This window comes from Callithrix jacchus, chromosome 10, assembly GCF_049354715.1.
Source record: "Callithrix jacchus isolate 240 chromosome 10, calJac240_pri, whole genome shotgun sequence".
NCBI lineage: Eukaryota > Metazoa > Chordata > Mammalia > Primates > Cebidae > Callithrix > Callithrix jacchus.
Window position 1 is genome coordinate 33,575,162 of NC_133511.1, and position 72,089 is coordinate 33,647,250.

Here is a 72,089-nt window from a genome sequence, read left to right on the forward strand (position 1 = left end):
GTCATTTCCACAGTGCATTCAGCACTTCTTTCTGGTCAATGCCAGACTCTTTACCATGGCAACTAACCTTAAATGACAGCATTCTCAATAGTGCAATGAAGTAGCAGCAATATCCTCACATTGCAAAGGAGGAAACATGCTCAGAGCGACTGATGTCTTGCCCAGGTGCAAAGTTGAGACTCCCATCTGGGAAAGAGAGAAAGGCCTGAGAGAAACTATAAGAGCTAGAGAAAAACCTTGCTCCCAGAAGCGTAGGTAACACACAAAGTCCAGACAAACACCCAGATGGCTCCATGTCAAACCACAAGCATCTCATCAGCAGCCCTGAGCGTCTCTCCAGCCTAGATCAGGATTGGATTTGGCTCCTGGAGTCAGCTGGACCTGCACATGGGGACCAAACTGACCTCACTGGGAATGAAGGGAAGAACCTGGTAGCTGGGAGCCCAGCTAGGCTTGACTTCACTTGCCTTTGGAGCTGATTCAAAGCCACTGGGCTCCCAGTGAAACACAAAAAAGTAAAACAGCTTTTGAAAGTCCCTTCCAGCAATATGGTCTTAGACACAAAGGGTCCATAGCTTGACCTAGAATACAAGATAAGATCTCTCTGAACCTAGGGGTGGCTCTAGCTAGCTCTAGAAGAGTGAAGAGAGGGGGAATTTCTTTATTCAGAGTCACTTCTGGAGAAAAACTCACAGGTCAGCCACAGCTGAAGGATCCTGGAGGTGACTGTACATCTATGGCAGCTCTAGGCCAGTGTGTAGTACAAGGGATGAGGCAGGATCACCCAGGGAAAATATAGATAATTTATAGCCTTATTACTTTCAGTCTGTAAGTGTCACCAAATTCTCTGGGTATTTTTTGAGCCATGAAATGTGTAAGATTATTCTGCGAATATATTAGCAAAAGATTCCCATTAATAAGTATTTATTAAACTCCCTACTAAGTGGCCAGCACTATGCTAGCGAGTGAGCAACTAGGCAAGTGAGTGAGTGACAAAATGCTCCAGAACCAGAGAAGCTGTGACTTTCTCTGTACACAGACTCTGACACCAGACCTGCGTCCTTAGCATTTCTGCAATTGAGAGGTAAGTAAACCCACCTGTACCTTCTTTTCTCATGTAGTTCAAGCAAACCAATCGGTTCTTGCAGAATATTTGCCCCTTAGTAACACTGACTTTGTCTTATATATGTTTATTTTTTTAATTGTTAAAACCATGAAGAAATACAATTAAAATATTATAATTATTTGTGCTGGCTTATTTGCTTCCATCAGCCTCTATTAAAAATATATATATATGCAAATCTGAAGAAGTTTCAGCGTTTTAGTGAGCCTGCTGCCTCCAACTAGGTCCAACATATTTGCTTTATGGAAATGTGTCAGTTGGCTTCCTTTAAAAATTATTGTTATTTGATTTTGAAGGTTTTTTTCCCACTTCTCTCTCAAATTGGCGAAATAATTAATTAGTTACAGAGCGTTTTTGTCTTTGTGTGTTTTCCTTTCCTTCCTTTCTAGATCAGATTGAGAAATCAATCGGGAAGAGTGTGACAGAATCCAAAATGCAAAGAAGCGCCATTCTCCTATGAATCACTATTGGATATTTTGAGATTCCTAAGGCTGGTAAAGGGGCTAGGCCCAGATTTTCATACTGTCTTGAGTGAATATTTAGTAATTTTTCCAAAATCATCAAAGCACTTGTTTGCTCTAGAAATACCCCCGGAAAAGAGACAGAGAGTCTGTGCTGCAAACAGGAAACAAGGTGTCAGAGGGCACAGCCTGCCCTCCGGGTCTTGCCGGGGGCCGCATCCTTATACAGGGGCTTGGAGAACTGGTGTGCATGCCGCCCAGTGGCAGCAAGTGCTGCCCTGGCTCAGCAATAAACAATAAAGTGGTTCTACGTTTCCGCCTGAAGCTTTCTCTCTGCATCACAGGAGGGTCCTCTTCCCTGATATTGGATAGCCTTCTTAAGTTAGAAACAACCAACCAGACAATGAAACAAGCTTAAGAGGAAGACATGTATTTATAGGACAAACACTGGCAAGCATCACTGAACAACTAAAGCCATCAAAATCTAAGCCTCAGGAAGACCAGGATGAATCATGATGTTTCTTGGATGTGGCCCCAGGCAGCTTAACTCTGACCTTCTTTGTTGCCTCATTGTCCCTTCAGTCTAAGACAGATTCTCTGTCTTAGGCTGGCCTGGCTTGGGTTACATTTGGGTTTATCCCTATACTCAGCAAGACAGGGTTCTCCGATGGCAGCCCCAGCAAAATGGAATGGGGAAGGGTCAGCTCTCAAAGGAAGCATTGGTGCGTGCTGTTACCACAAGGAAGGGGAATGGGAAACAGGCCAGTCATCAACTGTGCCTATGTTCCAGTAGATGTTGATGCCCAGGCATCTTGCCTTAAGATCACAGCACGAGGAAGAAGCCTGGGTTCCTGCCTGTCCCCTGAGACATTCCTCATCAGGTGCCTTCCTCCACACCTGCTAGTGCAGCCTATGCATTCGACAAGCCTCATTCCCAAGGAGACAGTAATCTCAGGGAATTCCCTCATCACTGAATGGCCTATCGGACAGAGAGGAAAATGAGGCAGAGAGAAAGGAAAACAAGCCAGCTCCCCATCCATTCAGATTCTCCATGTCTCACGTTCCCAAACGCCTCCTCATTTCTGTCAGCTGCTGGCCCCACCTGGTCTTCATGATTTCCTAATTGTCCACATCACTTTGCTTTCTTGCTGGGAACCGATTTGCCAAGTGTGCTGGGAGTCCCAGGCAGTGGAGAGTCAGCATCAATTCATCCTCTCATTTATTACTAGGTCAGTTTTTCTCCCTTGAATCTCCTTTTTCCTTAATATAATTTCAACTGCAAAAAGACTGCCTGAGACTCCACAGGCAGCTTTTCTAGCACTGTGGGGTAAAGTCTTTCTTCTATTGTGATCTTGATCTTTTCCTCCTGGCTTTCACTGAGGAAGTACATTCTGTGACTCGGCTGTCCTGCATGCTTCCAAAAAGACGTGTTCTTTTGCCTGAAGATCTTGCCGTAAGTCATCTTTTATGAGGCAAAGCTGAAGGGATCTTCTCCCTGAATTCTTTCTTCTTCAAAAGGAATAGTAATCTTATGCACTTGCAAAGACAAAAAAGTCCCATGGAAGACCTCAGCTTTGCCCCCACATAAACCTTCACTCTTCCCGAAGTTTCTTGGTAGTTTTCCACAATTTCCAATTCTTGTTTTAGAGAGTCGAGCTACAGAGTATCACCTGGAGACAACAGCATTCTATGGTTCCCACCAGGGTACAGGTCTCTCTCCTGATCTGCCCAACAATTTTTATTCAGTTCTCACATAAAGGTATACAACATGTGGTTATTAAAATTGTGAATGACCTACAGGTGAGAGACACGGGAGAAACACCAGATGTTAGAACTTGTTAACTGACTGGCTCAAATTTCCAACAAAACCTAATCATATAAAATGTCATAGATCAAAAGGTGAAGTACTTCACATGAGTCCAAAAAAAAAATAGAAAAGAAAAAAAGAAGCCCACTGTATGAGCTAAGAGACAGGTGTCTTTGAAGCAGCTCATGGGAAGAAGACTGAGACATTGGTATATGATAAGTAAAAACGGGCTTGCTCAGGTATCCATTTCTGTGTAACAAGCCACCCCCAATTCCAGCAGCGGTTTTTTCAGAAATTAACAGATTGTAATGTTTGCTTGTTTGCTTGTTTGTTTTTGAGATGGAGTCTCACTCTGTCACCCAGGCTAGAGTGTAGTGGTGCAATCTCGATCTTGGCTCACTGCAACCTCCACCTCCTGGGTTCAAGTGATTCTCCTGCCTCAGCCTCCCTAGTAACTGGGACTACAGGCATGTATCACCACTCCCAGCTAATTTTTTTGTGTTTTTAGCAGAGATGGGGTTTCACCATTTTTGGCCAGGCTGGTCTTGAATGCCTGACCTCAAGTGATCCTCCCGCCTTGACCTCCCAAATGCTGGGATTACAGGCATGAGCCACCGTTCCTGGCCCAGATTGTAAAATTTATATTTATATGGAAATACAAAATCCAAAACAAGATGCCCCTTTAAATGACAATTTTGGAGTACTCATGCTTCTGGGTTTCAAAACTTGTGATAAAGCCATGGTTATGAATGCAGCATGGTGCTGTCATGGAGAAATTAACATAGATCAGTGGGACCAAATTGAGAGTCCGGAAATAACTCCTTGTGTTTGTGGTCAACTGATTTTGACAAAGGTGCCAAGGCAATTCACTGGGGAAAGAACAGTCTGTTTAATAAATGGGGCTGGGACAACTGGATATGCACAAAAATGAACTTACACCCTTGCTTCATACCATATACAAAGCATAACTCTATAGATTACTCCACATCACATGCATGGGAATGTCCTTTTAATTCTACCCCAGTGGGGTAGAATTCAAACCAACAAATGAAAACCATGGGAAAAAAGACTGAGACACAAGGCAAGGAGGAACTTTCTAATCAAATAAGGAGTTGTTGATATCTTCATATATCAGAAAATTTGAGGATGCCCTCTGGCAGTGATGTAACCAAAAGTAATAAAGCATCCGATTCAGAATTCACTAAGTGAGTTGCTGAGATCTCTTATATACTTGCTTTTGGCCCATTTGGCCTGTCAATTGTGAACAACGGTATGTAGACATCTCCCACTGTGAAAGTGGATTTATCAATTTCTTGCTGTAGCTCTATCAATTTTTACATCATTGATTTTGAAGAATTTGTACTAAGTGGATACATATTCTTTTAATAAAGTGAACACTTTTTTACTAAGTAATTATCCTCTTCGTCCTTAGAAATGCCTTAACATCTTAAATCCTCTCATTTTCAACCTTTGTGTACTACCTAATATATAGGCAACTTCCGTTTAGTTTCAATAATTTGTTCCTGACAATCAGGCATCCTACATTAAAACAAAAACCGGAAGCCCAATTTGCGTTATTTTATCTTCTCGATAATCTACTACACATAAACCAGAAATAACTAATCTATTTCCTAAAATATAAATATACACAGTAAAACGCCTGTGTGCCAGTAACAAACTTGTTAGGTTATAAAAAATTTAAAATGTCCCTTCTCAATCATCAAAACTCAGCACGGTTATTAACAAAACGTTTCCTCATTCGCAGTAATAGTCCCCCTCCATTTGATCATTTTTCTTATTCATTTTGCTTCCTTCTCCACAATTTTCTTCAGCATTTTCTCAGCATTCCTGGGGACTTGTCTTGCAGTATCCTGGGGACTAAGCTGAATATGAAAGACACTGGAGAAACACATTCCATTTAAGTGTACCGCGGCAGAGAATTGCTCAGCTAAGTCTAACTCTGAGATGCCTTTCAGCAACAACCAAAATGCATGTTCTTGCTACCACGTGTCAAGATTTTCAAAACCTCTACACATGATTCCATCAATTGTATTGAGAAAAGAACTTGTTATTTTTATTGAAATTATTTTACCAAGAGTTGAGTTGAATTTGGTAAGTATAAATATAAAATTTCCCCATAAAGCATTAAATGAAAAATGTTATACTAGGAGATATATATGTTCTGTAAAGTTTGGCTAATAAGAGAACTTTCCACTGAAAATATTCAAACTGGTGAAAAAAAGTCTGCGACTATACCTGTATGTGGATGTTTCCTATCAATATTTGTTTTATAAATGAGGAGTTTAGTCTATTCACATTTATTGTTATATTTATATATTTGAACCTATTTCCACCATATAATTTACTTTTTTGGTTTATTCCACATTTTTCTTAATTTATTCATCTCTTCTTACTTTTCTAAAAATATTATTTTCCTCTAGCAAAATAGAATTTACCTTCTTTGATACCCTCTCAACACCCATCATATTTCTGTTACTCTACATACTTAATTTTGCATCACCATGAATAAATTTCTCCTTTAAAGACAACACACTTAGGTATTTTACTACCTTTGCTTCTTTTACAATGATACAATATTCTGGATTATTCTCATTAGTATTTAAATATTTTATCCAAAACTATTTTCAATAAGTGTCTCTCTGTGACAAACATCTGAGAATATTTTTACTATGTCCTCATATCTTAGTAGCAATTTGGCTAAATATAAATAGAATAAAAACTCAAACACTTTTTTAAAAAATACTATTTCACACTTCAATTTTCCTCTCAAAGAGGTAGTGATCAGGAAAGGATGACTGCCCACCCCACAAAAACAAATAAAGAGAAGCAATCAGTTTCGTGATTTGAACCAACTGGAGTGCTGAGCTCACAGAGAAACCAACAGGTCCAGAATCTAAGGACAGACATGCCTACAAGAGAGATGTGAGGCATAAACTAGTTTACCTTAACAAGAGGCATTTGGATGGTAGTAAGGAGATTCAGCTAGAGAAACTGGCAAGTAGGTGGAGGATAAGAGGGCACTGGTGATAGATGAGTAAGCCTGTAGGTGGCGCAAGAACTGGGGAATCTACACTCAAGTCTCTTAACAAACACTACTGGGCACACATAGAAAAGACTAAGAGACTCCTGAGAGTCTCCCTTATTCTCTCCCCACTTTCTGGAACAAAAACCTTAACTCGTGGGGCAACAAATGTTGTCACCGTCAGAGCACTGGTGAAGACCCATTGTAACTGGAGAAAGGTAACAGGAAAAAAAAACATTCCTCCACCCCTAGGTAACTACATTGGGGAAGAGAGCCAGCATGAAAAGGGCCAGTCCCTGAGACCCAGGGACACAGTGCCTGCCAAAGATGGAAGCTCAGTCAGAACAAACAAGTGTCTCCCTCATTACCATGGCTAGGCTAAGAAGCATGGATTAAAACTTGCAGGATACACACCTTCTCTTTAGTGCAAGACACAGTGAAGACCTTAGGCTGGAGGGTGAAGCATGCATCAAAAATACTCCCGTGGAAAACCAGCCTCTAAACACAAGACATTGCTAGGGAAATTTGAAGTCTGTAATTCACTAAGCATAGCTCTAACAAAAATCTCAAATCCAGTCCAACTCCTAGTTACATTAACTCAAACAACCATTCTGAAGTCTTAGCAGAAAGAAAAATATATCTTTTTCAGTCATGAAAAAATATTTACCTCAGTGTCTAATGTTTTTCACAAGATGTCTGTCAACAAAACTTACAATACATGCAAAGAGGCAAGAAAAAACAACACACTGCTCTCTCCTGAAGGAAAAGTAACTATCAGAACCAGACTCTGACACATATGTAGGGACTATGCAACAGTGACTTTTAAATAAGTATAGGGACTTTAAAGAAAAAGCCAACCCAGATGCAAACTTGGTGGGTAATATCAGCAGAGAAATAAAGCTATTAAAAAAATGAAAATTTTGGAAGTAAAAAATGTAGTAATGGATGTGAAAAATGCATTTAGCTGGCTTACCAATAATGTCAACAAGCTAAAGAAGCAAGGAAGCTGAGGATCTCAAAAAATTCCTCAAACTGAAGCACACAGACAAAACACAAAGAGAAAAACAGAATAGAAAGTCCAAGAGTTTTGAAACAAATCAAATGGCCTAATACACAGGCAACTGGGATGCCAGAATGAAAAGAAAGCAATAGTGGGGCAATTGAGATATTTGAAGAAATAATCATCAAGATTAATGACAAATGCCAAACGACTGCTCTAACTAACTCAGAGAATACCAAACAGAATAAATACCAAGACAAACGAGAAAACAAATGAAAAGCACACCTGTTCATAGAGTAGTCAAATGCTGAAAGCAAAAGACAACGAAAAAATATTAAAGGCAGCCAGAGGAAAAAACACTTGTTATATAGAAGAAAAAAGATAAAAATTATATCACATTTTCCTTAAGATATCTTGAAAGCTAGAAAACAATGGAGTAACATTTTCAAAGTGCTAAAGAAATAAAAATTGTCAGCCAAATGAAAATGTCTTTCAGAAATATTTTGCCTGACAAAGAAAAACAGGAAATTCACTATCAGCAGATCTACATTGCAGCAGATATTAAAGAAAGTTTTTCAATCAAAAAGAATACAGCACAGGACAGAAACTTTGATCTACACAAAGAAATAAAAGGTCAAGAAATTGAATATATAAAAGTAAAATACTATTAAGAGAACTGAAATTTTTCTTATTTTTATTTACTCTAAAAGATAACCAATGGTCTAAAGCAAAAATAGTGGCAATGTCTTGAGTGTTTATACCATGTGCTATATAGCTTAAAAAAATGGGAAAGAGAAATTGGGAATACATGGTTGTAAGATTCTTACTCTACACATGAAGTAGTATAATTTTATTTAAGGGTATACTCTAGTTATACCCCATGAGTATGCAGAAAAAATGGGAAAAAATGAAGAAAAGATGGAACAAATAGAAAAATACTACAAGGTAGTAAAATGAAATCCAAATATATTAATAATCATGTTGTATGAGAATAGCACAATGATACAACATATCAGTTAAAAGACAGACATCACCAGCTTGGATTAAAGAAAAGGGTGAGGGTGGGGTAGGAGTCAACAATATGCTACCTGCAAGAACCCACAGCAAATATAAAGACAAAGATAGGTTAAAAAAGGAAAGTATGAGATTTCTTTTTCAGGGAAGATGAAGTAAATGTACTTTCCCCATCCCTCCAACTAAGTACAGTCATCCTTGACTCCATGATCGCCAGAGATCTCAAACTTCTTGTACACTCAAATCTCTTATACAAAATGGTGTAATTTTACATATAATATACTTACATACTTTAAGTCATCTCTAGATTACTTATAATACCTAGCAAAATGTAAATGCTGTGTAAGTAGTTGTTATACTCTATTTTTATTTTTATTAATTTATATTGTATTGTAAACTTTTTCCAATTATTTTTTACCTGTTATTGGACCTATGGATGTGGAAACTGTGGATACAGGGAGCTGACCATATAATTAAAAATCCTGGAATTATATACAAAGCAAACAGAAGAAAACTGAAAGGTAAAGAGAAGAAGGAAGACCTGTAGGTACCTTAAGACCTAAAGAATAACACAATGGTGATTTTCCAGTGTGTTCCTTTTGTCTCACATAGGCATACTTCATTTTATTGTGTACACATTCTGAAACTTTGCAGATTTTTTTTAAACTGAAGGTTTGTGGCAGCCATTCATTAGGCAAGTCTATCAGCATCATTTTTCCAATAGCATGTGCTCATTTCATGTTTTTGTATCACATTTTGGTAATTCTCACAATAAATCAAACTTTTGCATTATTATGATTTATTTATTATTATTATTTTAATAATAATTCAAAGCAAGGCTCTAACTCTTCATTTTTTTGTAGGCCAAGAGAGGTGAGGAAGCTGCAGAAGGAAAGTCAGAAGGTATCATAGGTTGGCACATGAAGTTTAAGGAAAGGTGCTGTCTCTGTCTCCATAGCATAAAAGTGCAAGGTGAAGCAACAAGTGCTGATGTAGAAACTACAGCAACTACCCAGAAGACCTAGCTAAGATAAGTTATGAAGGTGGCTACACTAAACAACAGATTTTCAGTGGAGGCAAAACAACTTTATATTAGAAAAAGATGCCAACTAGGACTTTTATAGCTAGAGAGGAAAAGTCCATCTCTGGCTTCAAAGCTTCAAAGGACAGGCTGACTTTCTTGTTAGGGGCTAATGTAGCTGATGACGTCAAGCTGAAGCCAATGCTCATTGACCATTCTGAAAATCCTAAATCTAATCTGCCTGTGCTCTACAAATGGAACAACAAAGTGTGGATGATAACATTTTCATTTAAAGCATGGTTTATTGAATAATTTAAGCCCACTGTTGAGACCTACTGCTTGGGAAGAAAAAAAAAATTCTTTTGAGATATTTCTGCTCACTCACAATGCACCTAGTCACCCAAGAGCTCTGATGGAGATGTAGAAGGAGATTAATACTGCTTTCATGTCTGCTAACACAACATCCACTTGACGGTCCATGGATCAAAGAGTAATTTTGACTTACAAGTCTTATTAAGAAATATATTTTGTTGGGCATGGTGGCACATGCCTGTAATCCCAGCTGCTAGGGAGGCTGAGGCAGGAGAATCACTTGAACCCAGGAGGTGGAGGTTGCAGGGAACCAAGATTGTGCCACTGCACTCCAGCCTGGTGACAAAGCAAGACTCTGTCTCAAAAAATATGTGTGTGTGTGTGTGTGTGTGTGTGTGTGTGTGTGTGTGTATTTTGTAAGGCTATAGTTGCCAGAGATAGTGATTCCTCCAATGCTTCTGGAGAAAATAAATTAAAACCTGAAAAAAATTTACCATTTTAGATGTCATTAAGAACATTTGTGATTCATGGAAATAGGTCAAAATATCAACATTAACAGGAGTTTGGAAGAAGTTGATTCCAACCCTCATGGATGACTTTTTCTAAGGCTTCAGGAAGTCACTGAAGATATGGTAGAATGGCAGGAGAATTAGAAGTATAGGTAAAGATGTGACTGAACTGCTACAATCTCATGATAAAACTTGAACAGATGAGGAGTTGCTTTCTATGAATGAGCAAGGAAAGTGGTTTCTTGAGATGGAATCTGCTCCTGGTGAAAATACTGTGAGCATTGTTGAAATGACAACAAAAGATTTAGAATATTGCATACATTAAGTTGATACAGTGGCAGGGTTTGAGAGGATTGACTTTGATTTTGAAAGAAGTTCTAAATCAAGCAGCATTGTATACTACAGAAAAATCTTTCACAAAAAGAATAATCAATTGATGAGGCAAACTTCATTGTTGTCTTATTTTTTCAAATTGCCATGGCCACCCCAACCTTCAGCAACCACCACCTGGATCAGTCAGCAGCCACCAAGAACAAGGCAAGTTTCTCCTCCAGCAGAAACATTATGACTTGCAGAAGGCTCAGATGATTGGTTGCATTTTCTAGAAACAGCATGTTTTTTAGTTAAGGTTTCTACTTTGGTTTTTTTTTTTTAGACACAATGCTATTGCACACTCAGTAGACTATAATATAGCATAAACATGATTTTTATATGTCCTGGGAAGCCAAAAAGTTGTATAACTTGCTTTATTGAAATATTTGCTTTGCCCAATAGTGTAGAAATGAACCCTCAGTATCTTACAGGAATGCCTGTATAGTTCAGACTTAAGGTTAAAGAAGCTGGCAACCCAGAGACACCCAAGATAGAATAAGCCCCAACAAAATCCCAATCTCTATAAACAGAGGACAAGGAAAGAGGCAGCAAGACAGAAAATGCTGAACAATGACCACTCTATCACAAACAACACTCTGAAGGCTACAGCTGCATTCACACACATGCTAACAAAAGTCAACTGAAGAGCCTAGAATTCCACCCTCACCAGTCTGTACAAGGGACTTCAACTTCCCTACTGAGGTGGTATCAGGAAAGGCCAAGTCGGGAGTCAGAACTTCATCGCCATCAGCCAGTAAGAAAACCTCCCTCACTAACACACCTCCAGTGGAGACCATAGAAAGAGTCTGGACTTCCACTCTAACCCATCAGTAACAAGGCATTCCTCCACCTTCCTGCTGGGGTGGTTTCTGAGGAAGCCTAGGGGAACATCAAGACCTTCACTATCACTTAGCATTAACAAGACCATCTCCACTGCCCTATCAGTGGAGACCACACTGGGGTCCAAAACTCCCAGCCTCACCCAACAGTAATGAATAGCTCCTGCCCTGGGTGCCAATAGAGGCTGAGTGGAGAACCTGGATTTCTGCTTTCCCCTGTCAGTAATAAGGTAGAAACGCTCCCTTTCCCTTTTGAAGCAGTGTCAGGAAAAGCCAGCTAAAAGAGATTTAAATATGATCCAGAGTTTCATAATACCATAAAAATAACTAGTTGTACCATGAACTAGGGAAATCTTAACTGAGTTTTGGGGAAAAAAAAAAGATAATCAATAGATGCCAGCTTTGAGATGACAGAGATGTTATAATTATCAGACATAAATTTTAGAGCAGAAATAGAAAATGTTTTGACATGCAATTAAAAACACACTTAAAATGAATTGGTCTTATAGAGATGATGAATAATAGAATGGTGGTTACCAAAGTCTAGGAAAGGCAGTAAAGAGACGGAGATAAAGAGGGGTTGATTAGTGAATACAAAAATATAGTTAGAAGTAATAAGATCTAGTGTTCAGTATCACAATAGGGTAACTATAGTTAACAATAGCTTACTGTATATTTCAAAATAGCTAGAAGGGTAGATTTGGAGTGTTCTCAACACAAAGAAAAAATAAATGTTTGAGGTAGTGAAAATCCCAATTATCTAGATTACATCATTACACATTGTGTGCTTGTATCAAAATATCACATGTAGTCCATAAACTTTTCTATAGCCATAGAAATTAAAAATAAACAATTAAAATTAACAAATACATAAATAATGAATTTAAAGTTTGTAAAAAAAGAAATTAGAGCTAAAAGTACTCAAAGAAATAATGGCTGAAAATTTCCCAAACCTGGCAAGAGACATAAAATTACAGATGCAAAAAACTGAGCAAACCAAATCATATAAATACAAAGTATTACAAACTAGAATACATCATAATTAAAATTTTTTTAAAAAAAGACAAAGAAAATTTTTGAAAAAATGGCACCATAACTATGTGAATGACCACAACTTAAATGATAGTGGACTTATTGTCAGAAGCCATGAAAGACAAAAGGAAATGACACGGTATTCTAAGTGTTAAATGAAAAGAACTGTGACCCCAGAGTTCTATACCCAGTAAAAACATTTTTCAGAATGAAGATATCAAGACATCCTCAGATGTAGAAAACCTAAGAGAAACTTGTCAAAAAAATCTACCCTAAAAGAACAGCTAACAAAAGCTTTCTAAACCACACAGTAATGACAAAAGAAAGAAACTTGGAACACCAGAAAGGAAGAAAGAATATGATAAGCAAATATATAGTTAAATAAAATAGGTTTTCCTTTTCTTGAGTTTTCTTAATTATGTTTGATAGTTGAAGGAAACTATCACACAACTGATGTCATCCTAAATGCACATAAAAGAAATATTAAGACAATTATACTATAAATGGGGGGCAAAGGGACATAAAAGGAGGTAAAGTTTCTATACTTCGTTTGAATGATGAAATGGCAACACTAGTAGATTGTGATAAATTACGTGTATGTAAAATGGGAATCTTTACTCTGAATTGATCCTTCCACATTGTATACATGATCAAAATATTGCGTGTACCCTGAAAAAGATGGACATTAATAATATGCCCACAAAAATACAAATAAACAATTTTTAAAAAATAAATGTAAATCATAGGAAAAACACTAAAAAGGATATACATTGATACACACTCAAAAACAATACAGATTAAAAAAACAAAAAATACAGTACAAATGAAATCAAAACAAAATTCCAAAAATGTTTAAGTATCACAAAAAAAGCTGAAAAAATAAATCAAAAGAAAAATGAGAAAACAGGAAATAAAATATTCTTAAGTCCTAACATGTCAATAATTGCATTAAATTTAAATGGTCTAAATACATCAATTAAAAAGAAATTGGCAGAGTGAATTTTTTTAATGATCCAACCACTTGCAGTTCAAAGGAAACTCACTTAAATAGAGCAACGTAGGCAAGTTGAGAAAAAGGATGGAAAAAGTGATGTAATAAAAATGTTGATCAAGAGATATCAGGAGAGCTGTATTAATATTCATTAAAGTAGGCTTAGTAAAGAAAATTATGAGGGTCAAAAAGAGACATTATATACTAATATAGGAATGGATTTACTAAAAAATAGCAATCTTAAATCTGTATGTACCAAATGACAGAGCTGAAAAATATCTAAAGCAAAACTGGTAGAAGTAAAAAGATAAATAGACAAATTCACAATTATGGTTGGCGACTTCAACACTCCTTTCTCAGCAAAGGATAGAACGACAAGAGAGAAGATAAGTAACAATACAGAACTCAACACCACCATCAACCATCAGGACCTAATAGAACACTCCACACAACAACAGTAGAATATGTATTCTCTTTAGGTGCCCACAGAACATATACAAAGGTAGACCATATTCTTGACCATAAAACAAACCTCAACAAATCTAAAGAAATTGATATTATACAGATTGTGTTCTCCAGTTACAGTGAAATAAAACTAAAAATCAATAAGAGAAAGACAGCAAGAATAACTTCAGACATTTGGAAACTAAGAACACATTTATAAACAATTCCATAGGCCAAAGAGGATATCTCAAGGGAAATTTTGAAAACACATTTAACTAAATGAAAATGAAAATACAACATATCAAAAATGTAGGGCATAGTTAAAGCAGAGTGGAGAGTGAAATTTAAAGCACTAAATGCATTTGTTAGAGAAGAGGAAAAATCTCAAATCAATAACCTAAATTACCAATTCAAGCATGAAAAGAGCAAAAATACCCAAAGCAAGTGGAAGAAAGAAAATAATAAAAGTAAAAGCAGGAACCAATGAAAATGAAAACAGAAAAACAATGAAGAAAATCAATGAAACTAAGAGCTGGTTCTTTTAAAATCAATAAAATTGACAGAAAAGACACAAGTTACCATATCAAGAATGAAATAGGTTACATCAACACAGACCCTGCAGACATCAAAAAGAATAATAAGAGAATATTATCAATAACTCTAAATATATATAAATATAACAACTTAGATAAAATAGACCAGTTCCTCCAAAAACACAAACTACCCCAATTCACCTAATATGACACAGATAATTTGAATATCCCTATAACTATTAATGAAATTGAATTCATAATTTATAGGCTCCCGAAAAAGAAATCTCTAGGACCAGATGGTTTGGACGTTCTACCAAATGTTTAAACAAGAATTAACACCAATTCTACACTATCTCTTCCAGAAAATAGAAGATGAGAGAACACATCCCAATTCATTTTATGAAGCTAGTATTACTCTGATACCAAAATCTGGCAAAGATGGTACAAAAAATAAAACTACAGACTGATATTCCTTATGAATATGGATGCAAAAAAATTCTTAACAAAATATTAGCAAATAGGATTTAGCACTATATAAAAAGATCTATATACCATATCCAAGTGGGGTTTATTCCAGGGATTCAATATTCAAAATTTCAAAATCCGTGTTTTGTTCAATATCCCAAAATCAATAAATGCAATCCACCATATCAACATGCTAAACAGGGAAAGTTATATGATCATAGCAATCAATGCAGAAAAAGTGTTTGTCAAAATTCAACCCTCTGAAGCAAACAAAATGCAAATAAATGTGAATCAGTAAGTAAATGAATGAATAAACTGTTACACCCAGACAATAGAATATTATTCAGCACTAAAAAGAAATGAACTATCAAACCTGAATGCATATTACACACCAATAGGCTACATATTGTATGATTCTGACTATCTGACATTCTAGAAAAGGCAAAACTATGGAGACAGTAAAAAGATCAGTTCCAGGGTTTGATGGGCAAAAGAGAGTGAATGAGTGAAATCCAAATGATTTTTAGGACAATAAAAACACTATATGATTCTATAATGATGAATACATATCATCATGCATTTGTCTAAACTCATAGAATTTACAACAACAAGAGCCAACCCTAATGTAAATTATGGGCTTTGGGTGATAGTGATATGTCAATGTAGGTGCAACAATTGTAACAATGTATTATCCTGATGGGGAATGTTGATAGTGGGGGACCTGTGTATATATGAGGGTAGAGGATATATGGGAAATATCTGGACTTTCCTTTCAATTTTGCCATAAAACTAAAACTGCTCAAAAAGAAAGTGTTCCAAAAAAGATTAATAAAATTTTTAAAATTTAACAGTCATTTATCATTAAAATGCTCAGAAAAAAATAGAAAGGGACACTTTCTCAACTCTTTAAAGAGTATCTGCAAAATAGCTACAGATTGCATTGTATGTAATAATGAAAGACTGAATGTTTTTCCCCTCAGATCAGAAACAAGGCAAGGATGCCTATTTTCCCCCACACTTATTCAAAATTGTGCTAGTTTTAGCTGGTGCAGTAAGTCATGGAAAGGAAATAAAAGGCATAGAGATCATGTGGAAAAAAATACATTTTCCCTACTTGCAGATGATATGACTATGCAAGAAATCACAAAGAATCTAAAAGAAAAAAATCCTGTAACTAACATGAGTTCATCAAGATCTTACTATATAAGATAATATGCAGAAAGCACTGTATTTCTATACATTGACAAAAACAGAGACATCGAAGTTAAAATGCATTATGAGTTTATGTCCTTCATAGGGACATGAATGAATCTGGAAACCATCATTCTCAGCAAACTGACACAAGAACAGAAAACCAAACACTGCATGTTCTCATTTATAGGCAGATGTTGAACAATAAGAACATGTGGACACAGGGAGGGGAGCATCACACACTGTGGTCAGTTGGGTGGGGATAAGGGAAGGACAGCAGGGAGTTGGGGAGATGGGGAGGGATAATGTGGGGAGAAATACCAGATATAGGTGATGGGGAGATGAAGGCAACAAACCACTTTGCTATGTATGTACCTATGCAACAATCCTGCATGATCTGCACATGTACCCCAGAACCTAAAGTACAATTTAAAAAATAAAATAAATATTTAAATATAAATGCAACAAAATATATGCAGACTGGTACCCTGAAAACTATATCATGCCAATGAAACATATCAAAGAAGATTTTTTTTAAATGGAGAGCTATTCCATGTTCATTGATTTTAAGACTCAGCATACTCAATTATGTCAATTCTTCCCAAAATGATATACAGATTTAATGCAATACCTATCAAAATTTTACCAAGATGTTTTGTAATATAAATAAGATTATTCTAAAATTTAAACAGGAAAGCAAAGGAACTAGAATTGCTCAAACAATTTTTAAAGACTAATAAAGTAGTCATTCTACTTTAATTTATGACCTATATAGCTACAGCACTCCACTATGTGGTACTGGTGCTAATCACTATTGACGTGACACATAGACCAATGGAACAGAACAAAGAATCCAGAAGCTGTCCCACACAAATATGTTCAACCACTTTTTGGCAAAAGCACAAAAGCATTTCAATGGAAGAAAGTCTTTTCAACAGCATCCACAGACAAAAGAAGAAGAACCTCAACCAAAGTTTCACACTTTTACAAAAATTAACTGAAATAATCATGGACTTAAATACAAAATGTAAAACTATAAAACCTTAAGAAAGACAGGAGAAAAATTCTGGAATCTAGAACTAAACAAATTGTTCTCAAATTTGACACCAAAACCACTATCTATAAAAGGAAAAAATTTCTAAATTGGAATTAATCGAAATTAAAAATTTGCTTTCTAAAAAATCCTATTAACTGGTCAACAGACAAGCTATAGACTGGGAGAAAATATCTGCAAATCACATAGTTGACAAAACGACCAGTATCTAGAATATATTAAATAAAACTCTTAAAACTCAAGAGTGAAGAAACAATAAAATTAGAACATGGACATAAAAAGATGAAAAAGAGATTTCATTCAGTAGATTTGCTATATTCACTGAAGAGGATATAGCAAATAAGCACCCAAAAAGCTATTCAGCATTGTTAACCATCAAGGAAATCCAAATTAAAACTGTAATGATTTATTACTACACACCAATCAGAATGGCAAAAATAAAAAATTGGGACAACACCAAGTGCTAGTGAGGATTCAGAGAAACTAGAATATTCATATATTCATTGCTAGTGAGAATGTAAAATAGAACAGCCATTCTGGAAAAGTTTGGCAGTTCCTTGCAAAAGTAAGCATGCGACTATCATCTGAAACAGCATTTACTCTCTCAGACATTTATCACAGAGAAAAAAACTATGTTCACAAAAAGACCTGTGCATGAAATTTTTTTGTAGTAGTACTCCAAAGCTGGAAACAACCCAGATGTCCTTCTGGGTGAATGGTTAAACAAACTGTGGTACACCTATATCATGGAATACTACTCAGCAATAAAAAAGAAAACAGTATCAATATACACAAAAACTTGTATGGCTCTAAAGGGCACTATGCAGAGTGAAAACCTGTCAATCTCAAAAGATCAAATGTTGGAATGATTCCATTTATACAACATTTTGAAATGATAAAAATTATAGAAATGGACAACAGGGTGAGCAGGAGGAAAGTGGGCATGGATAAAAAAGAATAACATGTGGGATTATTACGATGATAGAATTGTTCTATGTCTTGGCTCTGTCAACATCAGTATCCTGGATGTGGTATTGTACTGTGGTTTATAAAATGCCTGATAGGGTTTGGCTCTGTATCCCTGCCCAAATCCCGTGTCAAATTGCAATCCCCATTGTTGGAGGAGGAGCACAGTGGGAGATGACTGGATCACAGGGGCAGATTTCCCCCTTGCTGTTCTCATGATAGTAAGTGAGTCCTCACAAGATCTGTTGTTTAAAAGTGTGTAGCACCTCCCCTTTCACTCTCTTGCTCGTACTCTACCCAGGTAGGACATACCTGCTTCCCCTTCACCTTTTGCCATAATTGTAAGTTTCCAGAGGCCCCCTCAGCCATGCTTCCTGTACAGCCTGTAAAGCCATGACTCGATTAAATTTCTTTTCTTTATATGTTAACCAATCTCAGGTGGTTCTTCATAGCAATGTGAGGACAGACTAACACAATGTCACTTTTAGGAGTAATATGAAAGAGACTACATGGGACCGCTCTATATTTTTTCCTACAACTGCATATAAGTTATCTCAAAATAAAAAGTATAATTAAAATGAAACAATGTGCAAGCAACAACAAAAGTAAAGGATGAAAATGATAAATGAAGTATTTGGGGGTCCTCAGATCATCACCCGCGTGGAGATTTGCTAAATGGATTCACAGGACTCACCATATAGTTGTACTCACTGCTAAGGTTTATTATAGTCGGTAGTAAAGACACACAGCCAGATTACAAAGAAAAAGACAGAGGATGGCTGGGTAATCCCAGCACGTTGGGAGGCTGAGGTGAGTGGATCACAAGGTCAGGAGTTCAAGACCAGCATGATTGAAATGGTGAAACCCTGTCTTTACTAAAAAAAATACAAAAATTAGCCAGGTGTGGTGGTAGTGAGCACCTGTAATCCCAGCTACTCAGGAGGCTGAGGGAGAGAATTGCTTGAACGAGGAGGCAGAAATCGCAGTGAGCCGAGATTGCACCATGCACTCCAGCCTGGGCAACAAAGCGAGACTCCATCTCAAAAAAAAAAAGAAGAAGAAGACAGAGAACATGTCTAGAGGAATCTATATGAAGGCTTCCTTATGCTTTATCCTTCCCATAACAAAGAAAATGCAGCAACATGTATGCAGTGCTTCTATTCAGGGAAACTCAAACTTTTTACTGGGGGCTAGTCATGTTGGCACCCTCTGCCTAACACATACCAAAATTCAGACTCTCAGAAGGGAATCAGATGTTCCATAGGCCTTTCTAAGAATGGCAACCTAAGCCTACTATGATAACTTTTCACTGCACACCATGCAGATACTAACCAAAAGAAAGCTAGAGGGCTACTTTAATCAAACAAAATAGATTTACAAATAAGGAATATTGTCAGGGATAAATAGGGCATGACTTAATGATGAAGGGTTTCATTCTCAAAAATAAGAATCTGACTTGTGTATGCAATAAGTAACAAAGCTTCAAAATATATCAATGAAAGCTTATAAAACTGAAATAGAAATAACCAACCTCACGATCATATTTAAACTCAACAGCCTTCTCCAAGTAATTAACAGAACAAGTAGACAGAAAACCACTAAGGATATAAAAGTCCTGAACAACACTCTAGGCCAAATTTGACCTCATTGACACAGAATACGCATTCTTCTTAAATTTACATGGAACATTCACCAAAATGCATTATATTCTTGGACATAAAACAACCTTAACAGAATTAAAAGAATGGAAATTATACTAAGTACAAGCTCAAGCCATAAACGAATGAAAGTAGAAATCAGTAAGATATTTGGAAAATATCTAAATATATGGACATTAAACAATACACTACTAAAAGAGAGAAAGTCTCAGGGAAAAATTTTAGAAATATTTTAGACTGAATAAAAATGAAAGTATAGAATATCGTGGTTTGCAGGATGCAGCTAAAGCAGTGCTTAGATAGAAATGTGTAGCATTAAATGTTTACATTGCAAAAGAATGAAGATCTCACATTAGCAATCTAAGGTATCACCAGAAGAAGAGCAAATTAGACCCAAAGCAAAAAGAAAGAAGGAAATCATACAGTTAATGGCAGATCAATAAAGTTGTAAGTAGAAACAAATAGAGAAAAATCAGTAAAATTCCAACTGGATTTTAGGGGAAAAACCCAGTAAAAGTGATATACTTCTAGTCAGACTGCCCAATTAAGAAAAAGAGAGAAAGATAAAAAAAAAATGAGTGGTTTAGGGAAGTAAAAATGAGACATCACTACTGCTCCTATAGTTATTAAAACGATAATGAAGAAATATTAAGAACAATTTTATGCTAATAAAGTTGGTATCCTAAATGAAATGAATTAATTCTTTGAAAGACACAGGCTATCAAAACTCACTCAAGAAGATATAGCTACCCTGAATAGCCATACATCTATCAAGGAGATTAAAATTGTAATTAAAATCCTCCAAAAAAAGAAAACTCCAGGATGATATGGTTTACTGGCAAATTCTACCAAACATTTAAGGAGAAAATTATACAAATTTCTACCCAACCTTTACTGAAAAACAGAAAAGAAAAGCATTGTCAAACTTATTTGATGAAGCCAGCATTATCCTAATACTAAGGCCAAGCAAAGATATTAGAAAAGTTTAATTTCAATAAAGTCCAACTTACTAATTTTTTATTTCATAGGTTGTGCTTTCAGTGTTGTTTCTGAAAACTTTTTGCCTAATCCAAGTTAACACAGAGCTTATCCTAGATTTCCTTTAGAAGTTTGGATGCTATCACAAAATGTGCAAGAAGATATTTGTAAATCACATATCTGATTTGTTTCCAGAACATATTAAATACTCTCAACACACAAGAAAAACAACTTCAAATTTTAAAGATAGGCAAAATGTCTGAACAGATACTTCATCAAGTCAATGGCAAATAAATATGATAAGATGCCCAAAGTCACCAGTCATTAGGCAAGTGCTAATCAAGACCACAATGAGATGCCACTGCACTGTATTAAAATGTTCAAAACTATAAAGACATCTATATCATATGTTGGCAAGGATGTGGAGCCACTGGAACTCTCATACAATCATTAGTTTGGTACCAAATTTTTCAACACTGGAAATAATTGACATGATGAAAGAAACTCTGCAACAGAAGAGTTGCAAAGATAGTTTCCTGTTTCCTTTCCCCAGTTTTCCCTTGTGTTAGCACCTTAAATAAATATAGCAATTTGGCAAAACTAATAAATTAACAATGGTATGACATTGTCAACTAAACTATAGACATTACTCACATATCACTAATTTTTTTTCTCTCATGTCTATTTTGTGTTTTGGCTCCAACCCTGAGTCCCACATTGTACCTAGATGTCTTGTCTTCATGAGCTCCTTGAGCCTGACGCAATTCTTCAGTCTTCTGTTGTCTTGCATGATCTTGACACTTTTGAAGAACACTGGTCAGGTGTATTGTAGAAAGTCTTCAATGTGGTTTTATCTGATGATGTCTAATGATTAGATTGAGAGGTGTTGTGCCCTACTCAGTGCATCCTATCAGGGATAAACGATCTTGATTATAACACTTGGGTAAGGTGGCATCTTCCAGGTTGCTTCACTGTCAAATTATTATTTCCTCCTTTGCAATTAATAAGGTTTGAGGTTTTCCCTCATCTCTGTACTTTGACACTATATGTTCCCTTTGAATCTGAGTTCTTTCTTTCTTTTTATTCCAGAAAATGTGCATGTATTATTTCTCTCAAGACTTTCTCTTTCCTGCTTTTATTTCACATAACCTTTGATCTCCTCCACATTGCTGGTTTTGTGGACTCGAAGGATTTTCACTCTTCTACTTCTCTTTTCCATCTCTTTAAGCTTTTCATTTGTTTTTCGATCATGTTCCTCAGAAATGTCCAAAAGCTGGTGCTCCAAATCATGAATTCATTCCTCACCTATGTCCATTTTGTTAAATAACCCATCTTTATTCTACTATTACAGATTTCATATATAAATCTTTACATTTTATTTTATGTTTTCTTGTTCTTGTTTTATGGTTTCTTTTTTTCATTTGGTTTGTTTATTGGGCTCGTTTTAAACTCTTGGTCTACACATTCTAATATTTCTGCTTCTGATGGAAGCTGTAACGCACTATTCCACTTTTCTTTTGAAATAGCTGGGCCACTCAAATGTCTCATTACATTTGCTAGTGAGCCCCTTTTCCCTAGCACTAGCAGCTATTCTGTCAAACAATGAAAGCCAGAACCTGAGTCAATATTAACCTAATTTTCTCAGATGAATGAACCCTAGATGGGAGAACTTCAGGTACCAGAAAATGGCAGCCAGTCACCCTCCACTCCACAAAGCAACTACCTAGTTCAAGACTTTACTTCTCATCCACCCAGAAGGAAAAGTAAAACAAAACACTTAGATAATTCAGGTGAGGGTAGAGGAGTGGGGTAGAGAGGGAGTTAGATGAGTAGAGGTAGACAGCAACTCTCCAAAGTATGTGAGTTCCCACTTATTTTTGTCAGTTCCTAACAAGCACAGGGCTTTTGTCCTGCACAAATTTTTCACAAGGAACACCTGGACCAGAGCTTGAGTTGCCATAGGTGTGAGGACAGGCTCTACATTTTCTGAAGTAATAATGGAGGGAAAGCAATACCAACTCCATAGGTTCTCATCTTCCAACACCCTGCCTGACTTGGTCTGCCCCAAGTCTGCTTTCCCCATCCATGACCTCAAAAATCCTCTATAACCCCAATAATTTTCTCACAATTTTCAATTTAAGTTTCTGTTTTTACTCTAGACCAAGTAGCTCAACCTCAGCACCATGGATATTTGGAGCCAGATAATTATTTGTTGTGTAGGGGCTGTGCTGTGCATTGTAGGGTCCCTGCGGCAGCCCTGGCTTCTACCCACTCCATGCAAGTAGCAGCTCCGCCCCAACTGGAACCACCATAATGTCCCTGTATATTGCCAGACATCCCCTGGTGAGGGGTCATTTTTGTATGAGAACCACTGGTCTTCAGTTCCTCTGGGGTTGATGTTGGGGCCATGGGCTTGCATTCAGGGTAGTCACGGTGTTTTAGTAGGAATCATCAAAGAGTGGTCTCTCCTATGTAACTGCACATGATAGGTGCACAATAACTATTGCTTCTCTTCCTTTTCTGCCTCTCCCTGACAAAGGAAAAAGGTAAAAGCAAAACTCGGGCCTTAAACCAGACCCACAATGGTGCTGGAGGCAACTGAAGAGAAACTACAGGGGAGGTTATTGGGCATGCCTTTGAGGACATGCAGCCCTACCTTAAGAGCAGAGGACTTCTCTGCTTGCTGATGGCACAGAGTCCACTAGTCACTGCCAGGCAAACTTCCCTGCCTCCTAAGACCTGTGCAGTCACCAGAGCCAAGAAATCCATGCTGGACAGCTTAAGGCATCGGCTGATGAGCTGTCTCATCTGGGCAATGCACGGGCTTTAGCTCCCCTGCATTTAATTGGTATTAAAGATTAAAAAGCAAATTACCAAAGCAATCACACCGAATCCACTTGTCTATATCTCGCTACGGCTCCCAAGCAGTTTGATATTTACTGTCAGCTGGCATTTAATTACTCAGCCAGATTTGGAGGCCATAATTGACAGAATGCTGAAAACTAATTCTTTAAAAGGACGCTTTCCCCATGCAAGAACACTTGGGCTCAGAGGTGACGCCGTCTCCCTGTTCCAAGGATCAGAGAGACAGACACCAGAACAGATTGGCTTCTTCTCCCTCCACTCCACCCTACCATTGTCTAGTTGATTTAGGTCTGAGTACTTGCTGGAGTCAGTGGGGAAAAGCAAATGAGACATTGAGACATGAAACATTTCCTTTTTCTAACCACAAATCCGCCTAGTCCCAATTCTACAGAAAACTCCCATAGCCTAGAGAGGGACTTGCCCCCAAGGCAGAACAGTGAAGCCGACAGAGCCACCTTTGTACCACGTATGAAGGAAGAAATCCCAGTTAAAAGCACAGTGGGAGGAACACTGGGGTACCGCTGACTATTTAATTACATATTTCTGAAGCATCCCTGCACATTGTAAAAATCTCCACCTCACCCTTGCTGCCCATGTCTCTTGTCACTGAACGTTGTTCTGACTTCCTAATCCTGCATCAATTATATCATGCACTATTGAATAATTTAAACACTAAAACTAGACTGGACTCAGCAGCATACATTACAGAAAAGGAGGCAATGCTGTTCTACAGAAATATGGAAAAGGCAGTAATCGATCAGTCATTTCTCTCTCTAACCTGTCAAGGTTGCCATCCATAACAACTGGGCTCCATGCTAGACTGAAAATACAGAGATCCTAATACAAAGAGAGGAGCTGATAGCACACTTGTCCCCAGTTGCTATATTTGGAGGGTTTTTTAAATAAATAATACCAAAATTCCTAAAACGGGCATGTTTTCAAAAAGGATGAATAAAAGTTTCCCAATATTCCTGCATTTCAACTAGCAAGTTGTCAAGATCGAGTATGGCTAAAAGGAAACACACCTTTTTTTCTGGTTTCTTTTCTCAAACATTTAGGCTCAAGGGGAAATGGGGCATTTTTTAAAGAGGGGTAGAAGGAAACAGGCTGGAGGAAAAGCCTAACTTTGGAGGAATGATTGTTGGAAACCTGTGCTCCCCAGCATGGGTGTGCCCTGGTCTCAGCCTGCTGTCACTGACCCTCTGGAGAAAATGGCAGTTCTATGCGAATCTGTGCAAGACCAAACTCTCCAAGCCTTGACGAAATCACAGTTAGGAATTTTACAAACTAGACCTCCATTCAGATCCACCCGGCTTTCCATGGAGACAGACTGGAACCATTTTGGATGTCCCACTTGAAGATGCGGGGGTGCCCTGAGCAGAGAGCGGGCGCTGCTGGACTCAGAGCTGGGGCACAGTTGCTGGCGCGCCTGGGCAGGACCACGGAGAGCAGATGCTCGCGCTGCTGCGCAAGTTGGGAGGATTAGGTGCCTGGATTTGCTCCAGCAGCCCTGTGACTGCGCAGGGCCAGGGTGTTCCCTGACTCTGGTCTCCCGCACACACCTCTCCCCAAAGTGCTGTCGCCCTATTCCTTCAAAATCTCCTGTCACCACACATCTGCTCCTAGGAGCTGATAGCATGAACCCCACTCGACTCCCAGCAGCCTGTTGTCTTGGCCCTTAGACCTTTTAGCTGGGGGTAGGAAAGTTCTACCCCACCCCCTTACTGTTCACACATCGCTTCCAGGTAATCCTCATTCTCTTTTTGCTGCTACCAGACTGGCAAGCTCAATGCTTGAATTTCAGATCTCAACAGAGAATATCCACTTAAAAAAAATACATCCATCTAAAAATATTGCAGAAACCAGAATTTTTATTTTTCAAAAATTAAGCAAAAATACCCACAATCTCCATCAGTACTTACATTTTGATGCATTTCCTTCCAACATTTTCTAAAATAAAATTTATTTTTCTGCACAACTAGGATTACACAATATATTTATTTTTATACCCTGCACTTTGTAATTTTTTGCAAGCACTTTCCCATTGAAAAGTGTTCAAAAGCTCCATTTAAAATGGAAACATAACACTCCTGTAGCAGGGAGGCAACCTCATTTATGTAATAATTCTTGAATTATTGGGCATTTAGGTGTTTCCATTTATTTCACGATGAATAACTCAGAATGAACATCTTTTGATATACATCTCTGACCCTACCATTGGTTACATTCTCAGGTTTCTAAAACTGGAATTATTGAGTCAAAAAATATGAACACATTAAAGCTCTTAAAATGAATTGCCAAATTTACATCCAGAGAGGTTGCTTCAATTTACACTCCCACCAACTTGTATAAACTTCATTTTTAAAAATCTTTAATAAAATCTTATAGCCCCAAAATTGTATGTAGTCAAAGTTATGGATCCATTCCTCTGTGATTCTTTTTACCATTCCAATACTAAGAATAACTATCCTCTTTTGGAAGGGAGAAAAATAGCCATCTAAATATCTTCTAGTTTTTTACCAGATTTATTATCTTACATTTAACTTAGCAGTCTATGTGAAAATTGTGCATGTGTAAAGATCTCTTTGGGGGCACAAGCCCCCTTCCCTCATTCCTCCAAGCTTCCATGTAGAGGGCTTTCTTCCTTGTTTGTGTGTGTGTGTGTGTGTTTGTTTACACAAGACAAACGACTAACCTGATTGTGCATAAGGGAGAAGGCTAGGTTCTTCCTCTTTCCTCTTTGTTTCTGCACTGCCACCAGGAGTCCCAGCTAATCTGCTCCTCTGCCCTTGGCTTTAAGAGTTAGCCCCATGGGAAGAACTGAACTGTTTAGTGCTGCCAGGGACTGCACCTGGGCAAGTCTTTCTAGCTCAGGTGCAAAGCATTAGCAATCTGGTTTTCTAACACATCTAGACCAACTCTCTCTACAAGTAATCAGTGTAATATATTGACCTCTGTCTTTCTGACTCTATCTCTCAACTCTTTTTAAACATGGGCAGTGTAGAGGAGGTTGTTTCTCAAACCCCCTAAAATCCCGACAATGTACAATGATTATTTTTAAATAACTAGGCAATATTTCTAGCTAAATAATAGATCCCTTCCTCACCACTCCATGAGTCTTCCTTTATTGTATATCATTGAATATTTGTATACTTAAGTCTAGGCTATTTAGTCTTTTCTATATTCTATTTATAACACTGATTTATTCTGTTCTATACAGTACTGTACAGTGTCATACAGTATCTATAGTACTGTATCAAACAGAATCAATCACCATGACACTGATTCATTAACCAGTACCATAGAGATTTATACTTTGTTTTATTGTTTGGGTTTTCACAGATGCAATGATGATGTTATTCACTTGAGTTGTCCAAGAATAGTTCCGATGACAGTGATTTCCACACTTTGGTACACATTAGAATCATCTGGGAAACTTGTAAAAACTAGGGAGCTTAGGCTGCACACTAGACCACCAATGAAATCCAAATGTCTGGTGGCATTTTTTTAATGTGTAGGCGATTCCAATGTGCAGCAAAGTTTAGAAGTGACTGCATGTGTGTGCAGCCAGGATACCAGGCACCAGTGTTTTTCTGCAAACTTCTCAACTGCACTCACTTGCAGAACAAGAACATGTTAGCACCTGGTCACTGCCTCACACACTGGAAAGAGTTTCCATTAGTGAACAAATGTCTTCTCAATGGTTTGCACTACCCAGAAGAAACAAGCAGAATGATCTTTAGTCATGAACTTTACTAGCGATAAAGAGTATACTCACATCGACCCAATCCCCGTTTCCCAGGAGATTATATGGTAGAGCAGACAATGGACGTGTCGACCAACCATAAACACAGACTGCATCACAAAAGCAGGAGGCTTGGACCCACAAATTAAGAATAAACCACTAAATAATTATAGTATGCATTCATCTTATCCACTCAAAGTATTATGACAGAGTTGGAAAAAATTCTTTTTGGTGTATAACATTTGCAGAGCCTTGAACTTGGGCCAGACTACAGAAAAAATGCCTAGAATTTACATAGCATATTTCTCCTAAGAAGTCATCATTTCCACCCCCAGCCCCAAATGTGCATCTACAGTTTTAGCTTTCTGTGCCTATTAGTGCATCCATGTGGGCCGGAACCACCACAGCTTCCTCAGCGCCCAAAGCCTGGGTTACCTTCTAGCTGAATGGCGCCTGCTGGAGCAGATCTTTAACACATCGCCCTAACCCCTGCTGAAAGCTGCAGGAGCTTCCTCCACCCTACAAGGCTTTTTTACCCAAAGAAGGGTTTCTGACCTACCTTTCTTTTCTGAATCCTGCCCTGACTGAGCTCCACACTGGGCTGCAGCTTGCAGTCACCGGCTTGTAGTCGAGAAGACTGACTTCCCACTTCCACCTCTGCCCTTTTCATTTCCTGAAACACCAGGCTCCTACCCAATGCTCAGCTTTCAACTTGAGCCTTGCTTCCCACAACTCTGCCCCCTGGCTCCCTTTCCCCAGGCTCAGTCTTCTTCTCTGCCCCTCAAACGCCATTAAGCAATGGCAGAGGACAGGTAAACTGGGCCCGGGACTTTGCACAGTGACCCCTCCTCCTCTGGAGCTCATGCCTCTCAATTACAGCATTTTCTTTCACATCTTGTACCCTCAAATAAGACATTGCTGTCAGGAGTTCTGGATCCCCATAGAGACTTGCTTTTCAGCCACCTCCTTCCTTAAGTGCAGGTGCACCCCAAAGTGTGGTCCAATCCTTCTCACCTTATTCTCAGTCTGTCCCAAGCCAGTGGGCTTACACGCATAGTTCTGCAATAGCCTTGTGACAAAGCCGTCTGTCCCCTGTGTTCTCCAGACCTTCAGGCCTGTATCTTTGCTGACTACCAGAAATCCTCCCCTGAACATGCTAAAGGCCCCCATTTCAAAGTCTCCAAAGTCAAACACTCTGACTTCTCCAGATCCTCTGGTGACACTCTTGTCTTTTCTAATGACTCTACATAGACAGCTCCTTCGACCATGGCCAGAGCAAGGTATTATATTAGTAATCATGACAACAGCAACCAGTGACAATTACATTTATTGAGCACTTCCTCCAGGACCAGCATCTCACTGGGCTGGTACCGCCACCCTTCCAGGCATGCAGCATCATCTCCATTTCCAGCTGAAGTTAAGGGAGGATAAATACATTCCTTCAAGTTACACAGGTCATATGTGAACTCTAGTGCAGACTCTGAGCGCCTTCTCTCTGCCAGGTGCTGAGCTCCTGTTACTCTCCCAGTACCTGTGAGAAGAGTGTGGGCCCCACGAACCACTCCCCTACATGCGTTCCCCCTCAGATGCCTAAGCCAACCAACCAGGCCCTCCCTCTGCAGCGTTTAGTTCAGGGATGGACTGTTCTATGCCAGAACCCCTGACAGCAGTGTGGTTATGGGTTGGACTGTGTTTTCCTCCGAAAAGATATGTTGAAGCCCTAACACCCAATACTCCAGAATGTGACCTTAATTGGAGATGTGTTCTTTGCAGAGGTTAATCAAGTTAAAATGAGGTAATTAGGGTTTGTGGTAATCCCATATGTCTGATTGCCATATAAAAAGAAGAAATTTGGACACAGAGCTTCACGGGGAAAGGGTCTTGTGAAGACAGGAGTCGCCGTGTGGGAAGAGGGTGGGGGACAGGTGTGCTGCACACCCCAAGGAACCACTGGAAGCCAGTAGAGATCCTTCCCTAGCGCTGCCTGAGGGAACAGGGCCCAGCCAGCACCTTGATCCCAGACTTCCAGTCTCTGGAGCTGTGGGGCAATGGACATCTCTGGTTCTGAGCTGCAGAGTCTGTGTGCTTTGTTAGAGTGGCCGTGGGAAACTGACACAGCCATCTTCTCCAGCCCTGGGGTGACATGCCTGAGGAGCAGCTCAGGGATTCTGAGAACAGAAGCTGCTCCCCTTGTTCTGTTGGTTGTAAAAAACAAAAAGGAGCACATTGCCACCAGTTGATGCTGCAGACCTCCTTGCAAACATGAGGGGAGGCCACAGATGGATGAGGCAGGTTCAAGAGGCGGCGAGGCAGCTGGAAAGGGGCTCCTGACCTCCTGCCACCAAGCCTGCCCTAGCTCAAAGCTTCTGCCTCCTTTGGCTTCAGGGATCCTTGCTGCTCCATTTCCACTGTGCTTGGAGCAAGCATCACACCACACCATTTTTCAGATGCTTAGAGAGACAAAGTGTCCCCCCGCAAGAACCCACAATAGGTGGCAGAAGTGGACTGAAGAAAGTCCACCCAACCCTAAATTCAGTGCTCCTGCCCACTATGGATGTCATGACAGCAGCATCCACCATCCTAGGCTGCTCCTGGCAGTCACAGATCTTCTCTGTTCCTGTCTGCCTCTCTATCCATACCTCTTCCTGTTTTAGTCCACTCCTAGCTCCTTCTGATCACCTTGATTTAATACAAATATGTAGTTCTCCTTTTTAATCCTTGGCACTTTCCTTCAGACATAGATCACTGGCCTTCTGGTCCTCCTCACCTCTGGCTGCTCAGGGTCCCCAGTGCCCCTGGGCAATCCCTGACCTGTTCCCCACCCACAGGGCTTCACAGCGGGCTGTGCCGCTCCATCCACCTCTGTCAGGCTGGCTCCCTACCATGTGTATCCCTGGAAAAAAGGAAAGAGAAACTTCCTCTGCACTTCTGCTGCCCTGGGCTCTATGCATCTCTGTTCTCTTGTTTGCTCCCACAGGAGATTGTCATCATCTGGAGCGCAAGCACTTTGTGGGCTCTGAATCTTCTCATTCTGACTTGGATGGCAGGCCATTAGGAAACCAAGCCAATATCTCATTGCTTTGCCATACCCATAGTATACTTTTCCTACTGATTCAACAAATATTTAAACACCTGCTATTGTGAGTAATGCACTGTATTACTGAGAGTTATGAGATTAATTAATTAATTGAGAGTCCCTATCCACACTGAGCTGAGCTGACTGCATATAGAAGAATAGAGACCAAAAAATAATAATAATGAGAGAAAGAGAGAGAGAGAGGCGGGGAGAGAGAGAGAGAGAGAGGTGAACACAGGGCTTATTTAAGGAAAGAGAAGTGGTTCCATATGTTTGGGGTATGGAGCTGTAAAAGATAATACTGGAGACTTGAGTAAAATCAGGCCCTGGGTGCCTTATACGTATGTTAACTGTTGATGACTGATTACCCAGTACATAGTAAGTATTAAACCTCTTCATGTTTTAAGGGTTACACATTCATTCTAACATACCCATGTATAGAGTTTTGTTTCATCATCAGAAGGGGAATCAGCAGCCCAAAAGACACGGGGCAGTAGTGAAACCAGGTCATGAGCAGGTGCTGGCTGAGAAGTCAGGGTTCTGCCTCCTTCCCCGCCCCAGTCCTTTTTCTGAGAGTCTGCCTGCCCTGCTGTTCCAGGGGAAAGATAAAAATCTTACTCTGCAAAAGCTGTTTCCTATCAGTTTTGCTGGGCTTAGCCCTAGCCCTGCTGAGCTGCAGGGCACTGGTCTATAAGAGCTGTGTTGGAAGTGACTTCTTTGATGTTTTCAAAGGTCGGAGCACATCTCTCCCGTTTTGGAGTGTCACTCAGCTCTAGGCAGACGATGTTTCAGCTGTGGGGAGAGCCAATTAGAGCCAATTATAACCTAACTAACCTCCCATGACACCAAAACTCCTTGTAGAATTTGCCAGCTTCTTGCAAAAATAGTGTGCATCTAGGCCTAACTCCCATGTGGAATGTGCCCAACTCCAGTTATCACTGATGGCTCAGCCATTTTCCACTGTGACTGCATATTACAATCACCTGCGCAGTTTTCATCGCTGACACAGATTCCGTGCCCCATAGTCCAATTTAGTGTCTGAGATGTGGTTCCAACATCAGTATTTTTTTTAAAAAAATCCCCAGGTTTGGAAAAATAGTGATGTATCTGAATTCACCCAAAAACACAGCTGGGCTTCTCTGAAACCCAACTGCTTTCTCTTCTTTCCCATTACGCATACTTTTTTCTGGATTAGTTGGCATCTGCGTTTATTAACACTGGGACCTTATTTCATATTTCATGACTATTCACTCTAATTATATTAACTCTTTCAGAAATGTTCCTAATATATTTGTATTTTCGTCTGGTTTTATTTTTTCCTAACCAAATATGTATATTTCAGGTATCTTGAACTACGGATGGGAATAAAGTAAAATTTGTTGTAAACTTTTTCCAAGATAGTTGTGAAAACTATTTTTATTCAATGAACAGGAAACTGAATCCATAGCATCTAGAAATAAATTTTCATCTTTGACAATTATAGCCACACGCCTGATATGTGTGTATATTTTCCTTTATCTATAAGCATATGTCCATATTTATCACACACACACAGAAACACACACCCTCCCATACCACAAAGTCTTTTAGCCGACCTCCAATAGGGAATAATCCTTGAAGGAAAAAAGTGAATGAATATACACATGGATAGATACAGAGTCTGAAACTGCAAGATAAATAACTTATATTCACATATATATGGATATATAGCTTATATGTAAATACAACCTTATTTCCAGTTGGCATCTGAAAATAACAGGACGTCTGTTATAAATTCCAATTTTTTATTCAATCAGGCTATGTAAATTACTGATATATGCATAGAGCAGGATATGACTTTTTATTTTTAAATGTTAGCATATCATATTGATGTTTGTAATAATGATTAAAACAAAACTTCATTACATTCTTATTATTAAGGGAGTATTTTCAAGATAGCCCTTAAAAATATAAGGGGATTTATTAGGTTACATGATGAGAAATGAAAAGAAATAGTAATTTCCAGAATAAATCAGGTTTCAGATCAGGAGACAAATAGCAGCAGAGGCAACTGAGTCCAATAATTTTCAAAGCTCTGGATTCGGTTTGTAGCAGAACTCTTTCACAAAATCTTGAGCAGAAAACCAGTATCCACTCCGAGAGCAGCAGCTCTGTTTGAAGTGAGGCCTCAGAGCCTTCCGCATCAGCTGCCACCTCTCCGGAAAAGCGCAGCTTGGGACCCATTGAGCTAGTCTGGAGACTCTCGGCTAGCTGCACATTTAAAAAATTACCTGGGGGCCGGGCGCGGTGGCTCAAGCCTATAATCTTAGCATTTTGGGAGGCTGAGGCGGTGGATCACAAGGTCAGGAGATGGAGACCATCCTGGTCAACATGGTGAAACCTCGTCTCTACTAAAACAAAAATTAGCAGGACATGGTGGCGCGCGCCTGTAGTCCCAGCTACTCCAGAGGCTGAGGCAGGAGAATTGCTTGAACCCAGGAGGCAGAGGTTGCGGTGAGCCGAGATCACGCCATTGCACTCCAGCCTGGGTAACAAGACTCCGTCTAAAAAAAAATTACCTGGGAAGCTTTTGAGAAGCCCCAGACCCCACCCTAGAGATTCCGACTTCGTTGGGCTGAGGAGGTAACTGTAACGCGCAGCCAGAGTTGAGAGCCACTGGTCCCGCACAGCTCCTCCACCCAGGAGCAAAGTTGGGCCCAGGCAGGCAGGAAGGCGTGGCAAGGCAACACAGCTGTGGGGCTGGCGTCGTGCCAGGGCAAGAGTTCGTGCTCCTGAATTATTCTAGTCCAGTGATGGCGCTGCGCGTGCATCAGCCCCTGGGAAATGCTGCTCTTTGAGGGGACTGACTGTTGGAGGACCTCCAAAGGAGTCTGTTGTCACCACAGCAGGGGCAGCGGGGAGTTTACCATGATCTCCCTGACTTAGCCGTCCACCTTCTCCCACAAGACACACAGTCATGCATGAGTAGCAGCAAGCTATGCAGCAGGCCTGGCTTCCACTAAGTTTTCTCTCAGAAGAAAATAAACTGGTGATTGGTACAGCCAGTAATTTTTTTTTTAATTGCACTTTAGGTTCTGGGGTACATGTACAGATCATGCAGGATTGTTGCATAGGTACATACATGGCAATGTAGTTTGTTGCCTCCATCCCCCACCTCACCTACATCTGGCATTTCTCCCCATGTTATCCCTCCCCAACCTCCCCACCCCTGGGGTCCCTCTGCTAGTCCCCCCCACAGACCACAGTGTGTGATGCTCCCCTCCCTGTGTCCATGTGTTCTCATTGTTCAACACTTGCCTATGAGTGAGAGCATGTGGTGTTTGATTTTCAGTTCTTGTGTCAGTTTGCTGAGAATGATGATTTCCAGGTTCATCCATGTCCCTACAAGGACATGAACTTAACATTTTTTATGGCTGCATAATATTCCATGGTGTGTATGTGCCACATTTTCCCTTTCCAGTCTATCATCGATGGGCATTTGGGTTGGTTCCAGGTCTTTGCTATTGTAAACAGTGCCACAATGAACATACATGTGCATGTGTCTTTATAATAGAATGATTTATAATCCTTTGGATGTATACCCAGTAATGGGATTGCTGGGGCAAATGGAATTTCTATTTCTAGGTCCTTGAGGAATCGCCACACTGTCTTCCACAATGGTTGAACTAGTTTACACTCCCACCAACAGTGTAAAAGCGTTCCTGTTTCTCCACATCCTCTCCAGCATCTCTTGTCTCCACATTTGTTAATGATTGCCATTCTAACTGGCATCTCAATGTGGTTTTGATTTGCATTTCTCTAATGACCAATGATGATGAGTATTTTTTTCATGTTTGTTGGCCTCATAAATGTCTTCTTTTGAAGTGTCTGTTCATGTCCTTTGCCCACTTTTGAATGAGTTCACAGTAATTTTAATAATAATGACAGCTAAGATTGATCATTTCATTAAGCATTTTATGTATATATCCTCTCATTTAGTCTTTATAACACACCAATGAGAATGATAGCCCTTTGGATGAGGAAACTTAAAGTCTTAGTTCTTAAAGAAGGTTAGTGATTTGCCCAAGGTCATAGAGCTTTAATTGGCTGAGCTGAGAGTTAAACATGGGCCTGTCTGATTTGAGAACCTGTGTTTTTAACCACCAGAGTATAAAATAGAAAATGTAAAACTACTCAATTACCTTGATTTTAGGGGCCCTCAACTTGAACTCGAGGTCCCCGTCTTTCCTTCATAAAACCTGGAGTCTTTTTTACATCCAGGAAGCCCATCCTCCAGCTGGAAATCCCTTCAAGCCTCCTTGAGGAAAGTATTGCTACAAATGAGGCACATTAGCTCTTTTTGTGTTGTGTGTTTATTTCTTTATTATTTGCTCCTGTTATCTAGAAATCTATATTTTAACTTTAATTGTCTCCCTGAGGTAATGATTAAGGCATGACTCTGAGATTTGCATTGCAAACACCATGAGGCCTTCAACAGGAGCAGATGAATTCTGAACTTGGCGTCGAACAGCATTTATTGCTTCATTTTCATGTCTTCTCAGCTTCAGTTTGGGCCAAAGTTGTTAATATTTTTTCAGATTCTGAAAGGATGGGAGGAGGTGGAATCCAGGATCATGGATTTCAGCCCACGTTGATGCTACCCAGTAGATCAAAATTGAACTTTTACCACTGAAACAATATCTCTGAATAAAAAAAAACCTATGGATCAGTGCCCTGTATACATTTTACTAATGAATATTTATAGGACCACCCACAGCATGTACAATCTCATACAAACAACTCTATTTAGTAGACAATGCTTATTTGGGAAAAACAAAAGGGGCTTTAGAAAAAGGCATACTCTAAGTAGGATGCATTTTTATTCCTCCCAAGGGGAGCTGAGAAGCCTGCAATGGATAGCTGTACTTTTTCAGTTCTGTTGTCTTAAAAGTTTCATTTGTTTTAGAAATAGTTACAACCCATCCAGGTAAATATATTGCCATAAATTCCATTTAACTTTTTTCCTCACTGGAACAGCCTCATAAAAGACAACAAAAACCTGCAGAAAATTCGATGAGGGAATAAGATTGTCAATATAGTGTGTATGTATTTGAAAACAAAAGTGGCACAATGAGGTATAAAGAGAGTCTTCATTCAAGTTAATAAAAATCAATCTAGAAGAAAGAAAACTGCGTTTTGGTGCCTCAGTAATCTTATCTTTTAATAACAATAAAACTTTCCACTTTATAGGGCTCTTTCTTTGGAGTCTCTAAGAGTTTGTCAAGCAAGTGCTGAACTGGGGTTGATGGTACACCCGGAAGCTGAGTCTGTCCCTGACCTCCACCAGTAACTGGCAAGACCTTACCCGGAGGCACCTCTGCTACACACACAGTTCCCCACCATCGCATGCCTTAACTCACCAATCAGCAAGTGTCGTTCCAACGACAAGACCAAACAGAATTAAGAGGAAATGGGAAATCTGTAAAAAAGCATGTGCATTAGGTAATATTTTGCTGCAAATAATGAAACGCACTTAATAAATGGTAGCTATGCCACATGAATAGATGATTCTAAACACCCAAATGAAAAATAATAAATCTGACCTCCAGAGCCAGATAAAACTATTTTCTTTTTATTGAACTATCATATTTTTATGTCTCTCAGAAGCCATTGATTGCAAGACATGCCATCAATTTAATAACTTTCCAGGGAGAAAAGAAAGAACAACCACATTGAATATACATATCAATTATAAGAAACTTTATTGATTTTAGAAATGTTTTAACATTTCTAAAAATGTGTCTTACAAGTGAGGAAATACAGTAAATACAAATATATACGAGTTTAAGAATCCTTTTACATTTATTATCTGATGTTTACCACAATTTCATAAGGCTGGTATGATTATTCCATTTTACAGATGAAGAAAAGCCCAGCCACTGAGATGTTGATTAACTTGCTCAGGATCACACAGCTAATAAACCAATATCCTTAACTCTCTGCTTCTAAATTTCATATTCTGCTCACCACTCCACACTACTTTTCTGTCTTAGTAATAGAGCCTTTTTATCTGAAATGTTTTTCTGATCACTAATAAAAGAAAGATACATTTTTTACACGACTCCTTCAACAAATTCTTCACAACTGCTCTTGAAATTCCTTCATGCTTAGCTAAGATTATCTTCACACCGCCTATAAATCAAGTTCTCTACTCATTGTAGGTAGTCAGGTTAATAGAGATGCAGCCGTCCCAAACGATGCACCCTCCAAGAAAAGACACGGAAAGCTCAGGTGGCTCCCGCAGCAGCTAGCTCACTGCTGTTCGCTTCCTCACTTATTCTGGACAGAGCACACCTGCTTTTGCAGCTTAAAATTTTGAACTGGCTACGTTAATTACCCTTGGTGTGTTGTGAATCTTCTTTCTGAATCTTCACTAATGAACGTGCACTGCCCATAAAGCTTTCATTGACTGGTTATGCAATCAGCTGTCCCCACAGCGTCTTAGTGATGAGAGTGGGAACCTGCAAGTGGCTTTCTCCATTACCTAGATTGCTAGAAATCGATTCAGTGGTGGGAGTCTGGCTATGTCTTGTTATGACCTGGAAGCCTCCTGGGAGGTCGGCAGATCTAGAGTCAGAGGAGCATTTGCCTAATACAGGCATGCTTCATGGTGCAGCATCCAGGGCCTGGGTGTGGGGTGGCACTGGGGAACATCTGACATCCCTCAGGGTGCATGTGGCCAGCATGGGGGTAGCAGAATATGTAAACAGAGGAGCCAGGGCACAGCTTCATCCACACAATCGGTGTCACAACAGGACAGAGAACAGACAAGCCTCAAGAGAGCAAAAGAGGCTTGCTCTCCCCTTCCTCTCTGGCCTGCAATAAGAGCCCTCCAGGCGCTTCACCAACCACAAGTCCCACCTTAGACAAAGCCAAGTCTAGCCGCAGGGGCAATGTGCTGGAGGCTATGGGAGTACTGCGGAGTTTCTGTTTTTGTCCTAGTAAGCATCAACAAGTAAGCAGAACTATTTGTTTTGGTTTACTAGTGAAAGATTCCCCTGAATTACAAGTTTAGTGGTAATTAAAGAGTCTGAATTTGCTGTTAGTATTCAAGGGCTGGCTTTGGGCTTCAGGCTAATGCTCTTACTAAGTCACTTCTTACCATTGAAAGAGAAGATAGCTATAACTGAGCCAGTGGTGTCAGAAAGGCAAAGAAAATGAAGACAAAGAGAGGAGCTCATGGTAAATTGGGAACACAGTGGAGGTTCCAACAGCAACACCAAAGTGACTTTCTACGTAATAATCAGATCCCCTGAGACCAGTGGTCCCTTTGCATGGCCCCAAGAGAAAACCATGTAGAAGTTATTTCTTTATATGAGGCCAACAAACATATGAAAAAATGCTCATCATCACTGGTCATTAGAGAAATGCAAATCAAAACTACATTGAGATACCATCTCACGCCAGTTAGAATGGCGATCATTAAAAACTCAGGAGACAACAGATGCTGGAGAGGATGTGGAGAAATAGGAACACTTTTACACTGCTGGTGGGAGTGTAAATTAGTTCAACCGTTGTGCAAGACAGTGTGGTGACTCCTCAAGGACCTAGAAATAGAAATTCCATTTGACCCAGCAATCTCATTACTGGGTATATATCCAAAGGATTATAAATCGTTCTATTATAAGGACACATGCACATGAATGTTCACTGCAACACTGTTTACAATAGCAAAGACCTGGAACCAATCCAAATGCCCATCAATGATAGACTGGAAAGGGAAAATGTGGCATATATACACCATGGAATACTATGCAGCCATAAAAAATGTTGAGTTCATGTCCTTTGTAGGGACATGGCTGAACCTGGAAACCACCATTCTCAGCAAACTGACACAAGAACAGAAAATCAAACACCAGGTGTTCTCACTCATAGGCAGGTGTTGAACAATGAGAACTCATGGAAACAGGGAGGGGAGCATCACATACTGGGGTCTGTCGGGGGAAATAGGGGAGGGACAGCGAGGGGTGGGGATTTGGGGAGGGATAACATGGGGAGAAATGCCAGCTATAGGTGATGGGGAGGAAGGCAGCAAATCACACTGCCATGTGTGTAACTATGCAACAATCTTGCATGTTCTTCACATGTACCCCAAAACCTAAAATGCAATTAAAAAAAGAGAGAGAGTAAAGAAAAAGAAAAAAGAAAAAAAAAAAGAAAGCCACATAAAAAACAGAGACAGCTTTTTCAATTCAAGAGAAAACTTGGTTGACCTCCTCTTTTAACATAAGCTGGGGAAAAATACAAAACAAATAAGAAAATTGCATTTGGTCATTAAGAAAACCACAATGAGGTTGAGTGCTGTGGCTCATACCTGTAATCCCAACACAAGGTGGATCCCTTGAGGTCAGGAGTTCGAGACGAGCCTAGCCAACAGAGTGAAACCCCGTCTCTACTAAAAACATAAAAATTAGCTGGGTGTGGTGGTGTGCACCTGTAATCCCAGCTACTCAGGAGGCTGAGACATGAAAACTGATGAAACTGGGAAGGTGGAGGTTGCAGTGAGCTGAGATCACACCAGTGTACTCCAGCCTGGGTGACAGAGTGACACGCTGTCTAAAAAAATTAAAGCCCGCAATGAAATATCACTTCATACCTGTCAGAATAGCTCCTATTAAAAAGATGAAAGATCAGCGCGTGACAAGTAGGTCAAGAAAAGAAAGCGGTGGCACACTGTGGGTGGGAATGTAAATTGGCACAGCCATTATGGAAAACTGCACGGAAAGTCCTCAAAAAACTAAAAATAGAACTACCATGCGATCCAGCAATCCACCGATAGGTCCGTACCCAGAGGAAATGAGATCAGTGTGTTGAAGGGATGCCTGCCCTCCCACATTCACTGCAGCACTGTTTACAATAGCCAAGATAATACAGGAACAACCGAAGTGTCCATCGATCCCTGTATGAATGGATAAAGAAAATGTGGTATCTATGCACAGTTGAATATCTTTCTGTCATTAAAAAGGAGGAAATCCTGCCATTTGCATAACAGGAGTGAAATCTAGATGACATCATGATAGGTGAAATAAGCCAGAGACAGAAAGACTATATTATCTAAATTACACATAGAATCTAGTTTGGTTTGGTTTGGTTTGGTTTCGGTTTTTTGACACAGAATCTTGCTCTGCCACCTAGGCTGGAGTGCAATGGCACGATCTCCACTCACTACAACCTCTGCCTCCCAGACTTAAGTGATTCTCCTGCCTCAGCCTCCGGAGTAGCTGGGGTTACAGGCACCCACCACCAGGCCCAGCTAATTCTTTTGTATTTTTAGTACAGACAGGGTTTTACCATGTTGGCCAGGCTGGTTTTGAACTCCTGAGCTTAGGCGATCTGCCCGCCTCAGCCTCCCGAAGTGCTAAGACTGTAGGCATGAACCACCATGCCCAGCCACATGTAGAATCTTAAAAAGTCAAAATCGTAGAAGCAGAAAGTAGAACAGTGGCTACCAGTAGCTGGGAGCATAGGGGAAATGGGAAGATTTTGGTCAAGGGGTACAAACCTTCAGTCACAAGATAAACAGATGCTGGAAATCAGCAAGGGTGGTGATAGATATGTTAATTAACTCGGTTGTGGTAACATGACACCATGTATACATATAACAAACCATCATGTTGTACATCTTTGATATATATAATCTTTGTCAGTTAAATATCTTTTAAATAAATCATTTTAAATGCCCTGACTATAAAGAAAATTCAAAGCAGTTACTTTAAAAGAAACCCCCTTTCCCAAAAGCCATGTAGAATGGAGCAGACAGTTCCTCCATGGCATGACCCTCCGCCCCATCCAGAGGCCAAGGACAGCACAGGAGGTTACCTTGGCAGCCCAGCTCCTTAGGAGACTGATTTTACTCTTCTCTGTATTGTAAAAAGGGAACAGATGTCCCCTCGGCAATTTTTCTGCAAAGGACCTCAGCAAGTGGCAGCTGCTTCAGGCTTCAGCCATTCTTTCCAGGCACTTCTGAAACTGAGGGAATTTCCTTCCCTTCTTGGCTGCCCCTCCTGGAGTCTCCACCCACAGAGCTGAGCCTGCCTGGTCCGCTCCACCACAGAGCGTGAGGACAGATCTGATATACATAAATCAACATATTACTCATTTCTAGCACTGCCTTTGACAGCTGTTACATGAGCACATTGTTAGAAACTGTCAAGCAATGATACACAGTGCCTTTTACAACATATGTTGACTTTTATCTAATGTAGCTCCATAATTAGCCCCAGGGAAAGTGAATCCAGGCATCCACCTGGCTGTGTGATCTCAGTTAACCTTTGCTTTCTTCCAAGGGAAGTTAGCAGGGTTGGGGGTGGAGATCCAGGCAACAAGGCCCCCAGGACTCGGAGAAAAGCAGTAAGTGTGCAAACTGTGCAGGATATGAGAGACACACTGCTTATACCTTTCTACCCTCTAGACTATGGTCAGAGATTGGGGGTTCTGGGTTATCTGGCCAGGGTTTTCAAATCCCTCAGGCCTGGATGAGCTTTGGGATCATTATCAGAAAAAATAAAATAAAATCTCCCTAGAACCTGGGCCATTCAACACAAAAGAACCTGAGAGAAAAGGCCGTGTTGCTTCAAACATTTATTGTTGCTCCTCGGTTTCTCTTTCAGGAAATGACAAAACTTGCAAACCACTCATGGCAAGAAAAATGTATTTCCACTGACCTTCAGAGTTGGGCAGGTCTTTTAGCCATGAAAGTTGGCATAACAGATATGGACTTGGGGTAAGAAGGTCTGTATTCAAGTTGAAGATCCTTCACTTACCAATAGAGTAACCACGGGGAACATAATTTGTCAGGGCCTTTCTGTCCTCAGCTTCAAATGAGAATAAGAGCAGCAGGTGCAATGCCAATGTTATCAAACCCGGCGATGGAGTATTGGTTCTCCATGGCTCTTCTAGCACCCTGGACAGTGCCGAGATCAGGAAACCATTTTAATAAATGAACTCATACATTCAGTATTCTAATGGAGACCAAATGAGGAGATGTAAAAACATTTTGAGGGTAGAAACTCAGAGTCCAAATATCAGTTCTTTGATTTAAGCTTCCACGTCTGGTTTTGGGAGCTAAGTGAGGACCACCTGCCACATGCACTGCGGTGTCAGAGCGACTGTGGGAACTCACGCACCACATGAAGCAACAGGGTACCTGCTCTGAAGGTGTCTGGGTTGGGCCCTGGGGATGCAATAAAGACTGGACACTGTGCTTGACGTCAGGGAGTGCAGTGGAAGAGGGAGTCCAATGAGGGGGCAGTGCAGCAGGCCTATAATACCGAGAAGTAGCAGGGGAAAGGGCCAGAGACAGAATCCCAAAGAACAGCCATTTAGGGAATGGGCAAAGAGGACTGTCCAAAGTAGGAAGAAAATGAGGGAAAAAAGATGTTCTAGAAACCAATAGAAAAGCAAATTGCCAGAATGAGTCCTCGTTTCCCAGGATAAGATGCTAGGAAAAGTTCAAGTCAGATAAGGACTGGAAACCATTCAGCAGATAACCAATCAGCAATGAGCAAGTGATTTCATTGAGACATGTAAAAAACTTAGTAGTATTATCAAGACAGATTTGACGAAGTGTCAAAGAGTAAAAATTATAAATGCTATGGGAACTCATAAGATGGAGGGAAAGATCTCTGTAGGATAGGGGGTTAAGGGGTGACTGATTCAGAAGATGAAAATTGAAGTAGGCCTTGAGAGATTAGTATAATGGTGGGGGATGGGGAGGATAGCAGGGGACTAGAGATCCCAAATAGGGGCAAAGGTGGAGTACAGCAGAGGGCTGCGTATACTCTGGTGATTTCCAAGGGCCAGGAAAGAGGGTTTGGGGAAATGCGGCTGGGGATGGAATCTGGGGTCAGACTGAGAAGGGACTTAGAGGCCAGAGTCTCAGTTTGCCCTACAGGATTTGGGCAGGGTCAAACCTGTGCACTTGGAGCCTGCAGAAGATCCATGTGACAGCAGTGTGCTGGCTAGGCTGGAGGGGAGAGAAGCAGCTAGCTCAGAGGCCACAGAATAGGAGGAAGAGGCAGGGCTTAACCTGGACAATATAAAGGGTCAGTCTTTCACTCGTATAAGCAATATTTTTGTTACAAATTTTGTTATAAAAGAAATGAGACCATTTGCCTATCATAGCAGGGAGCAAATCCCCTTATCCCTTGAATCAGTATGCTAGGTTCCCTTAGATAAGTTTAAGGGGATGGGCTCCGAAGCAGACTGAGCTGGTTCAAAGATCAAACCAGTGACATCCCTAATACATGCCCTTGTTAGGTTTCCTAACTCCTTGGAACTTCAGTTTCCTCACCTATTAAATGGAGAAATCAATAGAACCTACTCAGTGTTTTAAGCATATTAAAAGAGGTAATGCATGAAAATGGCTAACAAAGGATAAGCACTCAGTAAGTGTTATCTATGATACTATTTTATTACTAAAGAGTATTGCTCAATCAGGTTAGAGAAATATCTGCAAAGCATATGAAATAAACACCTTGAGAAATGCAAGTCATCAATAAACATAAAAAATTGCTTGCCTTCAGATATTAAAAAATGCACACGATCTAACAGTTGACAGTTAAACAATCTAAGAATACCAAGTGTGGCTGGCAAAATTCTAAGAAGGTCTTCAAGATTCCCACCCTGTGGTATACCAGTCCTGTATAATCCCCTCCCCTTGACTGTGGGCAGAACCTGTGAATAGGATAGCAGTCCTGTGATCAGTTTAACAACCCATCAACTTTTAGTTCATCAAAAAGGAGTCTATGCCGAGTGGGCCTGACCTAGTCAGAGGTGCCTTTAGAAGGTGGCAGAACATCAGAGAGGCGAGCTTCTCCTGGCCTTGCCAATGCTGTCTCCATGCATCTTCCAGCTGCAAGGAATTGAATTCTGCCAACAGTTAGGGGAGCCTGAAAGAGAATCCTGAGACTCAAGTGAGACCCCACCCCAGGCTGATGCCTTGAGTATAGCCTGGGGAGACCCTAAAGAAAGGACCCCATTAAATTGTGCCCACACGTGGCCCAGGCAAACAGCAAGGTGATACATTTAAGTCGTTTAAAGCCATAAAGCTCACGGCAATTTGCTATGCAGCAATAGAAAATGAATACACCTGATGCCGGCAAAAAATGTAGAGAATCAGAAAATCAAATCCGCTGTTTTTGGGGATGTATTTGAATTCAATTTGGAAAGCAGGGTGACATACTCTGTAAGGTTGGAGACACATACACACCATATCCACTCACTGCCATGCTCTCCCACATGTCCTGGCTAAACCCCTGCCTGTGGGAATTGCTGCATGTGTACCAGAATGTGCATGGCAGTGTAGCTTAAATAGTCAAACGCTAAAAACAATCTAAATGAAATGACCATTATGATAAAAATCAGTAAATTGTGGCATATTCCGAAAATGGAATATTTTTTCTTTTTTTTTTTTTTTCGAGACGGAGTTTTGCTCTTGTTACCCAGGCTGGAGTGCAATGGCGCGATCTCGGCTCACCGCAACCTCCACCTCCTGGGTTCAGGCAATTCTCCTGCCTCAACCTCCTGAGTAGCTGGGATTACAGGCACGCGCCACCATGCCCGGCTAATTTTTTGTATTTTTAGTAGAGACGGGGTTTCACCATGTTGACCAGGATGGTCTCAATCTCTTGACCTCGTGATCCACCTGCTTCGGCCTCCCAAAGTGCTGGGATTACAGGCTTGAGCCACTGCCCCCGGCCTCAGAAAATGGAATATTAATTAGCAATGAAAATGAACTATAGTTAAAATATAACATTGAGAATCAAGATGCAAAAAAGGGCACGCCTTCCATTTCCACAAAGTTTGTAAACAGGCAAAGTAAGACTTAGAGATGCACACACAGATGTGAAAACTAGGTATTTTCTTAGAGGCAAGCAAGTAATTTTCATAACTTCAGGATAGTGATTATCTCTCTCTGTGAGAAGGAAGAGATTGTGTTTGGAAAGGGAAAAACGAGAGACCTTCCAAGGGGCTGACAGTGTTTGTTTCATGATTACTTTTTACACATTTGTTCACTTCATAATTTAAAAAATACACATACACTCTATGCATGCCTCTGTGTGGAGGACAGATCTCATGACTAAAAGGTGGGGTACTGAAGACCTCTGAATGACCTGTCTTAAACTCTACCAGAGAAATCTGCCTGAGAAAGTCCAGGGAACACAGATCTGGGGGCTCCTCTGACATGTGGAGGCCTCCAGTGGGAGTCAAGTTCCCCAAGAGCCTGCACTGGGCTTGGAGCTGATGGCTCCATGCACCCTTCCCCCACCCCTCCCACACTGGAGGAGCCATCAGCTTCCTGACACCTGTGCTGGCGCAGCAGCTGTGGGAGGGAGGAGGGAGCTGTCAGGAGCAGTCACTGGCATCAGACTAATAATAAGATTCATTTCTCTGAGACTCCCAGGACACAACCCAGGGAGACTGAAGAATGCTAATGCTGCCTGCAAGGGCTCTGGGGGCTGGTTACTTATTTTTATTTTTTAAGGTCAATTGTCTCAGGTCAGTACGTTTATTAGAGGGTGGATCAGTGGAAAAAGAGCATGTGCCTCTATTCTAAGCCTAAAAGGAAAAAGCAGACAAAAAGAAGACGTTCATTCATTAATCATGTTTCAATCCTCTTTCTTAGAGAGTCCTGAGTGGCCAGGGACAGATCAAGACCTGTAGTTGTTAGTTGTTGTGGAGCTTGGAGCCGAAGACTCAGAGTCATAAGGCAGACCCACAAAACTTAGGGAGTGCTGTTGCTCTTTCCTCCAGTCCTTCTTGAAGGTTGTTTCCCCGTGACTTCATCCTCATCACTGTATCAGTTTCCTATGGCTGTGTCACAAAAACTGCCACACTTAGCAACTTAAAGCAACATAGATTTATTATCACAAAGTTTTTTGTTTTTGTTTTTGATTTTTTGAGACAGAGTCTCGCACTGTCACCTGGGCTGGATTGCAATGGTGCAATCTCAGCTCACTGCAACCTCCGCCTCCTGGGTTCAAGCGATTCTCCTGCCTCAGCCTCCCGAGTAGCTGGGATTACAGGCCGGAAGTCTGGGCAGAGCATGGCTGGGTTCTCCACTCAGGATCCGACCAGACTGAAATTCAGGTGTTGCCTCAGGTATGGTTCTCATCTGCGGCTAAGCAGAATCCGGTTCTCAGCTCCTGTGGGTTGTGGTGGAATTCAGTTTTCTGCGGTTGTATGACTGTTGTCCTCATTTCCTTCCTAGCTGCCATGTGGGGGTCATCCTCAAGGCCTAGAGGCCACCCACGTCCCTTATCACATGGTCCCCTGCATCTTCAGAGTTAACAACAGAGAAATACTTGTGCATCCAATTCCATAATACTTCAAATCTCGACTTATTTTTTTCTGAGCAAAGAACGTTCTCTCCTTTTATAGGGCTCAAGTGGTTAGGTCCAGCCCACATGAATAATCTCCCTATCTTGAAGTCAACTGATTCAGTACCTTAAATATATCTTCAAATTCCTTGCACAGCAGTACCTAGAGATTAATGTTTTAAATAACGGGGAAAACATGGTTATGCCAATAGCTAGGAATCTTGGCAGATGGTCTTAGAATTCCACATACCACAGTGATCAGTTGTTAGTATTGCTATTCTGAACACAGCATTAATTGGGATGTAAAGAAAACAATATGCCCAAAGGGAGGAGGAGTGTCAAAAGATGGCTCAGACAACTGGGAGATTTATTCATTATTTGAGTTGAACTACACCTGGAGTTGGGAATAATAGCTTTCATTCACTCACTCATTCAACAAGCATGCTAGATGCTGTGGGAGGTTACACAGATAAACAAAATAGACCCTTCCATGACATTTACAGTGTAAAAAAAATAACAAAACTTCAAGACCATCCTGGTGATAGGTGAAACATAGGTGAAACCCCGTCTCTACTAAAAATACAAAAAAATTAGCTGGGCATGGTGGCACATGTCTGTAATCCCAGCTACTCAGGAGGTTGAGGAAGGAGAATTGCCTGAACCCAGGAGGCGGAGGTAGCGGTGAGCCAATATCGCACCATTGCACTCCAGCCTGGGTTAACAGCAAAACTCCGTCTTAAAAAAAAAAAAAAAAAAAGGAGGGGGAGGACTCAAGATGGCGCTGTGAGAACAACCCAGGATTGGAGTTCTCGTTGTGTCCGCGGAGAGGTGAGTCTGAGCTGCATTTCCAGACTGATCTTTGTTGCCCACGGAACGGGGAAATTCCCAAGTGAAGAGGAGACGCGGGACGCCAGGCAGATATTCCTCCTGGCGAAGCCGGCAGCCGGGGTGGCAGTGGCCGGCCCTACCCAGCACTCCCCACAGGGCGCACTTGTCCGGGTGCCCCGTTGAACCGGCAACCGGAGACGTGAGAGGGCGGGACTTGAGACTGAGCTAGACTTGGACAGTGGGCCAGCCAGGGGATCGCAGGGACAGAGCGTTAGGGTTGGCCCAGTGGGACGAACAAAACCGCTATTTCAAACAAGCCCCGTGCAGACGGCCCGAGACACTCTGAGGGGGAGGGGCGGCCACCATTACCGAGGCAACCCGCCCCAACTGAGATACACGCCCATTGCTGACGCAGCCAGCCGTTGCCGAGGCAACCCGTCCCTACTGAGATACACGCCCACTGCTGACGCAGCCTGCCGTTGCCGAGGCAACCCGCTACAACAGAGAGACTCCGCCGCAGGGCGTGGCAGAGAACAGCAGAACAGCAGAGCCAGGGCGAGCCTCACAACAGCAGGGCGGAGCCTTGGCAAGCAAACACTGGCTAGTCTGCGTCCTAGCTGGGCAGGACCTCAACGGACATCCAAAAATAAAGCCCAAACCCCTCAACACAGAGCATTTGAGAAAAAAAAGGGTTTTTTTAATGAGCTCTGTTGCAGCAGAATCAAACATAGCAGCCTAACAGCCCTGAATGAACAACAGAGCTCACAGCTCAGCAATTAAGCCCGTATAAAGTACAAACTGTCTCCTCAAGCAGCTCCCTGACCCCTCTATATCCAAAAGACTGACATTAGGCAGGCATCATCCTGGGACAAAGAGAGCAGAAAAAGAAACTGGTAGCATCCCTCGCTGTGCCACAGCTGCTAGAGGTGCACCCCAGACAAGCAGGGTCTGGAGCGGACATCAGCAGTCGTACAGCGAAGGGGCTAGACAGGTAGAAGAAAAACCAAGCAACAGAAATACTTCATTATCAACATTCAGGGAGTCCACTCAGAAACCCAATTAAAAGTCAGCAACTACGCAGACGACCAGCGGACAAATCCACAAAGATGGGAAGAAACCAGCGCAAAAAGGAGGAAAACACCCGAAACCAGAACACCTCGCCCCCTAGAAAGGACCAAAACTCCTCACCAGCAAGGGAACAAAGCTGGACAGAGAATGACTGCGACGAAATGACGGAATTAGACTTCAGAAGATAAATAATGAGAAACTTTTGTGAGCTAAAAGAGCGTGTATAAAATCAATGCAAAGAAACTAAGAACCTTGAAAAAAGATTTGAAAAAAAGATTCGAGGAAATGATAACAAGAATGGATAACTTAGAGAGGAATATGAATGAATTAAAGGAGCTGAAAAACACAATACGAGAACTTCGCGAAGCATGCACATGTTTCAATAGCCGAATTGACCAAGCAGAAGAAAGAATATCTGAAGTCGAAGACCAACTCAATGAAATAAAACGAGAAACCAAGATTAGAGAAAAAAGCGCAAAAAGGAATGAACAAAGTCTCCAAGAAATGTGGGACTATGTGAAAAAACCTAACCTACGTTTGATAGGTGTACCAGAAGGGGACGAAGAGAATGAATCCAAGCTGGAAAATACTCTTCAGGACATCATCCAGGAAAATTTCCCCCACCTAGCAAGACAGGCCAACACTCAATTGCAGGAAATTCAGAGAACACCACAAAGATATTCCGCAAGAAGAGCAACCCCAAGGCACATAATCGTCAGATTCAATAGGGTTGAAATAAAAAAGAGAATACTAAGGGCAGCCAGAGAGAAAGGTCGGGTCACCCACAAAGGGAAGCCCATCAGACTCACAGCAGATCTCTCGGCAGAAACACTACAAGCCAGAAGAGAGTGGGGGCCAATATTCAACATTCTTAAAGAAAAGAACTTTCAACCCAGAATTTCATATCCAGCCAAACTGAGCTTCAGAAGTGAAGGAAAAATAAAATCCTTTGCGAACAAGCAAGTACTCAGAGATTTTGTCACCACCAGGCCTGCTTTACAAGAGCTCCTAAAAGAGGCACTACACATAGAAAGGATCAACCAGTACCAGCCATTCCAAAATCACACTGAATGCTAAAGAGCATCAACATAATGAAGAATCTACAACAACTAACAGGCAAAACAGCCACTTAGCATCAAAATGGCAGTATCAAATTCACACATAACAATATTAACCCTAAATGTAAATGGACTAAATGCACCAATCAAAAGACACAGACTGACAAATTAGATAAAAATCCAAAACCCATCAGTGTGCTGTATCCAGGAAACCCATCTCACATGCAAGGATACACAAAGGCTCAAAATAAAGGGATGGAGGAAGATTTACCAAGCAAATGGAAAGCAAAAAAAAGCAGGAGTTGCAATTCTCATCTCCGATAAAATAGACTTTAAAGCAACAAAGATCAAAAGAGACAAAGAAGGCCATTACATAATGGTAAAAGGATCGATACAACAAGAAGAGCTAACGATCCTAAACATATATGGACCCAATGCAGGAGCACCCAGATACATAAGGCAAGTTTTTAAGGACTTACAAAAGGACTTAGACTCCCACACAATAATAGTGGGAGACTTTAACACTCCACTGTCAATACTAGACAGATCAACCAGACAGAAAATCAACAAGGATACCCAGGGCTTGAACTCAGACCTGGAGCAAGCAAATCTGATAGACATTTACAGAACTCTCCACCCCAAATCCACAGAATACACATTCTTCTCAGCACCACATCACACCTACTCTAAAATTGACCACATAATTGGAAGTAAAGCACTGCTCAACAAATGCAAAACAACTGAAATCATAACAAACAGCCTCTCAGACCATAGTGCAATCAAGTTAGAACTCAGAATTCAGAAACAGACCCAGAACCGCACAGCCTCATGGAAACTGAACAACTGGCTCTTGAATGTTGACTGGGTAAACAATGAAATGAAGGCGGAAATAAAGAAGTTCTTCGAAACCAATGAGAACGAAGACACAACGTGCCAGAATCTCGGGGACACATTTAAAGCAGTCTCTAGAGGAAAGTATATAGCAATAAGTGCCCATATGAGGAGAATGGAGAGATCCAAAATTGACACCCTATCCTCAAAATTGAAAGAGCTAGAGGAGCAAGATCAAAAAAACTCAAAACCCAGCAGAAGACAAGAAATAACTAAGATCAGAGCTGAACTGAAGGAGATTGAGACACGAAAAACCCTCCAAAAAATCAATAAATCCAAGAGCTGGTTTTTTGAAAAGATCAACAAAATAGACAGACCACTAGCCAGACTGATTAAAAAGAAAAGAGAGAACAACCAAATAGATGAAATAAAAAATGATAAAGGGGAAATCACCACAGATTCCACAGAAATTCAAACCATCATCAGAGAATATTACAAACAACTCTATGCACATAAACTAGTAAACCTGGAAGAAATGGATAAATTCCTGGATTCCTGTGTCCTCCCAAGCCTAAACCAGGAGGAAGCTGAAACTATGAATAGACCAATAACAAGGTCTGAAGTTGAGGCAGCAATTAAGAGCCTACCACACAAAAAAAGCCCAGGTCCAGACGGGTTCACAGCCGAATTCTACCAGACACACAAGGAAGAGCTGGTACCATTTCTTCTAAAACTATTTCAAACAATCCAAAAAGAGGGAATCCTTCCCAAATCATTTTATGAGACCAACATCATTCTGATACCAAAACCCGGCAGAGACCCAACAAGAAAAGAAAACTTCAGGCCAATATCCATGATGAACATAGATGCAAAAATCTTCAATAAAATATTGGCAAGCCGATTGCAACAGCAAATCAAAAAACTTATTCATCATGATCAAGTAGGATTCATCCCGGGGATGCAAGGCTGGTTCAACATACGCAAGTCTATCAACGTAATTCACCACATAAACAGAACCAAAAACAAAAACCACATGATTATCTCAATTGACGCAGAGAAGGCATTTGACAAAATTCAACAGCCCTTTATGCTAAAAACCCTCAATAAACTCGGTATCGATGGAACGTATCTCAAAGTAATAAAAGCTATTTACGACAAACCAACAGCCAATATCATACTGAATGGGCAAAAACTGGAAGCATTCCCTTTGAAATCTGGCACTAGACAAGGATGCCCTCTTTCACCACTCCTATTCAATATGGTACTGGAAGTTCTAGCCAGAGCAATCAGGCAAGAAAAAGAAATAAAGGGTATTCAAATAGGAAAGGTGGAAGCCAAATTGTCTCTATTTGCAGACGACATGATAGTATACATAGAAGACCCCATTGCCTCAGCCCAAAAACTCCTGAAACTGATAAGCAACTTCAGCAAAGTCTCAGGATATAAAATCAATGTGCGAAAATCACAAGCATTCATCTACACCAATAACAGACTTAAAGAAAGCCAAATCAAGAGCGAACTGCCATTCACAATTGCTACAAAAAGAATAAAATACCTTGGAATACAACTCACAAGGAACGTAAGAGACCTCTTCAAGGAGAACTACAAACCACTGCTCAACGAAATCAGAGAGGACACAAACAGATGGAGAAACATTCCATGTTCATGGTTAGGAAGAATTAATATCGTGAAAATGGCTATACTGCCCAAAGTAATTTACAGAATCAACGCTATCCCCATCAAGCTACCATTGACTTTCTTCACAGAACTGGAAAAAACCACCATGAACTTCATATGGAACCAAAAGAGAGCCTGCATAGCCAAGTCAATTCTAAGCAAAAAGAACACAGCGGGGGGCATCACACTACCGGATTTCAAACTATACTACAAGGCTACAGTAATCAAAACAGCATGGTACTGGTACCAAAACAGAGATATAGACCAATGGAACAAAACAGAGGCACCGGAGGCAACATAACATACATACAACTATACAATCTTTGATAAACCTGACAAAAACAAGCAATGGGGAAAGGATTCCATGTTTAACAAATGGTGTTGGAAAAACTGGCTAGCCACGTGCAGAAAGCAGAAACTGGACCCCTTCCTGACACCTTACACTAAAATTAACTCCAGATGGATTAAAGACTTAAACATAAGACCTGGCACCATAAAAATCCTAGAAGAAAATCTAGGCAAAACTATCCAGGACATAGGAGTAGGCAAGGACTTCATGAACAAAACACCAAAAGCATTGGCAACAAAAGCCAAAATAGACACATGGGACCTAATGAGACTCCACAGCTTCTGCACGGCAAAAGAAACAGTCACTAGAGTGGATCGGCAACCAACAGAATGGGAAAAAATTTTCGCAGTCTACCCATCTGACAAAGGGCTGATATCCAGAATTTACAAAGAACTCAAACAGATTTACAGGAAAAAAACAAACAAGCCCATTCAAAAGTGGGCAAAGGATATGAACAGACACTTTACAAAAGAAGACATATATGAAGCCAACAATCATATGAAAAAATGCTCATCGTCACTGGTCATCAGAGAGATGCAAATCAAAACCACATTGATATACCATCTCACGCCAGTTAGAATGGCGATCGTTAAAAAATCTGGAGACAGGGCCGGGCGTGGTGGCGCACGCCTGTAATCCCAGCACTTTGGGAGGCCGAGGCGGGTGGATCACGAGGTCAGGAGATCGAGACCATCCTGGTCAACATGGTGAAACCCCGTCTCTACTAAAAATACAAAAAAAAAAAATTAGCTGGGCACAGTGGTGTGTGCCTATAATCCCAGCTACTCAGGAGGCTGAGGCAGGAGAATTGCCTGAACCCAGGCGGTGGAGGTTGCAGTGAGCCGAGATCACGCCATTGCACTCCAGCCTGGGTAACAAGAGCGAAACTCTGTCTCAAAAAAAAAAAAAAAAAAAAAAAATCTGGAGACAACAGATGCTGGAGAGGATGTGGAGAAAAAGGAACACTTTTACACTGTTGGTGGGAGTGTAAATTAGTTCAACCATTGTGGAAGACAGTGTGGCGATTCCTCAAGGCCTTAGAAATAGAAATCCCATTTGACCCAGCAATCCCATTACTGGGTATATATCCAACAGACTATAAATCGTTCTACTATAAGGACACATGTACACGAATGTTCATTGCAGCACTGTTTACAATAGCAAAGACCTGGAATCAACCCAAATGCCCATTGATAATAGACTGGATTGGAAAAATGTGGCACATATACACCATGGAATATTATGCAGCAATCAGAAATGATGAGTTTGTGTCATTTGTAGGGACATGGATGAATCTGGAGAACATCATCCTCAGCAAACTGACACAAGAACAGAAAATGAAACACCGCATATTCTCACTCATAGGCGGGTGATGAAAAATGAGAACACATGGACACAGAAAGGGGAGTACTAAACACTGGGGTCTATTGGGGGGAAAAGGGGAGGGCCAGTGGGAGGGGGAGGTGGGGAGGGATAGCCTGGGGAGAAATGCCAAATGTGGGTGAAGGGGAGAAGAAAAGCAAAGCACACTGCCATGTGTGTACCTACGCAACGGTCTTGCATGCTCTGCTCATGTACCCCAAAACCTAAAATCCAATAAAAAATTAAAAAAAAAAAAGATAACAAAACTATAACATTCATCCATTTAGCAAATATTATTGAGTGCCTACTAGGAGGCAGGTCTAGATACTGAGGATACAGTGAATGGCTCTAACATTACTAGGTACAATCCTGCAAGTTACAGCCTAAAAGAGTGCAAGTCTCGTGCAAATTCAGAGTAAAACAAAGGGTCTTCTCCAGGCAAAGGAATGTGCAAATGCCACCCCCTTACAGAAGAGGAGATGGTGGGCTATGCTTTACTTTAAGAGGAACCATGGATATGAGGGGAATGGCTTGCTGGTTAGAGAAACTGATGTGAACAGAATCCCAAGGTGAGAAGGAGCAGCGAGAAAGTGAAAAACAAAGTAAAGCCCCCTTAAGATAGATTACAAGTTATAGGAAGGAGTGCCAGGCAAGGGAAGAATATAAAGAAAGTCTGGGCCAGATTTTGAAGAATCTTGAAGGACAATGAACCGCCTTTTTTCAGATCAGACACTCTCAAAGCTTCACTCTCAGGAGGCCAATTCACTAACACTATCCATTTATTCTTTCCATAGCTACTAAAAACCCAGTAGTGTAAACCCAGGCACAGTTTAAGCTGCTGGGAACACAAGCTGAAATCTCTGACCTCATGATATTTTTATTATAGGGGAAGAGACGACAATAAACAAGAAAATTAATAAACAAGATTATTTCAGATAGCGAGGTGTCATAAAGGAAAAAACATCAAGCAAGACAGAGTGATAGAAATTAGGGGAGAATGGTTTTAAGTTGAAGGGTCAGAGAAGGCTTCTCTGAGTGAAGACTTGTACTCTAGGAGGAGGCAAGCCATGCAGAGACCTGGGGGAACCTTCCAGGCCAGGGCAAAGGAAGGGATCCCGACGTGGAGGTAAGCAAAGGCAAGGTCTCAGTGCGGTAGAGCAACATGAGTGAGAGGACCGTGGAGGGAGTGATGTCAGAGAAGTTGGCAGGGCTAGATTACTTAGGACTTCGAGGGCCAGGAAGAGTCGTTTGGATTTTATTATAAATGCACTGAGAAGTTCCTAGAGATTTCTAAGTAAGGCACAGTGCTGAAATTACTGATCAGTCAGGCTAAGATGAAGAATTCAAGGGGAGCACAAGCGGGCCCACTGTTGCTATCCACCCTCTGAGAGCCAAAGTCCTCGGAGGCCAGGGGTACTAGTCAGTTTAGGGATATCTTTAACGGGAGCTGAAAGGCCTTGTTGATAGATTGAAAGAGGGGTGAGAGAAGGGGGAAACTGAAAAGAGGAGAAGAGCCTAAGGGGCAGGGGGACCCAGTAGGACATATAGCTAATAGGATGGGAGAGCAGAAATGAGAGGCTGGGCCACGTCTGGCAGCAAGGAGAGGGGGTGACAGGTGAGGAAGTTTGCACGCAGTGGACTAGATCAGGCAGATGAGGCCACAGAAGGAAGCTAAGGTGACTCTGATTCTTCCAGCCTGGACCACTGGGGCAGTAGTGGTGCCCATTAACAGAAACAGGAAATTCAAGAAAAGCAGCACAGAAGGAGGGCAATGAAACAGTTGTGGATGTGAGACCTTGCAGGGGACAGTCCCCTTGCACATAGAAAAGAGGAGCTACTGGTGGGACTTAATGAGCTCCATGAAGCTGACTGAGCCAGAACTGGCTGCCTGCAATGTGGATTGCAAGGTCTAGTGCCATTCATCCACCAGCAAGGCTGCCAGCAGGTGCTAACCATAACCCACCTCACTGGAATGACAAGGGGCCATGTTACCCCACAGTCTGTCACCCTATCCCCTACTGCCCCACGCAATGACTAATTGATCCAAGAGTGAAAAGCTTGGCTCTGTTTCCTGAAGGTGGGACAATGCTGGCTGCACTCAGAGACCCACACTGGGTCACGCCGAGGCTGGACCCCAGCTTTTGCCTCGCAGCTAAGTGCCATGCTCTCCCCTTGCCCTGTCTTATGGTGACAATCATAATCCTGAATGACACAATCCAAAATGCCATAGTCTCAAATGTTGAAATACCAAAAGATCAACATCCCCAAATCTAAAATCCCAAAAGATTAAAATCCTGAAAGCTGAATTCTAGAGAAAATAGTAGTGCATTTTCAGTTGTACGCAGAATAGTTTCACCATGCTAGGTGGAACTATTGCCTCACTATCATTTTTATTTGGAAATTAAGAAAGGTTTAAGGAGATGTGTATAGATGCCAAGTTGCCAAGGGGTAGACTTGTGGCCTGGATGTTAGGTGTCAGTTTGACTAGGTGAAGGAATCCTGAGAGACCTGGGAAAGTCCTCTTTTGGATACATCTTGAGGTGTTTCCAGAGGAGATTCGAGTGTGAGTCTAGGTGGACTGGGGAGATCCTCTGACCTCAGTGCTGGCAGGCACCATCCAGTCAGCTGGGGGCCTGGAGAGAACAGCCACGGAAGGTGAACTGCTCTCTCACTCTCTGAAAGCTTTTCTTCTGCCGCCTTGGACATCAGAACTCCAGATGCACCGGTTTCTGGACTCCCGCACTTATTACACCAGTGGCCCCCAGGGTCCTAATGCTTTCAGCCTTGAATTGAGTTACACCATCAGCTGCCCAGGCTCTGAGGCCTTCAGACTTGGACTGTGTCAACCTAGAGTCTCCATCCTGCAAATGATGACCTGACATGGAACTTCTCAGCCACCATAATCATGTGAGACAATTCCTCTAATAAATCCACTCTCCTTTCTTTCTCTCTCAATCTCTCTCTGTCTCTCTCTCTCTCTCTCTCTCTGTCTCAATTTCTTTCTGCCTCTCTCTCTTTCTCTCTCTTGTTTATATCTATCTGTCTACACATGCACACATACTCTGTTGGCTCTGCCTCTAGATATTTGGTATTGGGGAAGCTAAATATCATTCCTTCCTACTATATTCCCTATCTTGCTTCCTTCATTCTTCAACCCTTCGATAAATAGGTTTCATAAAAATCTCTGTCTCAGGCTCTTCTACAGAACTGGACCTAGAACCTATTTTTACTCATGATAATAAGTAAAGTAACAGCTAACAATTACTGAGCACTTAATGCAGGCCAGGCACTGATAACCCCTTTTGTGCTCTATCTCATTTAATCCTCACAATGACCCTGTGGGATGAGGACACTCTTATTGCCGGTTGTATTTGTTTCCTGGGGCTGCCCTGACAACCACAAATGGTGTAGCTTATAACAACAGAAGCCTATTCTCTCACATCTCTGGAGGCCAGAAGTTCAAAATCAAGGTGTTGGCAGGGCTACGCTTCCTCTGAAGGCTCTAAGAGAAAACCTGCTCTTGGTCTCTCCCAGCTTCCGGTGGCTGCCAGCATTCCTCGACTTGGCTGTACATCATTCACTCTCTGCCCTGCAGTCACAGTGCCTCCTCCTCTTGTGTATGCCTTCCTTGTAAAGATACACATTATTGCATATAAGGTCCACCTGGATAGCACATCGTAAGCTTCTCCTCTCAAGATCCTTAATCACATTATTTTGCCAAATAAAGCAAGACTGATAGGTTCAGAAGATTAAGAAGAGGACATATTTTTTTGTAGGCTGTTTATCCCACTATACCGTCTGTAGATGATGGGAGAAGAAGGGCAAAAGTAAAAGAATAAAAGAAATAAAAGAATAAACAGAGATCACAAAATAAGACGAAATATAGCTAAGTGTGGTTTACAGGAGACACAGAAATTGAAGGGAAACTGAAGGGAATAGGATTGAAAAGGATGTACAAGGCAAATACTATTTCAAAGAAAATTGGAGCTGCTATAATACTGATAAACAAACCTGACTTTAAGGCAAAGGCATTAGTAGGAATAAGTTGAAAGTATTAGTCATGATCGATTAGGTTAGGCTGCAGTAACAATCAACCCAGAGGATCTTGGTGACTTACTTCTTACTCATGCAACGAATCCGTCTCAGAGTGGGGCAGCTCTGCTTTATGGTACATTGACCCCTGGACCCAGGCTGATGAATTTGTCTCTATCTAAAACAAACACTGTCTCATGGAAGAAGGAAGAAAAACACATTGTGAACCAACTGCTGGCTCTTAAATCTTCTGTTTGAAAGTGATGCTTTTCACTTCTATCAGATGTCACTCCCCAAACCGTCACACAACTAACACATATCAAGGAGAAAGGAAATACAATCTCCCCTTAGCAGAAGGAATAAATATTTTAACAATGATACAGTCACCATAATATGCCACTGAATAGTGATCAGCAAAATAATTCACCAGAAGTTACAACAATTCTGTTGTTTTATGCAATTAATAACTTAGCCTCAAAATATTTTTTAAACTGACAAAATTGCACTTAGAAAATGACAACTTTAGAATTAAACTTAGAGATTTTAGGATGTTTGTTTCCAAAATGAGTAAATGAAGTAAATTAAATTAGTAAAGATATTAAGTATATACAAAGGAATATTATTCAGTCTTAAAAAAGAAGGAAATTCTATAATTTGTAACAACATGGATTAATCTAGAGGAAATTATGCTACATAAACTAAGCCAGCTATGAAGGACAAACACTGCACGATTTTATTTATATGAGATATCTAACATAGTCAAACATAGAAGCAGAGAACAGAATGATGGTTGTCAGGGGCCAGAGGGAGGTGGAAATGAAAAGGGGTTACTCAATAGTTATAAAGTTTCGGTTATGCAAAAGAAATATCAAATATGCAAGATAAGTAAGGTCTAGAAATCTGTACAACATAGCACTTATCATTAACAATACAGTATTGTGCACTTAAAATGTGTTTCAAAAGTCCATCTGTTTTTAGCCTTTATTTTTTTTTTTTTTTAGCTGTTTTTAGCTTTTAAAACAGATGCACCCAAAGGAGGGCTTTACCAGGTCTCTAGGGATTCCTTCCTCCAGTCAAACTGACACCTAACACCCAGTTTGCAATGTTAACTGCTCTTACTCCTCCAACCCCCACACAGGCACCCAAAGGAACACAAGGAAACTGTGAGAAGTAACTGATACATTACAACCTTTATTCAGTGATGCTATCATGCATGTATGCATAATAAGTTCAAAGTCATCAAATTGTGTAGGTCAAACATGTGTAGGAGATTTTTGTATTGCTCATGCCTAAATAAGACTTTTTTTCCAAAGACATTACAGAAGACTCAAACCACAAAGTAAACAAATTTGATCAAATAGACACAAAGAGCAATACGCAAGCAAAGGACATACATGAAACGTTCATTAAAATGGAACTTAAACTAGCACAGAGAAAATTTCTGAAATTTTTCAAGTATAAATAGCTTATGAAACAAATTTTTGGCCAGGCGTGGTGGCTCACGCCTATACCCAGCACTCTGGGAGGCCGAGGCAGGTGGATCACGAGGTCAAGAAATCGAGACCATCCTGGTCAACAAGGTGAAACCCCGTCTCTACTAACAACACAAAAATTAGCTGGGCATGGTGGTGCGCGCCTGTAGTCCCAGCTACTCGGGAGGCTGAGGCAGGAGAACTGCTTGAACCCAGAAGGCGGAGGTTGCAGTGAGCCGAGATCGTGCCATTGCACTCCAGTCTGGGTAACAACAGTGAAACTCTGTCTCAAAAAAATTTTTTTAACAAATTATAATTAAATGAAAACTAGCAATAAAGAGATAAACCAAGACAGTCAAAAGCTACATGTTAGAAATTTCAGTGATTCTTTAATAACCTTTTGAGTATAATAAATCACTGTTAAAAAAATATTTAGAATTGAACAATAAAAAATGTATTAAATCTTGTGAGACAGAGCTAAAGTTGTACTCAGAGATAAATGTATAGCTTTAAAATGCATTTACTAGAAAGTTTTTCCAGTTCTGTGAAGAAGGTCAATGGTAGCTTGATGAGGATAGCACTGAATCTATAGATTACTTTAGGCCGTATTAGTTCAACCATTGTGGAAGACAGTGTGGCAATTCCTCAAGGATCTAAAAATAGAAATAACATTCGACCCAGCAATCCCATTACTGGACATATACCCAGAGGATTATAAATCGTTCTATTATAAGGACACATGCACACATATGTTCATTGTGACACTGTTTACAAGAGCAAAGACTTGGAACCAACCCAAATGTCCATCAGTGATAGACTGGATAAAGAAAATGTGGCACATATACACCATGGAATACTATGCAGCCACAAAAAAAAAGATGAGTTCATGTCCTTTACAGGGACGTGGATCAAGCTGGAAACCATCATTCTCAGCCAACTGACACAAGAACAGAAAACCAAACACCGTTCTCACTCATAAGTGACTGTTGAACAAGGGGAACACATGGACACAGGGAGGGGAACACGACACACTGGGGCCTGTTGCAGGGTTGGGGAGCTAGGGAAGGGATAGCAGGGAGTGGGGGGATTGGGGAGGGTTAACATTAGAAGAAATACTTAATGTAGACGACAGGGGGATGGAGGCAGCAAACCACCACGGCATGTGTATACCTATGTAACAATCCTGCACAATCTGCACGTGTACCCCAGAACTTAAAGTATAATTAAAGAAAAAAAGAAACACAAATCAAAAAAAAAAACAGAAAAGAAATGTTGATTAGGAAAAAAAGAGAAAGAATCAGAACCAATAAGAAAGTTCAGCAAGTTTGTCATATATAATTTATAAAAATTAATGTGTTTCTATATACGAGAAAGGACATTTTTTGAATATTTTAAAATTCTTAAAGATGATGAAACAGTACAAAAATGTTAATGGTGTAGAGAAATAATAATAATGAAAGATACATATTACATTTCTGCATAAAATTATAAAATTTTATTGAAACATTAAAGAAAACACAAATGAAAGAGGTATGTCATTTTCACAGGTGGGAAGATAATATTAAGAAACTGTCAATTCTCAACTTAATCCATAAAGTTTTCAAAAATCAATTCATCTATAAATGCAATTTATAAGACAATCAAAAGCAAACATGGGTTGGATGTGGTGACTCACGCCTGTAATCCCAGCACTTTGGGAGGCTGAGGTGAGTGGATCACGAGGTCAAGAGATCAAGACCATCCTGGTCAACAAGGTGAAACCCCGTCTCTACTAAAAATACAAAAATTAGCTGGGCATGGTGGCACACACCTGTAATCCCAGCTACTCAGGAGGCTGAGGGAGGAGAATTCCTTGAACCCAGGAGGTGGAGGTTGCAGTGAGCAGAGATCACGCCATTGCACTCCAGCCTGGGTAACAAGAGTGAAACTCCATCTCAAAAACAAAAAAAAGAAAAGGAAAAAAAAAAGCAAACATGGATCCTCAAGAAGTATAAATTAATTCTACAGCATAGAGAGAAAATCAAAATAACAAAAACTGGCTAAAATTTTTGAAGAAGTACAAAGTGTAAGTAATCAAATCAAATATTAAAACAACATAAAGCAATAGTCAAGATAGTGTGGCATTGTTGCAGAAGCAGGTAAAACAAAATGGAACACTGACAGAATTTAAAATATAAAGAAAATTGGTATATGACAGAGTGATAACATAAGACACTTGGTAAAGTATGGGATAATGAATAAACAGTGCTGCAACAACTAGGTGCTTCCATGGATTAAAAAAACAAATTATGGCCAGGCGCGGTGGCTCAAGCCTGTAATCCCAGCACTTTGGGAGGCCGAGGCGGGTGGATCACGAGGTCAAGAGATCGAGACCATGCTGGTCAACATGGTGAAACCCCATCGCTACTAAAAATACAAAAAATTAGCTGGGCATGGTGGTGCGTGCTTGTAATCCCAGCTACTCGGGAGGCTGGGGCAGGAAAATTGCCTGAACCCAGGAGGCAGAGGTGAGCCGAGATCGAGCCATTGCACTCCAGCCTGGGTAACAAAATCGAAACTCTATCTCAAAAAAAAAAAAAATTATATTCCTCACTCATACTAAAGTATATTCCAAAGGGATTTTAAAACTAAATGCAAAAGCAAATCTTTAAAACCTTCAGACAAAAATTCAAGACACTAGATGACCTCAAGGTAAGGAAGGAAGGATTGCTTCAGACACAAAGGACACAAGCCGTAAAAAAAGTCTTCACATTAAAACGGAAACTCTGTGAACATCAAAAGTTATTGTAAACAAATTCAAAAGAAGAACCACATACAAGGAGAAGGCATATGTAAGACATATAATTAACAAAAGATTTATATCCAGAATATATGAAAATCCCAACTCAAGAACCAAAAGAAAAAAAAAACATGGAAAAATTGGCAACTGGAATCAAGAAGGAAAAAAGCAAAAATGGAAAATGTCTGAGAATGACCAGTTCCACTATTAATCATAGAGACACAATTTATCACAGTTCACATCCATCTTTGGCAAAGATTAAAAAGGCAGATGATACCAAATGTTGGCGACAATATGGAGCAATTGGAATGCGCAGCTAGGCAAAATTAGAACAACCACTTTGGAAAGCATTTGGCCAAATCTAGTTATGTTGAAGATGTGCACAGCCTTAAGACCTGCAATTGTAAGTGCATTCCCTAAGGAAACCCCATGAGTATACTCTGGGAGGCACGAACGAGAAGATTTGCTGTAACACTTTCTATAATTAAAAAAATGGGAAAACAATCCAAAAGCCCATCCACAGAAGAATGGATAAATTGTGATATATTCATGCAACAGAATACTCAACAGCAGTGAAAATGAAAAGATTAAACTGGCCAGGTACGGTGGCTCAGGCCTGTAATCCCAGCACTTTGGGAGGCCAAGGTGGGCAGAGGTTAGGAGTTCAAGACCAGCCTGGCCAATGTGGTGAAACCCCATCTCTACTAAAAATACAAAAAAATTAGCTGGGTATGGTGGTACACACCTGTAATCTCAGTCACTTAAGAGGCTGAGGCAGGAAAATGTCTTGAACCCAGGAGGTGGAAGTTGTAGTGAGCCAAGATTGCACCACTGCATTCCAGCCTGAGCAACAGAGCCAGACACCAAGAGAAAGAGAGAAATAAAAGCAAGAAAGGAAAGGTTAAACCTACAGTTAATAACATAGACAAATATAAAATATACAATATTGAGTGAATAAAAAGTTACGGCATTTTTCCAGAATAAAACCAGTTATGTAAAGCTGAATGGCAAGAAAAAGCAATATTTTATCATGTCAATGGGCATGTTAAACACGGAAAATTACGTTTAATAAGAAACAGATTTTGAGCAGTGGTACCTCTGAGAAAGAGAAAGAAGAGAATGTGATTGGAGAAGTGTATGAAATGTCAATGCAATGTAGCCAAAGGGAAAATGTGAAGATTTGGTAAATCTGGTTGATGAGAATACAGATGTTCACTCTATTATTCTCTTTATTTGTCTGTACATCTGCAACATTCCATAATTCTTTTAAAAAGTGAAAGCTTCATGCCAAGTTTGCTGCTACAGGGAGAAGCGGTAAAATTCTCATTCTCTAAAGGCCACAGTTGACATGTGAGGAGAAAAAGAATAAGATCCTTCCAATCCCATGACAAGGAATATAGCTGGACCCCGTAAGACACAGAAAGCGGTCTCTTCTCTCCCTTCCTCCAACCGATCTCCAGTGTCTACACTCTGTAAGTTGATTTCCTTCTTCCATCTATCCGCCATAGGTCTTATATTATCACAGGCCCTCAAGGTACCTAGCCCCAGGTCTACACAGCTTTGCAACTCAAGAACCTACACTGACCTCATCTCTGTGTCTCCACTCAAATTCCTGAGAGTATCTGATCAACCCCTGTAAGTCCATGGGTTACTTGGCCTTGGGTCAGATGTCTACTTTAATTCAATTTGTTTTGACTGAGAGAAAATACAATAAAGAATGACCCCTTTTAGGGGTTTGCGGGCAGGACAGGATTTCCAGAAAGGTTTGGATAAAACAGACACTTCCCCATCCCATCCATCAACCTAGTTTGGGCAGGAATTAGAACAGAAGCCTGCACAGAAATAAAGAATGTGCGTGAGGCTGAATCAGTCTGGTGTGGTCTTCCCACGCTACTTCTTGAGCGTCCATTCGAAAAGTTGAAAATCGATCATCGCTCACATCAGATTTTTGTCATGGACAACAAACTAACGAATATATGGGAGCCAGAGGGAAAAGTAGCCTCTTACAGAGGTTGGGGGTGGGGACAGCTGTAGAGCTTGTGAGGAGGCCACGGACGTGCAAAGCGAATGAAGCCAAGTGTGACCCTGAAGCTAACCGTGCGGGCAGCCGGCCTCAAACAGACCTCATTTTCTCCACCCACAGTCACTCAGAGGCTCCTCTCTGGAGCTCGTCGGTCAATAATTAGCACCACTATTCATCCGCTAGCCAGAACCTGGCATCATCCCTCTCGCTTTCCTCTTGTCCACCTGGCAGCAACATCCTGTGGCTTCTACCCCCTGAGGGCTTCTTTCACTTGTCACTGCCACCTCCTACCTGTTTCAACCTGTTTCCCTCTCACCTGGTCTTCTGAAAGAGCTATCCCCAACTCAGGCAGAGGAATCCTTAAACACCACAAATCCGATTCGCGTTCAGTCATCATCATGCATTTCCACGAGGGGTCAGCCAGTGGGAGGAGTACTGGGCAGACACTGGCCGGGAAAGCCACAGTGACCCTCACGTTAGCGCTGGGGAGAGACAGCCACTAGAAAGTAAACATGAAAAAGATTTTTATTGTATATTGAATAAGTGCTCTGAAGGAAAAGCTCTATGTGCTTTGAGATTGCTTAATCAGGGAAACGCAGTTTCAATGGAAGCAGTCAGAAAAGACCTCTCTAAAGAGTGACTTTTGACCTGATGGAGTCATAGTTTTCTCTGTAAAGCCTTTCATCACTTCCCCTTTTTGAAGATAAAGATAATCCAGGGCAAAGCAGATGTAATTCGGCTTCTGCTTCCCTTCCTGTCTAACTTCCTCTTCACCTTCTCCCCAGCTTTTCCCTCTCCAGCCACCCTGGACATCTCTCTGCTCCCTGAAAATGTCACCGAGGAAAGACCTTCTTGTCCCATTTCCCCCAGTCAGTCCTCATCAGGTATGAATTAAATGTCACTTGCTCTAAGAAGCCGTCCCAGAGCAACCCCAAGGAGGATGTGCCTGAGTGTGGTGTCACGTATATTGATCCTTCCTTATACCAAATGCTCTTGTAACCCCCTCCTCAAAACCTGTTAAAACTCTCAGCTCCATATTTGTAGAGGAATGGCAGTCTTTTTTCTCAGTATAGCCCCAGGGCCTGGCTTATTAAAGATACTTAACATGTAACTGCTACATAATCAAAGAAAGAAATGAATGACTTCACTGACATGGCTTAGTAAAGACACAGAACCTCAGAATTAGAAAGGATCTCGGAACTCATGTGCTCTTCCTCCCCCACCAAGTCAGACATGGCAGACGTCACAGTCTCTCCAAGCTTTGCCCGTCTCCCTCACTGGGTTGCGAGCTCTTCACAAGCACGGACAGTGGCTTATTCATCTTGGTATCTCCCTTCTCTACAGAATTATGAACCAGAGAGCTCCCAAAGGATCATGATCTCCACCTACAACTTAGAAACTTTGTGGGATGAAGCCAGCAAGTGACTTCCTAAAGGTGTTTCAGCAGAGCCAGCTGCAAACAGACACATCCAGACTCCTCCTGCTGAATTTCCTCATCTGCATGGTTTCATGGACAGTCACTCCAAGCTCGTGGCCACCCTGCCCCGCCTGTCATTCCATAGTATCAAAGATTCCCACTTTACAGCATTTCATTTTCTTCCAAGAATCCCTCTCCAGGCATCACACTGTGCCCCTGCTGCTGGCCAAATGCCAAGAGATGCCCTGGGCTTCTCCTCGGCACTGTGATCTCTGCTATAGGGCATTAACAAGGAGCCAAAGACCAGCACACGTGCACTCGCGCGCACACACACACACCAGCGAGCTTCAGAAATGGCGTTTTCTTCGTTTCCCCATCTTTGGGGCGGCCTCCAGCTTTAAGTCCTCCACTTTTGGCAGCAGCCTTTCCCTTTGGGAGAAAGACAAGCAACTTTAGAGTGATATGGAAATCACCCCCTAAACATTTGCAAGCCTTGCAGGACTTGGAGCTGGTCCCAAAGCAAATTCAATCAGCCCTTTCTTCCCCCCTGCACTTGCTGCCTCCAGCTGAGCCCCATCTCATACAGTGAAGCCCAGTGAATGGGTGCACCTGATAAGTCCCGAAAGGCCCCAGCCCCACACCAAGAAAAAGAGCAAGAAAGCCACCACGAGAAAGGAGGAGTGGGAAGGGAAGGAAATGGGGCCAGGCCTGGGACAGCTGCCACACTGAGCCTGCTTTTGACAGAGGCCTCTGCCTGCACTGAGAAGGACCTTCAGCTAAAACATGAATTTACACGGCAAGGAAGTGATCGTGCTGGCCTGTGGGCCCAGTTCCTAAGCTTTTAAAGACTGAAAATGTTCAGCTTTTCAGTGTTTGACTCAGAAAGCCCTAAATCCCTCTGGCTTCTCAGATTAATAAATGATATTTGCAACTGGATACTGTGATACCGGTACTTCTCCCCATCTCTTATCCATAAAAACCTAATTGTAAAGCATTCACTGAATTCGATCCTCTGATGAGACAATGAAATTTCAAAGGATCTATAAAGAGAGGCAAAAGAAAGCCTTCAGCACACAGTCCTATGTGCTCTGAAAATATAACAGTATGTGTATAATTGTGTCTTCCCTAGCAGTAGGAGAATGGGTGGGGTGCTGGGAGTGGGGGAATCAGGACAGACGACTGACCTAATGAATATAAGGGTGAACGTTGGTCCCTAATTCCACAGGGCAGCCACCCAGGACAAAATCCAAGGTGTTGTCCTAATCTTTCTTAATACTGATGGTTAAGCAATATTTTTTCCAGCTGCCCATAAACTCCCTGACTGCTGTCAGTAGACTCTAACCTAGGATTTCCCTAGCAAAGCTCCCAGCAAATCCCGTTACCTCAAAATAAGTGTCAAAGTATTCAGAGGATTTGTATACCCTCAAGTGAGGTCTCTCCCCTCACATTGTCACAGTCCAGGCATCTAAAAAGAGTGACTCTGAGGAAAATTGAAAACCCAGATGATGAAACATCTCCCACCATGCAGGGTTAGAAAGCTATCTGCAGCCTCCAAAGAGCAACAGTGTGTTGTGTTGTGTTGTGTTGTGTTGTGTTGTGTTGTGTTGTGTTGCGTTGTATTGGTTGAATCGCGCCTCTGTGAGAAATGAAACATGATCCTTGAAGCCAAGCCGTCATGAGTTTTACTCCACACTGCTATTTTGTGACGTTAAACATAACACTTCACTTCTTAGCGCCTTGGTTCTCTAGGGTAGGAATAGGGGTAGGAATGGGAATAGTACGTCTTTGGGTTTATAGGTTTTTAGTCTCCTAATTGTTGTTATTGATGACACCTGGGTTTTGGGAGAGCTGCTGTGTTCTCTGCAGTCTCCGTGGTAGGCAAAAGATCTGGAAAGCCTGCCCTGAGCAGGTGACGCAGTGCATCACTAGAACCCACACAGGCACCAGAACCAGAAAGCCATATTTGCTGATCCTGACTGGCAAGTGACACAAAATCCTCATGAATAATACATGATGCCTCATGTGTAAACACAGATATCATTTAAAGCAACCAAGTCATTTCCCAAGTGTGCTTCAGTGACTATCAACTATGGATTCCCACTTAGCTGCAACTTCTGATTTCCTAAGTAAATCTTCTGTCTCCCAAAAAGAAGACTGAAAACACATCTCTACTTCCCCCTCAAAGGCAGTCATCTCTGAGAATGGAAAGGGAGGCCCCAAGAGCACTGGTCAGTGACACTGTCCCGTGGCAGGGGTCCACTCCTGCCGCTGCTGCTTTCTCACAATGGAGACACTCCCAAACCCAGAGCCTAGCAGACAGCTCGGGTCACCCTCATTTCCTGCCTGCAGTCTGTTTCACTCCTTCTGGCCCCTTCTGCAGGAGCCCAAGGATGCAGCTGTGTTTGCACTAACATTCCTGCAGGGGGAGAGAACATGGCTGCAAGGCAATAAGAGGACGGTAATTAAAACAAACAATAAAATGAAAATTTCATCAGCATTTTCAAAATAGGAGTTTTCAACCAGCAGCATTTTGCACAGAGCTGGGACAATTCCATTTTGGCAGGCATCCTAAATCCTTTGAAGCCAGGAGACTACCATATCCTTTCAGGAGAGGAGCCTGGTGGGGAGCTCAGGGAGCTGGCCAGGAGAGAGTCTGTTGCTCACGGCCTGGGTCTTCCTTTTGCTGTGAGTTTGAACTATGCTGCTTTCGCAATGAGATTTTGAGCACTCTGAAGTATCATGCCTCTAAGAGGCAGATAGGAAGGAGAGGGGACATTCACTGGGCCAAATTGGGCCAATCATCTCTGCTTTGGGAGATCAGACAAATCCAAGCCAACTGGCTCCTGGGAAGATGTAGCCAAGCCAGACAGGACAAGGCTGAAACAAAAGCTAAAGAATTCCAAAAGCACGAAGGTAAAAGCCAGCCCTAAGAGCTAGCCAGCTGTCCTTCAGCAGAGCCAGTCAGGCCAGAGAGCAGAACTTCCAGGGTTCAGAGCTGGCAGTATAAAAAAAAAAAAGAAGGGAAGTGGGAAGAGGCCAGGGAAGGGGGAGAACTGGGGGAAGACAAAAGCAGAGGAAGCCTCCTGGATTTTCCAAAATAACCTCTGGTGATGGCAGTGAGCAGCCAAGAGACGGAGTTGCCGCAGATGAAGTAAAGTCCAGTCCTAAGGAGGCAAATGTCTTTATCTTCTGAAGAGCTAGAGTCTGCAGCCCAGCTATACTGTGACAGAACACAGGGACAGAGGGCCACTGGATGAGGCACTCAGCTGTTTCTGAATGGGAAACCCGAGGCCCCCTCTATAAGGGGAGACACTCCCAAGTGAAAGGCTGACAACCAGAAATCTACCAACTGTTTTTAAGTTTGTTTTGTGTTCCTCCGTTTCCTTTTCAGGTAGATTATATGTTTAAAAAACAATTTTCAACAAGCAAAAAATAAATATCACCATTAAAAAGTGGACAAAGGACATGAACAGACACTTCTCAAATGAAGACGTACAAGAAACCAAAAAACATATGAAAAAATGCTCAGCATCACTGATCATCGGAGAAATGCAAATGAAAACCACAGTGAGACACCATCTCACACCAGTCAGGATAGCTACTATTATTATTATTAATTTTTTTTAGAGATGGAGTCTCACCCAGGCTGGAGTGCAGTGTTGCCATCTCAGCTCACTGCAACCTCTGCCTCCCGGGTTCAAGTGATTCTCCTGCCTCAGCCTCCCTTGTAGCTGGGATTACAGGTGCACGCCACCATGCCAGGCTAATTTTTTTTTTTTTTTGTATTTTTAGTAGAGACGGGGTTTCACCAAGTTGGTCATGCTGATCCCGAACTCCTGACCTCACAATCCACGCGCCTTGGCCTCCCAAAGTGCTGGGATTACAGGCATGAGCCACCATGCCCAGCCCAGAATTGCTATTACGAAAAAGTCAAAAAACAGCTGATGCTGGCAAAGTTGTGGAGAAAAAAGAACATTCATACACTATTGATGGAAATGCAAATTAGTTTAGCCCCTGTGGAAAGCAGTTTGGAGATTTCTCAAAGAGCTAAACATGGAATTATCCTTAGACCCAGCAATCACATTACTGGGTAGATATCCCTGCAAATAAAATAAGAATTCTACCAAAAAGACACACGCACTTGTATGCTCATCACAACACTATTCACAATAGCAAAGACATGGAATCAACCTAAGAACCTATCAGTGGTGGACTGGATAAAGAAAAAGTAGTACAGGTACATACACTGTGGAATACTATGCAGCCATAACAAAGAATGAAATCACATCCTTTGCAGCAACATGGATGCAGCTGGAGGCCATTATCTTAAGTAAATTAACACAGAAACCAAACACCACATGTTCTCTCTTGTAAGTGGGAGCTAGACACTGGGGATCATGGACATAAAGATGGCAACAACCATCACTGGGGACTACTAGAGGGGGAGGAAGAGACGGAGATGAGGGTTGAAAAACTGCCTATTGGGTACTGTGCTCAATACCTGGGTGAAGAGTTCTATTGTACCCTAAATGTCAGCATCACATAATATACCCTTATAACAAACCTGTACATGTAGCCCAGAGTAAAATAAAAAACAAATCTGATTTTTTTATTACTAAAGCAATATAAGCAATATGCATTCTCAACAAAAAGAAAAAATTAAATACTAATTATCTATACTCTCCTCCACCTCCTGAGATAATGCTTGTTTATATGCTGGTGTCTACTGTACATTTCTTATATATCTATATAATAATTATTGTCACAAGTTCAAAATCATAAGGCATAATTTATTTGTAACCTTCTCTTTCCACCCAAAATATCATGATCACTCTTCTGTGTTGCTTCTGTCTCAATCAAAACTTATTTATGATAAATGAAACTCACTAAAATTAGATTCGGCCAGAGGGAATTCATCATATGAATCAGGAACCTCATAGAACCCGAGGAATGACCGCTGGGACAAAGGCTAGCACTGAAACACCTCCCTGACACCCCAGGGCATGGCATCCTGTCACTCTGTCTGCTCAGCAGTGCCCTCTCTGCAGCCCAGGCCCCTGCTTCTGTGTGTAGCAGCAACCAGTGGCCTCCCAGCCCACCAGCTCCACTGGGCCTCACTCATCCTGAATGCAAAACACCAGCCTACTAAACTCCCAATTCCAAACGCCCAAGGTCGGTAATCCAGCTGGCCTGGTTTATGTCATCTATACACCCTTGAAGTAATCAGCCATGGCTGGCGGGAGTGGGAGAGGCAGGGAATTGGTCCGCCAGGACATTAGAGAAGTGGACTCACTTACAAATGTCATTTACTGTTCCTTCAAAGGATATGCCAGGAAAACAGCTTGTATTAGTCAGGGTAGACTAACTGCTATTTACAGAAACCCCAAAGGTTTATTTCTTGCTCTCATCCCAGGCTACTGTGAACCAGTAGGGATGGTCAGGGGGAGGGAGTGGGGGTCAGGAGGGTCCTTCAGAGACCAGGGCTCCTTCTGTCCCTGGCTCCCCTATCTTGTACTGTCTTAGAGGCCTCTACTGGGCCTTTCGAACTCAAAAACTTAATCATATCTGATTCATTTGCTTCCAGGCAGCTCCAATTGCAAAGCAAACACTCTCAAGCTTCTTTCCTAGACATAATTCTAAAATGTGCTTCATTTCGTTGTTTCCTCTATTGCTCTCCTGCATCTCTTGTTCTCAGCGGCTGTCTTGAGACTATGTGGAACAACGGGCTTGAATGGGACTGCCACATCCAAATGTAACTTTCTGCTGCAGGACTAAATCACTTTGTTCAATTGAAACATGTTAATGAGTCTTTGTCTCAGTGCTTCTCAATCCCATCCCTTACAGTTAAAGAAGCAGTCAGCTTTCTCAAACCCTCTGTGGGAGACTGGATTTTCCCAAAACTGGCCATGGCTATAGCCATCTTGCCAGTGTCGCGTGTTCTCCCAGAGCCTTGACGCTCAGCCCATTATCCTTGACGCTCAGTCAGGAAGATGGAGCCTGACTCCCCTTGCTCTGCATATGGGCTGGTCTTAGTGACTCAGTAATAATAACTGGCACGAGGCAGAGATGACACCATCTGACCACTGAGGCCAGATAGTAAAGTGATACAACTTCTGCCTGGCAACCCAGCCGCCATGCTGTGAGGAAGCTCAAGCAAACCCACACGGGGAGACAAAAGGGAGAAGTCTATGTGGGGAGGCACTGAGGCCCCAGGCAACAGCCAGAATCAGCTGCCAGACACAAAAGCCAACCAGCCTTCTGACGATTCTAGTCCCCAGCTTCAAGTCTGCCAGCAGAGCCCCAAACATTGCGCAGCAGAGACAAGTTGTCCCTGCTGTGTCCTGCTGGAATTCCTGATGCACAGATGCCACGAGCATAAGAAATGTCTTAAGCACTAAGTTTTAGGCTAATTTGTTACATAGCAATAATGGTCAGAACATGTTTGATGCACCACACTTTTGCTTTCTTCTTACACCCTTTTTATTTTTCTTTTAAATCAGTTCGTTCTTTCCTAAATTCCTTCTTCTCGTGGTGCTTTGCCAAAGGCAGACAATAGAAGCCCATTACACATAAACATACACACACTGCTAATGTTCTATTTTCTAAACACTTCCCCTAGTGCTAAAATCTCAGGCACATGGTCTCCCTTCCAGATCATCGCTGTGAAGTTCTATCAAACACTTTGCCACAGCAACACAGGGCTTGCCAGCCTTCCAGCCTCCGGCATGTGTCTCCTCACCACCCACAGCCTGACTATTAAGCCAATATCCCTTGTTTTAGGCATTTTTATTATAGAAGCACCCACTTCTGGCATCAATTTCTATATTATTCAGGGGAGACTAAGTTCTGTAGCTAAGAATCCCATCATTCAATGGTTTAATGCTATGCAGTCTTGTCACTCACATTTTGGTCCCATATGTATGGGAAGGTCACAGCTCTCACACAGGCATCTTCCATCTGGCAGATTCTCCAACACCAGTGCTCAGCAGCCTCCCCTGGGTCTTGTGCATCCTGCCAGTGTGGAGGATCATATGGCCGGTGCCTGGAAGGAGCACACATCACCTCATTTCACTGGCCTCACACAGCCCACATTTCACTGGCCACAACTCAGTCCTATGGCCCCACACAACTATATGAAGGCTTATGTCAGCCGTGCCCTCAGGAAGAAGAAATGAGTTTATGAGCATCTAGCCATCACACTTCCATCCAGCCCAAAGCAAGGCTGAAAGTCCAGGCACAGTAGTGTCACCCTATGTCTCTGCCCTGACTGCCCTCTTCCCAGAGTCCCTGCTCTGTGGGAGCCAGGCCTTCCAGCAGCTCATTCCTAGGGTCTTG